This window comes from Papaver somniferum, chromosome 8 (assembly GCF_003573695.1).
Source record: "Papaver somniferum cultivar HN1 chromosome 8, ASM357369v1, whole genome shotgun sequence".
Taxonomy (NCBI): Eukaryota; Viridiplantae; Streptophyta; class Magnoliopsida; order Ranunculales; family Papaveraceae; genus Papaver; species Papaver somniferum.
The window spans coordinates 104,192,809-104,264,897 of record NC_039365.1 but is presented as its reverse complement, the minus strand read 5'-3'; the positions used below and the strand labels follow the sequence as shown (position 1 = coordinate 104,264,897).

At 36.0% G+C, this 72,089-nt stretch overlaps 3 protein-coding genes and 1 pseudogene across 4 annotated transcripts; all 4 read left to right on the top strand.

Moving 5' to 3' along the window:
- The first annotated feature begins 20,482 nt into the window (after positions 1-20,482).
- LOC113305882 lies at positions 20,483-24,916 on the top strand. The gene is made up of 8 exons (XM_026554874.1): positions 20,483-20,897; positions 20,979-21,294; positions 21,408-21,549; positions 21,798-22,382; positions 22,787-22,958; positions 23,075-23,433; positions 23,563-24,006; positions 24,515-24,916. The coding sequence occupies exons 1-8, from the start codon at positions 20,483-20,485 to the stop codon at positions 24,914-24,916; spliced, it is 2,835 nt and encodes a 944-aa protein (XP_026410659.1).
- A 7,687-nt stretch (positions 24,917-32,603) lies between these two features.
- LOC113302428 (protein transport protein SEC16A homolog) lies at positions 32,604-41,012 on the top strand. 2 transcript variants are annotated; one of them, XM_026551329.1, is made up of 14 exons: positions 32,604-32,768; positions 32,976-35,265; positions 35,377-35,697; positions 36,057-36,185; positions 36,275-36,397; positions 36,536-36,709; positions 37,054-37,179; positions 37,280-37,414; positions 38,096-38,223; positions 38,300-38,408; positions 38,490-38,783; positions 38,881-39,009; positions 39,114-39,415; positions 39,731-41,012. In XM_026551329.1, exons 2-14 carry the CDS (start codon positions 33,130-33,132, stop codon positions 40,293-40,295), a joined length of 4,671 nt encoding a protein of 1,556 aa, XP_026407114.1. In that variant the 5' UTR covers positions 32,604-32,768; positions 32,976-33,129; the 3' UTR covers positions 40,296-41,012. The 2 variants fall into 2 exon arrangements, with proteins under 2 accessions (XP_026407114.1, XP_026407113.1); XM_026551328.1 differs by having other exon boundaries at positions 38,866-39,009.
- Positions 41,013-41,900: 888 nt separating this feature from the next.
- LOC113302427 (peroxisome biogenesis protein 19-2-like) lies at positions 41,901-45,226 on the top strand. Its single transcript, XM_026551327.1, has 3 exons — positions 41,901-42,387; positions 43,921-44,237; positions 45,047-45,226. The coding sequence occupies exons 1-3, from the start codon at positions 41,983-41,985 to the stop codon at positions 45,090-45,092; spliced, it is 768 nt and encodes a 255-aa protein (XP_026407112.1). The 5' UTR covers positions 41,901-41,982; the 3' UTR covers positions 45,093-45,226.
- A 4,466-nt stretch (positions 45,227-49,692) lies between these two features.
- LOC113302426 lies at positions 49,693-55,224 on the top strand (annotated as a pseudogene).
- Positions 55,225-72,089: the final 16,865 nt, after the last annotated feature.

Genomic DNA, 72,089 nt, shown 5'->3' with positions numbered 1-72,089 from the left:
TTGCTTTAACCACGTTCATCATTATTCTTGACGGAAGTCAAAAGATGATCATGTGAAAATCACCTGGTAACATCTTACATGATTTGTGTGAGAGAGTCATTTTATGTAGACTCGGAATGTTTCGTATTGATCATTCGATCACTTGAAAATTTCTTATAAACTAATAGTTTGTGTGAGACAACTATTGTCGTCTTCTAAGAATGTTTCAATGATTGAAATGGGAGTTAAGAGATAAAACCGATGTCTGGATACACTACGGTTTGTGTACTTAGTGTACGAACTGTTTTGACGAAATTCAGGACGGGAAGTTTGCATACCCGTTCGCAAACTTATTTAGTTGTTTAATTCAGGGTACTTAAGTTTGCATAACCGTTCGCAAACTGATTTAATTGTTGAAGTCCGGGAACCAAGTTTGCGTACCCGTTCGCAAACGGTTTCAACTAAGTTCGGTCTGGAGCTAAAGTTTGCATACCCGTTTGCAAACTATTGGCTTGTGATCAATGTCCGGAACTTAAGTTTGCGTACCCGTTTGCAAACTTAAGTGTTTCAAGTTCTAAAATCGGTTAAATATGATTTCATACTCATGAAAAAATACATTTATAAATTAAGGAATGCAATCTTTGCAAATTGTGGCTAAAATGTTCATGAACTGATTCTTTTGAATCAATATGATTTTGCTTCAATTGTGTCTTGTATATTTCTATGAGAATATAAACAATTGAATAACTCTATGAGTAACACAATTAGATTCATTTGTTTATCAATTGATCTAAAAGTGTTAAGATGAACATGGTTAAGAAAAAAGTGTTCATATGGCTAACTTCGGTTAACTGTTATTGAGCCAACTCAATATACGCGTTTAGGTACAGTTACTCATATCTAAATGAAGGTATATTTCATTTTTGTGTAACAAGCTAAAGACCATCTAATGGTGTAGAGATATTAGCTTGAATCTTGAATCAGGTTTCATCTAATGGTGAATATTGATTGCTTTGTTCCAAAGTTATGAAACCCTGATTTGAAAACTACATAAAGGAGAACTCTAGCAATTGGGAAACCTAATCCCCACACCTCATGTGTGATACTAGTTGCGACTAGAGTCGATTCTCCTTTAACCTAGGTTTTTCCTAAAACCATTATAGGTTAACGACTTAAAGACCTCATTGGGATTCTAAAGCCAAACCCAACTATTTTCTCTGTAGTTGCGTGTTATGATCTTACTTGTTATATCGTATTAAGTACTATCTTCTCTAAGATTTGGTCGAGATTTATCTCCGATAGGTAAAATATAAAAGTAGTCACAAAGCTCTTTGTCTCATTGTTTGTGATTCCACAATAACTTGTTCTACTACCATATAGTTAAGTTATTGTGAGTTGATTGATATTTCTAGGCTGTTCTTCGGGAATATAAAATCGGATATCAATTGGTTCCCGTTCACCTTGATTTATCAAAAGACGGAACAAAACTTCGTAGGTATTTCTGTGGGAGACATATTTATCTATTAAAATAGACTTTTTTGTGGGAGGCAGATTTGTTTATCAAGTTTTCGACTTTGGGTCGTAGCAACTCTTAGTTGTGGGTGAGATCAGCTAAGGGAATCAAGTGCGTAGAGTCCTGCTGAGATTCAGAGGCGTAAGGAACGCGATTGTACCTTATTCAGTGTGAGATTGGTTTGGGCTCAACTACATTCCAGTCCAAAGTTTACTTGTAGTAGGCTAGAGTCTGTAGCGACTTCATACAGTGTGGTGTAAAAATCTGGACTAGGTCCCGGTATTCTTTTGCATTTTCGGTTTCCTCGTTAACAAAACTTCTGGTGTCTGTGTTATTTCTTTTCCGCATTATATTTATTTATATAATTGAAATATCACAGGTTGTGAGTAGTTCAATCAATTGGTAAATCCAACCTTTGGTTGTTGGTTGAAATTGATTGACACTTGAACATTGGTCTTTGGTACCGTTCAAGTTGTTTCTTGTAATAATCAGGCTCGCAGATTTCTGTCTATTTGATTTCCTTGATTGAGTCGAACTGTCTAGTTGATTCTCTTGGAATTATATTGGAGTTAGTCCATACAGATTGCCTAAACGAAATATTGGGTGTGGTTTTTAGATCCCCGCTTTTTCAGTGGTACATGTAATTGTCACTCAATTCTTACACAAGTAGTAAGTCCCAAAATCTGACAGAGGGGTTCTGTTAAGTAATTGTGTATAGAGATGACACTAGTAAGCAGACCGAGCTTATGCGTCTGATGTAACCTAATTCAAAAAATGCAATGCATTCGACTGGTTTATACCTTGATAGCTTATTCATGGTGGCTCAAATGGATATAATCTGGTAGTCGAGCACTTCCGTATCCCGTGACAACAGGAATTCCGGGGATAGTAGAGCTTATTGCTTTTCTATGGTTGGTGACAATATATAAATTCAACAAGGAATAAACGAATATTTTAATTAAGTTTTAGTTCAGTGAGGGAAAAGGATTCCCTGGTCATTTTTCTTCTTGTTGCTTTAAATCATTCTTTATTATTTACTTTGTTCAAAATCTAAAACGCCCCTTTTTAGTTACTTTATAACAACTAGAAACTCCTTGCTCTTCGTGGGAAAGAAATCCTTGCCATTATATTACCATTTAATTGTGTCGAAAGAAGTGAATTAATTTGTTGTGTAAACGACGCGCATCAAATTTTGGCGCCGCTGCCTGGGTGCAGTCGGTAGCTTTTAGCTATTATTTTTCTTACTTTGTTTAGGATTTTTGTTATAAACTTTAAACTTTACTTAGATATCATTGATTAATTTCGTTTATTATTTTTGTTTTGTGTTCACAATGGATTAATATTATTCATAGTCCGTCTAGAACAGGGGGTCGGTGGTGGTAGGGGGAGGGGCGCGGGGGATTCTATAAACAATTTATGCGCACAAATTTTATTTATTTAATTAATTATTTTTAGGTTTAGTAGATTTTAATTTTTATAATTTTGTATCATTGTCATGTTTTCATTTGGAAATAACATATACGGTGTACAAGATCAATCACATCACAGTGATGATGAATTTGATACTAGTCAATATGGTTTTCAATCTCAATCTTATGATAATTACCAACCATATCAAGGATATAATCAAAACCAATCTTTTGGCTATGATCCATATCCTACGGAACCTTACGGGTACTCTCATGTATATCAACAAACTTATAACGGGTATGTAAATGAGCAATCACAAGGATGGGAGGATAGTTAAAATTTTGATCAAAAATTCTCTAGTTTTGCAGAACGGATGTGTACCATGGTGGGGGAGATTCAACAACAGATGCAAGAACCACTTCAAAATCAGCAACCCTATGATTGGGAGGAATCACATCGAGGAATTCAAAGGAATTCAGAGAAATTATATGAAAAAATTGCTCAACTCAGTAAAAATAGGGATGAGGAAGAAGTATCGCCTCAAAACCAAAACAATTCTGGATTTCCTATGTACGACAAATAATATTTTGAAGATGAGCAACCTTTGAAAATTCCTTGCAACAATGATGAAGTTATTCCAACTCCAGATCATAATAACAATCAATCGCCTATTCAAAAGGAGGAGATTGGGTATCACCTTCCTACTGTTATAAACGGTGTAACATACTCACAAGAAGATCTTAGGATTTGTACCGAAGAGGACATTCTTGGAGAATGGCCCGATTCTGATGATGAGAGTGTTGATGAGATGGTAACTGAGAAAGAAACCAGATTGATTGAAGTCGTAGAAGACTCAATTGAGCTTTCCAAGGATTATAACGATGCTGAAGCAGAATTTATCAAAGAATGACATTTAAAAAGTTTGATAGAGGACCACGATATACTTGTAAATAATTCAATCAAGTTAAGTAAGAACAATAAGGATCACGTTCAAGGTTTGTCTAATCCTTTGCATAATTTTATATTTATTGATCATTTCCATCCAACTGAAGTAGTTTCCCAAAGAGTTGTTAAGTATCCTCCATTTTATGTGTTTTATTCTAATATTGTGCAAGTTCACCAAGAGGAACCTTTTGAAGTTCCGGGATTCTATGTTCTCTATCCACTTCTGAGTGTAGAAAGGACTAAGTGTGCGGGAAACTTCAATAAAGTGATAGCTTCAATATTATCTTGTGCTAATGTTTTTGTGAAGTTGTTACTAGAACTGCAGATTGTTGTCTAGGTAGACTACCAGATTTTTAGAAGAAGGTCAGGCTGAGGACCTTAAACTAAGCGCTGAATGGGAGGCAACCCATTGTTTTTTTATTTCTATCTTTTGTTTTTAAATTTTTAAATTTTTTATGTTTTGCATATCATATTTTGATTTCCCACCCTATTTTACTAGGGATGACTTAATTACATTGAGGACAATGTAAAAACTTAAGTGTGGAGGAGTATTTTGCATATAGAGTTTTTAGCCTTTAAGAGTCGATTTTTTCAAAAAAAAAAAAAAATTGTAAATATTTGCATACAAACCTTTAACTTGTACAGATTTTGGAGTCACTAGTATACTTCTAGCTATGTTTACATATATAATTCTCATTGAAATAATGGAACTTAGAAATGCTAGAGAATATTACACATTAGGTGTTATTAATCTTTGAGAGAAGTCATTTAATGTTTGTGGCTCAACTTAACCATGCCGGTGGCGAATTAGGTGCAGGGGGAAAATGCGTTTATTAGAGAGTTGATCAACCTAAGTGGAGAATACCTATTTTTACATGAACAGAGGCACCAAACCTTAAATTCTTTGTAGATGACTAAAAAAAAGCTCATTCGAGTGTGTGCCACCGTGCGTTAATTGCCGACAGAATGGTGAGCTACCCAACTTCGCATCATTTTCAGCACTATTTCCGATCTCTTGAGTGCTAATTTTGTCAATCATAAGGGTGACGGCTATAGATGAAAACCACCTTCTTGTAACTTGATTTGCAGTTAGCACCACTCTCTCTCTCTCTCTCTCTCTCGCCAACAACAGGTCCATAGAAACACACTCTCATCATCAACAAGCGGAGCGACATCAAAAGGAAAGTTGAAAACGTTTAAGGTTTACAAGCAACAATACAAGGAAAAGCAAATTTCATATTTAAGTGAAACAACATACAACGAGCAAATTTTATATATATATATACATATATTGAAGACTTACAATACAATGAGCATAATTCTATACCCAAAAAGCGAAGAAAATCAAAAAAATGAGAATTATTGAAGTTTATGATATGAATACAATACAAGTTGTGAAGATTCAAATGGTAAAGTACTTCTTTAACGGCCATGTTAATTTTAGTGTCTGTCGTTTATTTTTTCTTGGTTATCACCCGCCCAAGCCATTCCACTGCTAACGTAGAAGAAGCATCAGTAGAAATCTCACTCGGACAGTTCAGTGTAATGGGCTAACAAATTTATTTGTCTGCCAAGCTCCTATATTTGGACTTGTGAACTAAGAGGACTACGTGGAAAAATGTACACCACATCTTCTTATATTATTAAACTAAAAGTTTTATTACCTATCCTATAACTTTCTTTCACATCTGGTGCGAGATTGATTCAGAACCAACATGGATAGGGACGGTTTGAGTGAGACTGCAACAACACTAACAGAAAATGGGGTGGATTTTAATGGGGATCTGTTTGGGAGTTAATCGACAACAACAACACCGATCTTTTTTGCAACCAGTGATGATGACATTTAGAAGACAAGGAAGTAAAGATATATGGGTTGGCAACTGCAATTGATTTTTGGCGTTTGATTATATGAAATTGGGGAGGTGAAATTAAGGTGCCGGTGATGGAGATTGACACAGCAACAACAAGAGTGGATCTATGGGTATTTTTCAGGGTCTGAGATTGATCATGAACGTATATTGTGACGTGTAGTTGAAAATTGAATTGAGTTGCAGTCAATTGAATGAAGGCTTGATTAGTTGAATTGATGGTGTGATCTAACGTCGGCTAGTTTGATTTTATTTGAAGTAGTTGGGTGAGCTGTAGAACTGCAACAACGACGGAGTATGGATTTGGTCATGGTTAAGCTATTGCAATCGGCAGTGATGGATAGCTTGGTGTGAGCGGAATTAGGTGACGAGATTTGGAATGGACAAAGAATAGGAATTGTTGGAGTGGCTGGATTTAGGATGGAGCGTCCACAGTATAGAAAGGGAATGTAGAAATTTACGTTTAATCCCTTTTTTGTTGGGCTTTAGACTCTTTAGTCCAGCTCTCTCAAGCCTGGTTCTAGGAGACCCAAATTTATCAAATTTGGTACGAGTTAGTCCTTTTATAAACGATTCAATCCAAAGCTGTTTTTTTCATGGCAAAAATACCCATCAACTAAAACAAACACTCGATTGATCCTGAAAAGCCTGTTTCTTCATTTTTAATCCGTGGAAACTGCTCCCCGAACGAAGAAAAAAAATCTGAAAACCCAATCTAATCGTTTCAGTGAAAATTCAATCTTCTAACCTAAATATGATTATCAAACAAACACTCGATTGATCTTGAAAATCCAAAATCGTCGTCATCAGTTTCTTTTCTTAAAGATCAACTTGAAATTGAGAGGAAATCGATGAATTTCAGCAAACTATTTTGAAGGTTTCATCATTGAAAGCGATTTTAAAGATAAGTAATCATTTAATTTGATCGCCAGTCGATTTTAGAATTATTTTACGGGTTGAAAAACCTATTTACTCTTGTTTCCGTCGGAGTTTTTATTCGTCTAATGATAAGAAATCAGATCTATAATCATCTAAACCTTTTTTTGCTAAATTAATTTTGTTTAAAACGATGATGTGTCTTTTTGATTTAGTATCTAACATGACTGCAATTAATTTTAATTTATTGTTGTAGGCAGAATGTGTGTAACCTAAAATGATGATATCTCTTTTTGAAGAATCAAAAAAATGGCATACGAATTGATTGAGCAGAAAAGTAAAACCATTTTTATCATTTAAGCTTGGATTACATAATGATTTGGTGAATTAAGTTGAAGCATGCACTAGAATTTTTTTTTTTTTTTTTTGCGTCTATTTGTGGTAAAGAAGCTATTTACAATTTATATCTAGTGGTTTTGACCATGCTGTTAGTGACGACCTCTTTATAGTGCATTACTTATAATAGATGAGTAGTGAATATTTCTTAGAAAAATGGATTTTATAAATTGTATGTGTCCAGGCAATGCATCTTCCATAATGATCAAACTTGTAATTTTAACAAATATTGGAAATGTTTTAGTACTTTGGTTAATGTGGTTTTGTGCTTTGTGGTGCAAGTTTTGGTTATCTGGTCTTTGTTAAATGTGGATGGGAGCTAAGGATGGGAGCGATTAAGAATTTCTAAAGGTTAGACCTCCTATTAATAACACTGCGAGATTTGAACATTTGGTCTTATGACTTTTTCAGTATCTATTTTCTTTTACAATTTCTTCTATTAGTATATATGATGAAACAAACCACCTTTGTTCATCAAATAGATCATGGATTATTTTTAGTTGTTGGCAGTTTTTTCACCATGGATGTTTTTTATTATACAATTATTTTGCTTTAGACGTCCCATATAAGTAAAATTAGTGAGTTTCTGCAGCAAATATTTTCCTTCCATGAGGGTAAGTAAACTATGTTCACATCTGTTGTAATGAGGGTAAGTAGACTACGGTCAAGTACTCCAAGTTCTGATTTTCTGTTGGGCAATTGGCAGTCTGATGTCAATTTAAAGACCGAGCTAAAGTCGGATGTTGAGGAGGGTTGCGTGAAACTTGGTCCAGTGGAACTAGTTAAGGAATGAAATCAACCCTCATGATGCTTTTCTTAATTTTCTTATTTGAAAATGTATTGATTGAGGTGATGGACAAAGATACGAAAAATTTGATGATATGGACTTCTACTAGTGTTTATTTTCTTAATGTGTACATAAGTATACACATGTTTATTTTTAATGTGTACATAGTTGTACACCTGTTGGTCATTAATGTGCAAATAGTTGTACACCTGTGGACCGTGAATGTGCACATAATTGTACACTTGTTGGTTGTTACTGAGTTAATGTGCACTTCTCGAGTAAACAGATTATCTATGACAATAGTTACACTGCCCATAATTAACCATTTTTTTTGCCTATGTTATCACATTGGACGGTCTTCAAGTCGCTGACACTAACTGCAGAAGAACGGAAATGTTATGACATATTTGTCATATAAATTCCCTTGTCTCAAAAACTTGAGAATGATGAAATGACGTAAACAGGATGAAGTTGATATAATACCTGTTTTCATATAAATTCCCTTGTCTCAAAAACTTGAGAATGATGAAATGACGTAAACATGATGAAGTTGATATGGTCCCCGGCTGCTAGCTTTTTTAAGGTAAGCTACATAAAAGAAAGAAAATGTAATAGAAACGGTGGTTTAATCTATTTGGTGATGTCCCATTGCAAGAATTTGAGCTACTATATCCTTCTATATGAAAATATAGTTTCTTTTTTACAATTGTTTTCTCCTTTTCTCTGCAGTTACAAGAAGAAAATAAACTATACAAATCTTTAATGATGGTCACAGCTGGTGCGAATTAGGTGTCTACCTTTAACTTCTCATTGTCATTTTATATTTGTTTTTTGCTTTAGAGATTTTGCAGTGATGTGCTTCACTAGTTATAGGATAGCGTTACCAACTATTCCAAATTTTAGACACTAATTTTGTATACTCATAAACATATTTTAGACTAGCTTCTATTTCTTAAGACACTTGTTGAGTTTAAATATTCACCAATATTTCTGGGCTGCAATGCTAGCTATATCTCTAAGTTCAATTCCATGAAATTTTTTAATAAGCACATAGTGAGTATGCAGTTGTAGTCATAGGCTTCTTAGCGTAAATGCTAGGGTATGCAACATATAACCAATTTAAACTTTCATATTTGGCATCATAGATATCTTTTTCTCCATCTCCTCTGCTCTGCTCAGGAGCTACACTTACTGTCATAAGTCAGAAGTCACACTGAAGCCATAAAACAGAATTCATGGGTAAGAGCAAGACACACTTCGAGTGATAAGGTGACATAATTTTGCATTTCCAAGGATTCCGTAATTTAAGCACCATAAAGAAATGTGAATTTAAGCACCATAAAGAACTTCAGGGATTACGTAGTTGTACACACATGTCATGTTATTTAGGTGTACATAATTGTCCACATGTTGATTATTTAGGTGTACATAGTTCTACACTTACAGAACTATATTTTATGCGTATAAACCAAAAATTAGGGAAAGCACTAATGTGTACAGGTGTTGCATTTTTTATAGGTGTGTACATAGTTGTACACCATTGTGCCATCTCGATAATATATGCTTGTTTTAGGTATAGATAATCGATTTTTGGAAGTGTGTACATAGTTGTACTTCATTGTATTATTTTATGGTCTTTTTTTTTGGTATGTATGTTGGATTTGTTGGGTTTTGTAGGTGGGTACATAGTTGTACACCATCGTACAATCTCAATAATATATGTGACTTGTTTTGTGGGTATGGGTGTTGGATTTTTTAGATTTTTTTATAAGTGTGTACATAGTTGTACACCATTGTGCTATCTCAATAATATATGCATGTTTCTTGGGTATAAATGTGGATTTTGGTAAGCGTGTACATAATTGTACACCATTATGCTCTCTCATGATTTTATGGCCTTTTTTGTGGGTACGTATGATGGATTTTTGTAGGTGTGTAAACCATTATATACCATTGTACAATCTCAATAATATATATGACCTGTTTTTTGGGTATGGATGTTGAATTAGTTGGATTTTTTAGGTGTTTTGGGTATGATTGTTGAATTCGTTGGATTTTTTAGGTGTGTACATAGTTGTACACTAATGTGTTATCTCAATAATATATGATCTATTTTGTGTGTATGGATGTTAGATTTTTGTAGGTATGTATAACATTGTGCTCTATTAAAAATATAAATAAAAACTAATTCTTGATGAACCCTAAGTTGTTATTTTTCGATATCATGAAATAATTTTAATAGCATGCTTGCTATGTGTTTACGTAATTTTCGAGGAAGCTTATGAAAGTGGAGACGAACAATGGACATGTTTTGGATTTTAATGAGGTATCAAAGTCTTTAATACTTGATAATTTAGCTGATTTGTGTCTTTCTTTGACTTTATTTTTTGCTATGACTATTATAGTTCAAATTAGATTAGGTTTGTCTGGACTTTAGTTTGTTTTCTCCCTTTAGGAGCAATAGTCGCCATTGAATCTGATTCCAGTAAGCTCTTTATTTTTTGTTATGACTAATATGGTTCAACTAAGCACTCTATTAATACTACCGAGTGCCTCGAGTAGTAAGATTATTAGACTTTGGTGGGCTAGCAATGTCTGCAAAAGGTTTATTTTGGGACAAAACACCTTTGTTATTTGTGGAAGCTTATTTTATTTTTGTTTCACATGATATCTAGCAAAATCATATGCACATTAGTATATTGTACTAGTTGTTGGTGATTGTTAATGTGCACACGGTGATACACATGTGGATTTTTAATGTACACAGAGTTGTACATATGTTGATTGTTAATGTCCTCAATACGCATGTTTTGGGTACACAACGTATGCATAGTTGTTCACATATTGATTGTTACTGTGCACATTATTGTTTATCTTTAGGGACTCATAATCTCAAAATGGTAGAGCGTCCAATCCTATCACAAGGATTGCGGAGGTTGATGGTTCAAATCCATTTGAGTTTCCATGTCATATTTATTTAATATGGATAGTGTTGGCGGTGCTTCGGTGGACGATTCAAGTTGTATGTGGTGCACAAACTGATGCACCTTATCTTGTCTTTGGATTTTCTAGATTTTTGTAGATGATACATGTTTGTACACCGGTGTAAACTATGATTTTTAAAAATTAAGAATTATATAGTCATATGGGTACTCTTTTAGTAGCTCTCGAAAAGAGCTTTCCGAATATATAAAGTTTGCGAATTTTTGACAAACGGTTTAAAAGATAAATTGTTTTTTAATTATTTTTATATTATTTAAAATTGCTGACATCATCATGAGTCACTTTGGACTAAACTGTAAATATTTGGACTAAATTTTAAACAGAAGGTTATATGTGTATTTTTCATATTTTTGGACTAAATTGTACCTAGTTAACTCGGGATGGACCAATCCGTAATTTTTAACGCCTTTTTGGACTAAACCGTTTTCCCCCCGAAGGGAATCAATACAGTGGCCTGAGCTTGAGAACAATAGAGGAAAGTGGTTAGCCAGTCAGGGAATATAAGTTGGTATTGTGTCCAAAATTTACAAGGACCATAAGATAGAAGTAGTCGTTTCTAGGCCGAGCGTGAAAGGAGAAGTGGGCCTGATTGTGGTAGTCGTTTGTGAAGGTCCAAAAGAAAGTCACAGATTAAAAATGCGGGGATCTAAAAACCACACCCAACAATTCGTTTGGCAATATGAGAGGACTTACTCCAATACACTTTCTAAAGAATCAACTAGACAGTCAGACTCAATCTAGAATAAAGTTTATCAAAGAGTTTAATATCTCTAACTTTTAATTCAATCCGCAATCAGCAAATAGAAATCTGAGATCCCGATTGGATATAAGAGGAATTACTTGAACAGTACCAAATACTAATGTTCAAGTGTCAATCAATATAAATCAACAACCAAAGGTTAGATATTCTAATTGACTGATCTTAACGCACAACCTGTGATATTTCAATTATATAAAAAAATATAATGCGGAAAAGAAATAACACAGACACCAGAATTTTGTTAACGAGGAAACCGCAAATCAGAAAAACCCCGGGACCTTGTCCAGATTGAACACCACACTGTATTAAGTCGTTACAGACACTAGCCTACTACCAATTAACTTCAGACTGGACTGTAGTTGAACCCTAATCAATCTCACATTGATTCAAGGTACAATTACGCTCCTTACGTCTCTGATCCCAGCAGGATACGACACACTCGATTCCCTTAGCTGATCTCACCCACAACTAAGAGTTGCTACGACCCAAAGTCGAAGTCTTGATAAACAAATCTGTCCCACACAGAAAATTCTATAAGATTGAATAAATCTGTCTCCCACATAAATACCCAAGAGTTTTTGTTCCGTCTTTTGATAAATCAAGGTGAACAGGAACCAATTGATAAACCGGACTTATATTCCCGAAGAACGGCCTAATATTATCAATCGCCTCACAATAAACTTAATCGACTAGTGAAACAAGTTATTGTGGAATCACAAACGACGAGACGAAGGTGTTTGTGATAGCTTTTCTATCTTGCCTATCGGAGATATAAATCTCAAGCCAATTTTACAATTGCACTCAATCACGATAGAAACAGCAAGATCAGATCACGAAACTACAAAGAGAATAGTTGGGTCTGGCTTCACAACCCCAATGAAGTCTTCAAGTCGTTAACCTACAGGGCCTCGAGAAGAAACCTAAGGTTAAAGGAGAATCGACTCTAGTTATGCAACTAGTAACACACAGGAGGTGTGGGGATTAGGTTTCCAGTTGCTAGAGTTCTCCTTTATATAGTTTTCAAATCTGGGTTTGCAATCCAAGTTACGTTGGTAACAAAGCATTCAATATTCACCGTTAGATGAAAAACCTGATTCAACCAAGCTAATATCTTTCAACCGTTAGATCGAACTTAGCTTGTTACACACAAATGAAATGTGCCCTCGTTTAGGTTTATGTAACCGTACCCAAATATGTACACCATATTGATTCACAAATAGTTAACCTAGGTTAGCCATATGATTACACTCATATCAACCTTATTCATCTTAACCATAACTAGTTCAAATGACTCAAATGAAACTAGTTAAAAAGTTTTTCAATTGCTATATTCTCATGGATTTATACAAGAACACAATTGAAGCAAAATCGGTTTGATTTACTCGAAATAAATACATGAGCCTTATAGACACGGTTTGCAAAATTTCATTCCTTTATAAAAAAATGTTTTTGAAAAGACGAGGGTACCTAAATATACCTCAAACTAAAACTTTTCCACCTATAAGTCCTTTCTCCGAAAGTGATTGTCTATGGACTGAGTTGAGACAATACAACTAATCGGTTCACACTTCGTGTGACCGTATATGGATACGAGATCAAGACAATACAACAACGAAGTATATTTACTTGATAAAAGGTTCGGACTTAACCAAACAATATAGGATTACTTATCAAGTAAATAGGAATTAACGTTTGTGTAATTTACTTTAAATTATAATAACAACAATTATAATTGCGGAAAATAAAAGTAAATGACACAACAATATTTTGTTAACGAGGAAACCGCAAATGCAGAAAAACCCTGGGACCTTGTCCAAAATTGAGTACTCTCAGGATTAAGCCGCTATACAAAATCAAACCAACTTTGTATAGTTGAGACCAAGCAACTAAACATATAGTCCACCTAGTTCCGTCTGTATTCGCACGCCTCCGACCTGTAATAAGTCACGTACTTGGAACAATTCCTTTGGTTCGCATTCCAAACAGTAAAGGAACAACAAATCTGTTTGGTATCAACTCTTTTCAACCAAGTGATTTGAGTTCGAAAAAAGACTCTTCTGTTTATCTCAATAAACTCCTTTGTCAGGTTCTTAGATCTATCTTATTATCAACTACCAAGGTAATTGTTAAGATTTTGCAATCAATAGTTTTAATCACAAAGAATTGTATTGATGTCGATCTACACAACTAATCAATATAATCTACCACAAGGATAAACCGATTATAGTTGGATCCTCTTTTACCGAAACAAGTATTTCGCACACCAAAGATTATGAACCCAAATCAGAAATCTTCAAAGTCTTTTTTGTCTTCAAATCTTCTTAGATATTCAATAAACACCTGCACACAATCAACTTAAATCTCTTGTGATCAATCACCCACAGAACGGAGTCTGTTAACAATGGATTATCACAAGACGTCTTTAGATCTACAGACAGTCTAAAGATCCCCGTCGAAACTTCGATCTAGTTTGAGTGAATCTTATATCAGAAGAAAATATTCTCAAGCATAAACAAACTAGGTGCAATCAAAGTTCAACCACCGTTAGTCAATCAAATCAATCGAAAATAAAAGATAAACCACCATTATCTAGTTTCCCACCAACGGTACTAATAGAGCTTTTCAATCCCAAAGAAGTCTTTAAACTGAGCGTCCGTAAGAGATTTCGCCTAATTAGGTTACTCTCCTCTCCGAATAGGCGGCTTCACCAGTAGCAGGACAACTGAGATAGTTTTGTTGTCTTTGAGGATTAGTTTGCTCGAAATGCAAACTTTGATATTTATAGACCAAGGAAGTTTGGACACCAAGGAATTTCCAAAACCGAAAATATTCTCAAGATATACAATATATTCCAGATTCGGTTTCCATAATTCCTGGAAATGCTTTATCCAAATAATGACCGAAAATCTCTTAGAAAATCTCCAACTAGTAAATGCACATTACTAATTTTCATTTTCCAAAAATAAAATTAAAAAAATTAAATAAAAGATTCTCAATTTATTTTATTCGATCGGAGATTTTCTTCCTTTAGCTATTAAGGAATAACTTTGAACAATTAAAGATAAGCGTTACTGCACATGTTAAAAGTATGTCGACATCTTTACTTTGTAAGTCCTCTTTCATACTTACAATCTTGAAACCGATTTGCCACACTTCCAAACAAGTTTAGAATTGGTTCATCTGACTTTCAAGAACTACATGATTGATCAAGAACACTCAATCACCAAACATGGGTTTCACGGTTCTACCAAAACAAGTTTTGATTCTACCTCCATATGAGTACTTTGCATAGTCACGCTAGTTAAAAAAATTCGGTTGACTAGGTATTAGGATCGGTTCCCCACATATATATGGTATCTAACTTGTACTTGTTGCACATGTCCATAGGATCGGTTCCCCTTTGCCTAAAAACGTGTTGCACATGTCCATAGGATCGGTTCCCCTTTCTGCTAAAAACTTGTTGCACCTCAGACAAGGATCGATTCCCCTTTGTGATAGGTTGCACCTCTTACTAGGATCGGTTCCCCTTTAATCAGAGTCGATCATACCAATAACACTAAATCGATCATACCATCTCAGGTGATTACTTAAGATCGGTTTCGCTAATAAAAGTCATACCAATACAAAAATCAGGCCTTTATGAATAGTTTTACCAAGAACATAAACAAGTCATGAACGGTTGTACTAATCACACATATTGGTAGTTCAAAAGATATGCAATGAATAACAATACCAATAATGCCTGGCGATTTCTCTTTCGATTCACAAAACAAGTTCATGAATTTACTTTCTTAAAAAAATGTAAAACATTGTTTCCTATGATGAAATCTTCACATTATACCCATACATAATCACAATAGCATTATAACGATTATGTCGATGTCTTATCTACAAAGTTTAATGGTTAAGCAATAAACCTCGTAGTGTATTCCTTAATACTATGTCTAACTAGAGTATAATCATTCATGCTTCGCAGTTTTGTTTTCAATATGCGCGACTTGAAAGATACGTTAGGGAATGAAACAGTTCAAGTCAAATATCATTAACCTCAAGTGGAAGGACGATGTTTTCGTTGTAGCTCCTTAGTTCTTCATTTCTTCAAGTCTTCGAAATACTTGTAATGTCTCATATCCTAATACTTTCAAGCTAACCTATACGAAGTTGACTCCAGTACATAATCAAGCGACTCTTAAAATGAGTTTTGGCTCACTAAAATATGACAACCAAACTTGACATACCAACGCTTGGTGGGTTCAACCGAGCTATGCTCTAATAGTTTTAGGTTCATGTACAACCGATTTTAGAAAGTAACCTACTTAAGTATGCATACTTAAGTAACCGTATTTGAGTTGTTTTAGTTTTCAAACTCAGAAGAAATTCACGGACGTGAACTTTCCGCTAGTATGGGTATGGGTACGCATACTTTAGGTAACCGGATGAGTTTGGTTTTGGTTTTCAAACTCAACAGAAATTCACGTACATGAACTTCCGCCAGTATGCGCATGGGTACGCATACTTACCAAGTCTCCTACAACCTTTTTGTATGCACACAAGTATGCATACTTTAGGCTCCCAGTTTTGGACTTATACATTAATGTGCGAACATACTATGCTTATATCCAAAGATGGTTACAAGATTCTAAATTCTTTATTTCAATCATTGAAACATTCTTCTATATGAAAATAGCCGTTTTCACAAAATATTAGCATCAAAGCAATTTTCAAGATATTGAAATAATCATTATCCAAACATTCCAATTCTTACACCAAATGATTGTACCACACAAACCATGTAAGATGTTACTCGGCAATTTTCTCATGATATAAGATGAACTTGGTCGAAGCGAAAGCTTACCAACACATATTTCGAGAAATATGTAAGCGAGATATACTCAGCTCGAAATCTCAAATGTGTATAGAGAAAACTATATCGTAACACGACTTATGTCTCAATATAGGAGATAGAGTAGAAATAGGCTTTCCAAGTGATAGATGAGTTTAAGTCTCCACATACCTTTTGTCGATGAAGTTCCACAATCTCTCCTTAGTAGTTCTTCGTCTTCAAGTGATAAACGCCGTGAATTCTAAGCTCAACTACACAAACTATGTCCTAGTCCGAGACATCTATAAATAGGCTAGAAATCAAGACTTATAGTTTTGATCACTAACATTGACAAACATGCTTGAGATAGCAACGCATGCGAGTTCGACCGAGCAGTGCTCTAACAATCTCCTCCTTTGTCAATTTTAATGACAAAACTATCAATACACATGGATTACAAAATAAATAAAAATTGTAGCTTCTTATCCAAATGCTTGATCTCCTTGGCATCTTCAACGCGACTTGAAATCTTCGTTACTTCCAAGTACTCCATGATCCTAAAGGTTGTAAGTTCAGCATCATAGTTGTTGAAGATCCGTAGCGATAACAATGAGAAAACAAAGTGCTCTCAATCATTGTTATACAGTGTCATAGTATTATTACATAATATCAAAGTTCAATTATATCACAACTTTGACAACAATACTATGGTGATATGTATCACTCCCCCTTATTCAATACTTCATCTCGACATGAAAACCACTCCCCCTTACATAATGATCCGTAAACCATATGTATTTGTAGTATCACACTACACATTAATTCTCCCCCTTTTTGTCAATATAAATTGGCAAAGGTACGAAAACTAGTGGGATCCTCATGAAATTTTCATAGAAATACTTCATGACCAAAAGAGAATACCATATCAACTTATTTAGATGCCATCATAAACCGAAGCTAAATGCATTCATCAAGGAGTTTATAAAGATACAAGATAACCCCTATAATATTCCACAGCCGCACTCCCCACAAAGATATGGCAATTAAGCACAAGTTCAAAAAGAACTCTCCCCCATAAAATGTCATTCCCGAAAGAACAACAAAGACGACCTTACTTTCACAAGAAAAGAAGGATTTCTTTGGACATAACCAAATCACATGAAAACATGAATTTGAATCCAAAGTATTCAATTGAATTAACCACAAAAGAATCCATGATTATTCCAATTGAAATGCACAACTAAATGAACCACAAGAAAACCCATAATTAATTCAATTGGAATTATACAACTAAATTGACCACAAGAAAGCGATCAATTCAATTGGTCATGCTCGTCATAAGAGAACTTACGGAGCAACAACTAAACTGACCACAAGAGAATGATCAATTCAATTGGTCATGCTCAATCATAAGTAAAATTATGGAGTAACGCAATATATGCACAAAAATGTGGATCGGAGATTGACCAATACTGCGGAATAGACAAGGATTCATTCTATTTTTCATCACTATTTGCACAATGACATGTAATAGACTTAATCCTTGTAAACAAAAGTTTTATCCTTTCTTCCATCGAAACAATGACATAAAAGGCTTTAACTTTTGTAATGTCAAAAGTTCATTTTATCTTTTATAAATACTTTCATACCGACATAATAGAGATAACTTTTGAACAAATATGGGACAGTCACAGGTTCACGGACGTAAACAACATATCCCATAACACTTTGCAATATATAAAATCATAAATATTAAAATTGAAAAAATCATCTTCCAGAAACTTAGAATTTAAAATAAATAAATCTAAAAACATTGAAGATGAAAATCGTTGGACATAACTATGTGTACTCACAATACTGGCTATTCCAAACCCTAGTTATTCTTCTAAAAACATAAAAAGAAGATTTACTAGACATTGTAGAGCTTTCTCAGGGTCTACATAGAATTCCTTCTCATTATTGAAAAAGCTATTGATAACGGGATCATTCAATTCCTCCAAATCTTCAAAAATATTAGTTGACTCACTAAGTTCTCTTTTCAGTTCACGCAGAGTGTTCTTTGTTAGAGACAACATTTGTTCATAGTGAGAGATATCTCTTATAGAAGAAATGATTCGAGATTTTAAATCATTCCTTTTCCCGATGAAATCCTTCACCATAGCTCTAAAGTTATTATCGGAATGACAAACACAAAATAGACAGTTAGAGGAAGAACCTGGATCATCAGTCGTGTTCTTCGCCTTCCTTTTCCTTGAAGAAGAAATTCCTTCACATAGATACACATTAACTACTTATACAATATCTCTTTTCGTGGTACCTCTAGTTATAGGGGCCATGAGACTATATATTTAGAAAAGAAGGTAAAGAACAGTGATGTTCACAAATGAACATAAATAGACTCCAGGATAGCAAAACCCTAAAGGACCTTGAAAAAGTCTCCACAGTTCATGATCCATTATCAATCTTAACAATAAAATATTTACTTGCTCAATATGGAACAGAAAAATAAACAAAAGATTTACAAGACTTGAATCAACCTTGAAGTAATCCTTATTTTTCAAGTCCAAAATAAGGATACGATTTATTACTATGGTTTAGATAGTAATAGAGTGAACAAAGTGTTCAAATCTTGTGTCACCAAGTGACATTTCAAAGTTTGCTGAGTAAACAGACTTACCTCATCCAACTCTGATTCTTTTGGATTTCTTCTTGTACCTAGGCGTCTCTGACTGCTTCTCTATAGTCGGATTCATCTTTTGCATGTCATCTTGAAGTTTGATAATTCTTTTATAGTTCCTCTTGAATCTCCAACACTTACTTTGGACATGACTTGTACTTCCACAAAAAGAGCAGAGAAAAGAAGATTTGCTTTGAAGAGCTGATACCCGTTTATCACAACGCTCAAGTTTGATTGATCCAAAACCAGTTGGAACAACTGAGTTTGTCGTGCTTACAGTCTTACCTTTGAACCCTAAACCTTGTGTGTTTCCAAAATCCTTTTGACCAAATAATATTGCTGAAATTTTGTCTGAGCTTCCTAACAACCTTTGCAGGTCACACTTGAGAGAATTGATATCCTTTTCTTTTAGAAATAGGGTTCTGGTGAATTCATCATTAAGACAGTCAATCTCAAGAGATTTCACCTGTAGTGATAATTCAAGTTTATTCAACAGTTCTTTCAGATGAATATTTTCCTGGTGAATTTCTTTAAACTTATTCAGAAATTCTAGGTTCTCGGTTTCAGGTTCGCATTCCAAACTGGAGTTTGAATTGTATGAAACTTCTGCCGAGAAGGCTGAACTTTCCGTACACACTAACACTGAGATTTTTATTGACTTGAATCATCAGAAGCAATAGAGAGAGGAGACAGTTTCTCGGATCTTTTGCTTTTCTTTACCATATCCTTGATCTTTTGTGTCATCAGTGATTTATTAGAATCAACATGACTAGAACAACATTCATCTGCCCACGACAAGTTAGAGGCTTCACTTGGAATGGTCACAACATTAAACGCAGAAGTTCTGACTGTATTCTGATCAAGATCAAGTGATTTAATCTTTCCCACAAGAGTACTTCTGGAAAGAGTATCAAAGTTATTTCCCTCAACGATGACATGCTTCTTATAATCGTATCTAGATGGTAGCGATCTGAGAATTTTCATCACAATGTCCTTTTCAGGAATAGTCTTACCTACTGTAAAAGATGCATTAACAATTTCAGACACTTTGTGATTAAACTTTCATGTCCCAGCTTAAGGGTTATCCACTGTTAAGGGCAATCCACTGTCGGGTGCCTTAATATCATATTTATTTTAGTATTTACTTAACGTTGGTAATTATTAGGAAGCGAGTGTGAGATGGGAACGTGTGCCAATCATACTTATCTTCCAAATCTCTCTCTGTAGTGGACATTATTGAACTTGTTGAATCTGAGAAACGTTTTTCTTTAGCTCTAAGCTTTTAGGGTTGTTCTTGAGACCAGATTGTAGTGTAGATCACTACAATTGAAATCAGAGCACTCGATCTGAGGACTTGATATAATGGTGAATCGAAAGGACTTTGAGGATCTTAGCAGGAAGGTTACTGCTCTCATCAAAAGTCAATAAGAATTACAAGATAAAATGGAGGCAAGTATCAAACGACAAGAAGATGTTCAAGCAAAGAAATCTGCAGATATATCTCAACTGATAAAAACGATGAGTGGTATGGGGGCTATTATAACACAGGAGGTAGATAAATCTATGAGGAAAACAAGATCGGAAACAGATTCTGCTAATAATCAAGTAGGATCGGACTCTAGTAACAGGTCAAATATGGGAGGTACTAATACTAACTCGTATTTCTCAAATAAGTATTCTCACCATCATAAACCTAAGGTTGATTTTCCTAGATTTGGAGGGATTAATCCTAGATCTTGGATTAGAAACTGTAAAAAGTATTTTCAGCTCCATCCTTTGGATGAAGAGCAGAAAGTACACATGGCTTCCTTATACTTAGAAGATAAAGTTTATGTGTGGTTCCAATATTATCAAGAGGGTAAGGAAGATATAATATGGGAAGATTTCATTTGAGACATCACCTCGAGATTTCAAGAGTTGGGTCATGATGACATTGTAGGTGAGTTCAATAAACTGAACCAAACTGGTACCGTGTTGGAGTATCAAGAGATATTTGAAGAGATGAAGGCCTTAATGATTGCTAAGAACAAATACCTCCCTGAAGAATATTTCACTTCCAGTTGGATCAGTGGGTTGAAGGAAGAAATAAGGATAGTTGTACAAATGTTTAACCCTACTGGATTGAGGCAGGCCATTCACTTAGCCAAAATGCAAGAAGCACTCTTAGAAACCACTGCAAGGAGAAGCAAGGTAACACCAAAATTACCTCCTATACATATACCCAACAACAATAGAGCTATTTTGACTTCTCCAAGGTCCAGTACCCCCTCACTAAAACAAGGCAATACAACTAGTTCCAAACTGCCCCCCATCAAGAGACTGTCATATGCTGAAATGAGGTCAAGAAGGGAAACGGGTTGTGATACAGCTGTGATGAGGTCTTCAGCAAAGGGCATAAGTGTGTGAAGCAACAACTATTTATGTTAGCTGCTGATGAGGAGGATTCTGCACAGTCTGAAGAAGAGTCACCTGGGAGATCACCACTCATTCAAGAGTTAGCAGAGGAGGAGGTAGAAATATCACTACATGTTCTCTCAGGTAATATCTCTCATAATACCATCAAGAGAAGAGGTCTAGAAACAAAAAGTCACTCACTATACTCGTACATAGTGGGAGTACACATAGCTTCATAGACCCAGAGGTAGATAGAGCTAGTGACCACTGTATTGAATCAACTCTTTCATTCCAAGTAGCTGTAGATGATGAAAACAAGTTGGTTAGCACAACTAAATGCTCAAGTTTTCCCTGGAGTATGCAGGGCCATCAGTTTGAATTTGACTTGAGACTGTTGCCCCTAGGTGGTTGTGATATGGTCTTAGGAGTTGATTGGATGAAGACTATTAGCCCTGTGCAATTTGACTTCTCCAAGCTATCCATTACTTTTAATAGGAAGGGTGAATGTATTGAACTAACTGGAATGTCAGACACTACTCCAGGTATTTCCTTAGTGACAGGTGATGAGTGTGACAAACTCTTAAGAAGTGAGAAGAAGACGCAAATATTCATGGCACATTTAGTCTCACTCAGAGCCATTGAATCTGACCCCACTATACCTGTACCCCTTAAGCCTCTCCTTAACTCATTTGAGTCAGTGTTCAGAGAACCTAACACCCTACCTCCACACATGAACCATGATCACCACATTCCTCTTAAACCACTTTCAACTCCTCCAAATCAAGGACCCTATATGATTCCCTATGTGCAGAGGGAGATAGTGCAAAAGCTAGTACAAGAAATGCTAAATGCTGGGATTATCAAACCTAGCCACAATCCTTTCTCTTCCCCAATTTTATTAGTTGAAAAGAAAGATGGGACTTGGAGATTCTGTGTAGACTATAGAAAGGTAAATTAGATAACTATAAAAGACAAGTACCCCATTCCAGTTATTGAGGAGTTACTAGATGAGCTAAAAGGCTCAAGGGTGTTTTTTAAAATTGATTTGATGGCAGGATATCATCAAATAAGAGTGGCAGTGTCAGATACACACAAGACTGCTTTCAAGACTCACCAGGGACACTATGAGTTTCTAATTATGCCATTTGGATTGACTAATGCTCCTAAAAGTTTCCAAGCTTTGATGAATGATGTATTCAACCCTTCTTGAGGAAGTTCATATTAGTCTTCTTTGATGATATTATGATATACAACCCTGACTTGGAGACTCACCAACAACATCTCACTTCAACTCTGTTTCTCCTCAAGGAACACTCTCTTTATGCCAAGTTAAGCAAATGTTATTTTGGACAGTCACAGATTGAGTACCTGGGTCACATCATAAATGGGGAAGGAGTAGCTGCAGACCTTGAGAAGATCTCTTGTATGAATAATTGGCCTACACCAAAGACTATCAAGGAATTGAGAGGGTTCTTGGGACTTACAGGATATTACAGGAAGTTTGTAAAGGGGTATGTAATGATTTGTAAGCCTCTATCTAACTTGCTTAAGAAGAATAACTTCTTATGGAATGAAGAACCCAACTGTCATTTGAACAACTGAAATAATCTATGATAACCACTCCTGTGCTGGTACTACCAGATTTCTCAAAGCCCTTTGAGTTGTCCACTGATGCTTGTGACACAGGGGTAGGAGCTGTCTTGATGCTGAACAAAAGACCCATTGCATTTTTTAGCAAGGGAATGGGAACCAGGTTTTTAGCTCTATCAACATATGAAAAGGAGATGATGGCAGTGGTCATGGCAGTGACTAAGTGGAGAACTCACTTAATAGTAAATCAGTTCATCATATATACTGACCATCAGAGTATTAAATACTTTCTGGAACAGAGAATTCACACAAATCTGCAGCATAAATGGCTTTCAAAACTCTTGGGATACACCTATGAGTTGAGGTATAAAAAGGGTATTGAGAATAAGGTAGCAGGTGCCTTATCCAGGGTAGTAATGACTGAGGACTCTAACTGTAATGCCATAACACATATTCAACCTTCATGGGTGGAATAAATCCAACACAGCTACACAGAAGATCAAATGGCAAGTGATATTATTTATAAGTTACTCATTCAGGTTGATCCAGTAGAGAACTATAGCTACCAACAAGGTGTGTTGAGATTCAAAAATAGAATATATGTGGGTGTGAGTGGTTGTCTTAGAAAGAAGATATTAGAAGCAATTCATACCTCAGCCATAGGAGGGCGTTCAGGTTCCCAATCTAGCTATCAGAGAGCTAAGTTATACTTCTATCGGAAGGGAATGGAACAACGGATACTGCAATATGTACAAGAATATGACATTTTTCAGCAGCACAAGAGTTTCAACACCTTACCAGTAGGGCTCTTACAACCTATGCCAATACCAGATTCAACATGGGAACATATTAGCATGGAATTCATCACAGGGCTACTCAAATCTGAAGGAAGAACAATAATCTTAGTAGTGGTGGACAGATTTACCAAATACAACCATTTCTTGGTCCTCAGTCACCCCTATACTGCCTTATCAGTATCCAAGGTATTCATTGACTCTATCTTTAAGTTACATGGGCTACCCAAATCAATAATATCTCACAGAGATAGTGTGTTTATGAGCAACTTCTGAAAGCCCTATTTGTAAAATTATGAACCACATTACACATGAGCACTGCCTACCATCCTCAGACTGATGTGCAGACAGATAGAGTAAATGCATGCTTAAAGACTTACCTAAGATGCATGACAAGCTATAGGCCTTCAACATGGGTTACATGGCTCTCACTTTCTAAGTGGTGGTATAATACTTCCTATCACACTAGTCTGAAGCTAACTCCATTTTCCAAGCGTTGTATGGATTTGCACCTCCTCAATTTGGCATTCTATCATCTCAAGCTGGAGTTCATGCTGCAGTAGAAGACTAGACAACTGATGACTCAAGCGATGAAGGAAACTCTTGAGATGGCACAGCACAGAGTCAAACAACAAGCTGACAAGAAAATATTTGAGAGGTCTTCTGAAGTAGGAGACTGGTATATTTGAGACTGCAGCCATATCGCCAAACTTCAATTCAGCTGAGAAGAAATTTAAAGCTTGCATCCAAGTTTTATGGTCCTTACAAGGTGTTAGCCAAGATAGGTGCAGTGGCATATAAACTGGATTTACCTGCCAGTTCAAGAATCTATTCCACTTTTCATGTCACTCAGCTTAAACCTAAGGTAGGAAAAGGAGTGGTACTTCAGATAAAGCTGCCTACCACTGACTCAGCAGGCAACATCAAGGTGGAACCTTTGAAGATTTTGGCTACCAGAAAGATCAAGAAAAATCAACAGGAAATACCACAGATATTGATACAATGGAAGGATATGACTGAAAGTGAAGCTACCTGGGAAGACAAGCAGTTCATAGCTGAACAGTTCGAAAACTTCATCCTTGAGGACAAGGATCTTTAGAAGGAAAGGGCATTTATCATGTCCCAGCTTAAGGGCTATCCACTGTTAAGAGCTATCCACTGTCGGGTTCCTTAATATCACATTTATTTTACTATTTACTTACCGTTGGTAATTATTAGGAAGCAAGTGTGAGATGGGCGCATGTGCCAATCATAATTATCTTCCCAATATCTCTCTGTAGTGGACATTATTGAATTTATTGAATCTGAGAAACGTTTTTCTTTAGCTCTAAGCTTTTAGGGTTGTTCTTGAGACCAGATTGTAGTGTAGACCACTACATGAACTCATCAAATGAATCTTCATCTTCCATACGAAGGTTTTCCCAATCGGAATATATGTTTTGAAGCCTGGCTTCCTTTTCACTGGTATTTCCTTCGAATACGATTTCGAAGATATCCCAAGCATCTTTAGACCGAGTGCACGTAGTCACATGGTGCTGAAGATCCAGGGTAATGGCATGTATGATGGTATTCAAACCATCGGAGTTTTGCTTTGTAGCAAGTATCTCAGCAGCGTCATATGTACTAATATCCTTAGGAACGGTCACATTCCCTACTGCCACAACGGGAGCATCATAGCCGTTAACTACATAAACCCATGATTGAAAATCACGCGTTTGAAGAAAGGCATGCATAGAAATTTTCCACCACAAGTAATTTGAGTCATTGAAGACTGGTGGTACGTTTACAGAGATATCACCTCTGTCCATATCATATCGCTAAAAACACAGACTTGTAAGGTCTTTAACGGGTTTGCCTAATCTGATACCAATTGAAAATATGGGGGTCTAACAACCACACCCAACAATTCGTTTGGAAATCTGAGAGGTCTTACTCCAATACACTTTCTATAGAATCAACTAGACAGTCAGACTCAATCTAGAATAAAGTATATCAAAGAGTTTAATATCTCTAACTCTTTTTTCAATCCGCAATCAACAAATAGAAATTTGCGACCCCGATTGAATATAAGAGGAATTACTTGAACGGTACCAAAGACCAATGTTCAAGTGTCAATCAATGTAAATCAATAACCAAAGGTTGGATATTCTAATTTATTGATCTTAATGCACAACATGTGATATTTCAATTATATAACAAAATATAACGCGAAAAAGAAATAATACAGACACCAGAATTTTGTTAACGAGGAAACCGCAAATGCAGAAAAACCCCAGGACCTAGTCCAGATTGAACACCACACTGTACTAAGCCACAACAGACACTAGCCTACTACCAATTAACTTCGGACTAGACTGCAGTTGAACCCTATTCAATCTCACACTGGAATCACAAACGATGAGACGAAGGTGCTTGTGACTACTTTTCTATCTTGCCTATCAGAGATATAAATCTCAAGCCAATTTTACAATTGCAGTCAATCACAATAGAAACAACAAGATCAGATCACACAACTACAAATAGGATAGTTGGATCTGGCTTCACAATCCCAATGAAGTCTTCAAGTTGTTAACCTACAGGGTCTCAAGAAGAAACCTAAGGTTAAAGGAGAATCGAATCTAGTTATGCAATTAGTAACACACAAGAGGTGTGGGAATTAGGTTTCCCAGTTTCTAAAGTTATCCTTTATATAGTTTTCAAATAAGGGTTTGCAATCCAAGTTACGTTGGTAAAAAGGCATTCAATACTCACCGTTAAATGAAAAACCTGATTTAACCAAGCTAATATCTTTCAACTGTTAGATCGAACTTAGCTTGTTACACACAAATGAAATGTACCCTCATTTAGGTTTATGTAACCGTACCCAAATGTGTACACCATGTTGGTTCACAAATAGTTAACCGAGGTTAGCTATATGATTACTCTCATATAAACCTTATTCATCTTAACTGTAACTAGTTAAAATGACTCAAATGAAACTAGTTAAAGAGTTGTTCAATTGCTATATTCTCATGGATTTACAAGAACACAATTGAAGCAAAATCGGTTTGATTCACTCGAATCAATACATGGACATTATAGCCACGGTTTGCAAAGATTTCATTCCTTATTGATAAATGTTTTAGTTTCATGTCACAACCGATTTTATAAAGTAACCTACTTAAGTATGCGAAAGGGTATGCGTACTTATGTAATTGGATTTGAGTTTGTTTTAGTTTTCAAACTCAGCAGAAATTCACGGACTTGAACTTTCCACCAGTATGCGTACGGGTACGCGTACTTTAGGTAACCAGATGAGTTTGGTTTTGGTTTTCAAACTCAGCAGAAATTCACAGACGTGAACTTCCGCCAGTATGCGTATGGGTGCGCATACTTACCCAGTCTACTACAACCTTTTTGTATACACACAAGTATGCATACTTTAGGCTCCCGGTTTTGGACTTATATACTAATGTGCGAACACACTATGCTTATATCCAAAGACGGTTACAAGTTTTTAATTCTTTATTTCAATCATTGAAACATTCTTCTATAATGACAATAGCCGTTTTCACACACTATTAGCATCAAAGCAATTTTCAAGATATTGAAATAATCATTATCGAAACATTCCAAGTCTTACACCAAATAATTGTATTGCACAAACCATGTAAGATGTTACTCGCCAATTTTCTCATGATATAGGATGAACTTGGTCGAAGCAAAATCTTACCAACACATATTTCGAGAAATATGTAAGCGAGCTATACTCAGCTCAAAATCTCAAATGTGTATAGAGAAAATTATATCGTAACACGACTTATGTCTCAACATAGGAGATAGAGTAGAAATAGACTTTCCAAGTGATAGATGAGTTTAAGTCTCCACATACCTTTTGTCGATGAAGTTCCACAAGCTCTCTTTAGTAGTTCTTCGTCTTCGAGTGATAAACACCGTGAATTCTAAGCTCAACTACACAAACTATGTCCTAGTCCGAGATATATATAAATAGGTTAGAAATCAAGACTTATAGTTTTGATCACTAACATTCACAAACATGCTTGAGATAGCAACGCATGCGAGTTCGACCGGGCAGTGTTGTAACAAGGGTTGTGATGGAAAGTATTTCATTAGGTCTCTGAAAGAGATAAATTGGAGGATATGAACAGAAAAAAGAGGGGATGACGGCTGGAGAGCCAAAAAATAGAAAAAGAGTTTCTTGTATTATTTTTATTTCTCCATGTCTTGCTAGATATTTTTATAACTAGAGTTTATAATTGAAACTACTTTGGGTATTAGGCTGTTTTGAGTTGACTATATATAAAAATACACCATTATGATTTGAATAAATTAATTCTTGATTGATCAAAAAAATAAGTTGTTGCTTCACCGATTTTAAAAACCTATGTGTGTAATTGATACTGGTAGTAAGTAATTGGTGTAACTGCTTAAATCAGTGAATGTTTGATCTGGACTAGATCCCGGGGTTTTTCTACAAGATTTTAGTTTTCCTCGTTAGCAAAAATCTCTGGTGTCTGTGTTATTTATATTCCGCATTATATTGTTTTATCTTTATAATTGAAATATCACAGGTTATACGTATCTAAACCTAGATAGTATTATCTCAACTATAAACAACCCACAAGACTCGTTCTTGTTGGATTTGTATCTTGAAATATAAATTACCATACTTGTTCTTGTTGGAATTTGGTTCCCGAACAGTTCATGTACATACTAGGTTTACTTGTTAAAACAATCTTAAATACAGTTTTGTAACATAATGTATAGATTATAAAAGGATTGTCTCCATAGGTTCCCGAATGAAAAAGTTGGTGGTGTACTAGTTACCCTCTCCTTTTCAGTTCCCTTTGCATCACCATGAATATTTTCATCCCCCTTTGATCCTACAAGAATGAAATTATTGTTCTTGGTGAATGAGATATTACTCTTAAACCTAATACCACTCGTGTTACCAAGGGATTTTTGATTAAACAACATGGCTGAGAACTTATCAGAACTTCATGAGAGCCTTTGTAAGTCACATCTAAGAATATCGATCTCTTCTTCCTTAAGAGGTAAGGTTTTTGTGAAATCCTCATCCAGTTTATCAAACTCTAGATTTTTTCACACAAATAGATGTTTACGCTTTTTCCAAGTTTTTCTTTAGACGAAGGTTTTCACGATGAATTTTTTTACCTTTATTCAAAAACTCAAGAATCTCCTTATCTGATTCATCATCTGTGTCAGAATTAGGATCTACAAGTGTTTCTACTGCAAGGAAAGAATTCTCCATGTAATCTTAAGAAGGGAGCTCATCAGGTATATCATCAAGAGAAACTATGGGAGCATTATTTCCTTGATAGTGTTCCTTACTAGGGAAATCCTTTTGTATATGTCCAAACCGCGACATCTAAAGCACCGAATAAGGTTTTCATCTTGAGAAGAAGATTTATCCTGAAAGTTTGATCTAAAGATCCGTTTTCACGAACGTTTTTCTCTACGTCTCGTGAGAAGATTTATAACAAGTTGTGTGATCATAGACATGGTGGTTCCTAATTCGACATGATCATCACAACATTCATCGGCCCAATACAAGCTAATATTATGAGGAGGAGAGCTTGATTTGGTCACAACTTCTAGAGCGTAAGGTCCGGTTTGGTACGATTTTCAAAGACAATTTCAAAAATAGTTTTCTACTGTTTTAAAAACATACCCTTTTTCCTTGTTTTCATTTCTAAAAATTGTTTGGTAAGATAAAAATTGATTTTGGAAACCAAGGAAAATTAACTGAATCAAATTAAATGTAAAGACTCGTCTAAGAGATAGTAATACTGGCCATGCCTCACTTGCAGTCATTTCCCCAGTCTCTTATTTTGTTCTGAAAAAGAAGAAGAAAGGAACAAAGAAAAAAAAAAGAAAACATAGGAAACAATAATTTGTTGTTTTCATTTTTTTGTTTTCAAAAACAGAAAACAAATAGAAAACATTTTCTGAAAATATCCATACCAAACATAATTTCTCTTGTTTTCAGTTTTCTCTGTTTTTAAAAACAGAAAACTGTTTTTGAAAACTATACCAAACAGGCTCTAAGTCTTCTCATTAGCTGTGAGTTGCTCATGATCAAAGATCATTAACTTTCCAACAATGGTGCTTTTGAAAAGTGTGGTAAAATCGTTTCCTTTAGTGATGGCATGCTTCTTAGACATATATCGAGCTGGTAAAGATCTTTTTCATAACAATATCCCTTTCAGGAATGGTCTTTCCTATTGCATAACAAACATTCACTATCTTTGAAAATTTGTGATTAAATTCCTCAAACAAATCTTCATAGACCATACGAAGGTTTTCCCAATCAGAAGTTAGGTTTGAATCTTTGCTTCATTTTCTACGGAATTCCTTTCAAATACGGTTTCCAAGATATCCCAATTCTCAAGCATCCTTCAATCTAGTGCATGTGGACACATGATGTTGAAGATCTTGGCTTATGACATGGATAATAAAATTCATCCTGTCAAAGTTGTGTTTAGCAACTGATTTCGACTTCACTGAATGTAGCTATATCTTTTGGAACAACAACCGCTCCTTCTCCAACCATTGGAGTATTGGATCCTCTTACAACAAGAACCCATGTCTTAAAATCTTGAGATTATAAGAAAGATCGCATAACTATTTTCCACCATAAGTAATTTGTGTCATCGAAGGCTGGAGGTACGTTAATCGAGATTTCATTATTGTCCATAATTCTGATTGCCACAAACACATACTTGTTAGGTCAAAATGTGTTTTCCAGCTCTGATAACAATTGAAAATGAGAGAGTACTAAGTACATCACCAATTTTTCATTTGGAAACATGTATGGACAAAACCTAACACAATTCCAAAGAGACCAACTTAATGATCCTTGATATGTAGAGTTTATATCTCTATTTTTTCTCAAGTACGTATAGACAAAAGAGCCAGTGAACCTGATTGTTTAGAAGAGTACTTGGACGATCTCAAAAATCAACATCTAAGTTCAATCTAGTCGTATCCAAATAATCAAATCAGAATTCTTCCAAGTAACTTGTTATCTATCTTTCAAGATACGAATTCTACAAGAAACAAGTCTCGTAATCGATCACAATTAGATGGACGCATCTACTAAGATTGAATACGTACGACTTGCGTAAATCTAATTAAAACGATAAACAAGAGAATGCGGAAAGGGAAAAACACAAAACACCAGAAGTTTTGTTAACTAGGAAACCACAGTAGCAGAAAAACCCTGGGACCCCGTCCAGATTTGAACACCAAAATGTATTAAGTTGTTACAAACATTAGCCTACTATCAGACTTCAGACCGGAATGTAGTTGAGACCGAATCCACACTCCAAAGGATTCAGTTACAGACGCGCTCCTTACATCTCCTGAACTTCGCAAGGCTCTAAGCAATTGATTCCCTTAGCTGACGTCCATCTTGGACCAGATCTGAGTAGATTTCTTCACTATTCTTGCTTTCTAGACTAGTTAGTAGTTTTAGCTTAGTTGTTATTATGTTTTTATAACTTATCTACAACCGACGAAGAAATTTTCATCTTTGTCATCTCCGGTGACGAGATCTTCATCATCAACTTATCCGGCAAAGGAATCTTCATCTGTGATCTTTTTGACATCGAAAGCTTAATCACTAGTTACAAGAGATTTGAACAAGCACACATCTTTCCAATGAAGAAAAACAAACTAAATGGTTGGAATTTAATTATGAGAAAAACCATTCTTCCTCCGATTTAATAAAATCTTATTTCATACTTGTATTTGTCACGCTTCTGTAATCCTTCTCTTTCTCTTGTCAGATTTCTTGGTAGTGTATTTTGACGGTGTGTTCTTATTACTTTGTATTCTTTTATTTTGGATCTTAAACACTCATTATAACTAAAAATTTCTATTAATAAAAAGTTTCTTTATTTATCAAAAATAAATGAATAAAAATGGCTATTAAGGATCTCCCCGTCGTAAGAGATTAGCTCTATCATCTTTTGTTTGGACGAAAAAGGAAAAGAAAACATAGTTAAATTCCACTGAATTCAGTTATTTATCAATTTACCTTCAACAACAAAGAAAAAAAATTATTTATCAAATTGACTGATGCGTTCAATTCCACATTCACATCTATTTCTATCCATGTCAGATTAAAAAAACTCCACCTTCCCATTAAATTCCAAAAAGAAAAAATAAACTCAGAAAATACCGTTTTACTGGGATTTGTTTCCTCAACTAGTTTATTAATATCAATTAGACAACACTAAACCTCATTATTACGTCATATCCCTCTCAGATAGATATATTACTCTCTCTCTCCGTCCCACTAATAAGTGACCTAATTACTTTTAGATTTTGTCCCACTATTAAGTGATCTATATCACTAAACAAGGTGATATTTTTAAAATATCATTTTGATTAATTATAAGAAATATAAGAAATATGCATAATTTGATAGTCATGTTTATATTCGTTACGTAGGTGTTTTAAAATGTTTTTTCATGGTACAAAGTTTGCAAACATCTGTGGTGTAATTTGAGAGATAAATCATTTCAAAATTTCACCATTTATTATCCATAGGGGTATACTTGTAAAAGGTGCTTAAAAATACTTTTCCCCTTACTTACCTTAAAAATTGTGCAAACTTGAACTAGGTCACTTAATAGTGGGACGGAAGGAGTAAGACGGATCAAAAAGATACATTGAGAGGGTATTTCCGACTAAAGTCTATTTCAAAGTCTTAATTAATAACGCTGAGAAAAAGAAAAAAAATTAGTTTTATTTTATATCCCAAACTAAAAAAATATGAACATGAGGCGTTGGTGGGTGAGAAGATGATTTGTCGGCTCTTACGAGAACTCGAGGGTTTCTCTCTCTATTCAATTCTTCTTCTGTCTGAGTTTTCTTCTTCTTTCTCTCTCTAGATCGATCCCTGCATATCTTCTAATTTACCGGTAAGTTTATAGATTTGGATTACAATCATGATTCTGATTTGTTCAATTTTTTTTTTCTGGGTTTGATATATGTTTTTATTGTTGTACTAGGATTCGGTAAACCTTAGATCTTACTTACTTGTTATGATCCGCTTGTTGAATTTAGGTTAAGACACTGATTTTGTTATTGGAATTTAAGATCTTATATATTTTTTTCTGGATTTGTAGGTAACGTATAGGAGAGTATATATATTTGGGGAATTCGTTTTTATAATTGTGAAATAGTTTTTAAGGTTCAATTTAGGTTGCAAATTGGAGCTGTGTGGAGTTAATTGAGGTGAATTTCGCTGAGAAATTGTAAATTTAGGGTTATATACAATCCATGGCATTTCCTCCATCTCAACTGGAGGAAGCAGATGATGATTTTTTTGATAAGCTTGTCGACGATGATGAATTTGGGGTTACGTCAACTACTGTGACATCTGTTGTTGGTTCTAGCGGTATGGATGGTGGTTCAGATTCTGATGAGGTGAGAGCATTTACAAATTTAAGTATGGATGAGGTTCCTATTGTGTCAGCAGATACAACTAGTGGTGCTGGATTTGGGGTTTCCGCAGAAGAGGAAAAGAAATCAGAGGACGGGGTTGTTGCATTGTCTTCTGATGATAAGACAGAAAAGGGAAGCGTGGATCAAGAGGAGGGTGTCTCACATGTCGGTTCCACTTCAGCTGTTCTTGATAACAATTTTGAGACTAGTGATGTGTCGAAGACGGCTGAAGTTTCATTAGACACGTCAACGAGCAATAATAGCGGATCTAAGAGTACATGCGTTAAAGAATTTCAGTGGAGTTCTTTTTATGCTGATGGTGATGAGAAGGGTGGCAGTGGTTTTGGGTCATACTCGGATTTATTATGCGACGATCCTTTTGAAAATATCGGGAATAATACTGGAGTCGATTCCAACAACTCAGTTGATCCTTATGCAGATATCGGGAATAATGCACTAGTTGATTCCAACCATAGATCTGAAACGGTAGAAAATGAAGTTTATGGTTCTACATCATCACTAAGTTTCAAGCAGAACAATGATGCTAGAACATATACATCAGGAAGTGAACAGACAAATAATGAGCAAGATGCCTACATTGCCCAACCTGTTCAGTATCCTGGTTGGGAATATGGCGTAAATACTGGTACATCAATTCCTGACTCAACAATAAATAACCAAGCAAATTACGAAGATACAGCTCAGGCAACAAGTGCTGATGTTGTTTCAACCCAGTGCTCAGAAGCTTCATTTTTACAGCAAACGACTCAATCTGTTGGGGGTACCCTAGACGAGGGTTGTACAACTGGCAGTGTTGCGAACTGGAATCAGGCTTCCCAGGGAACCATGGTGTATCCAGCACATATGATTTTTGATCCACAATACCCTGATTGGTTTTATGATAGTATTGCCAAACAATGGTACCCGTTAGCATCTTATACTCAGGCTAGTCAGTGGGGATCTTATGCTCAGGCTGATCAGTCGGAATCCTATATGCAGGCTGATCAGTCAGGATCTTATACCCATGCCAGTCAATCAGGATCTTATACCCATGACGGTCAGTCGGGATCTTATACCCAGGACAGTTCTTATACCCAGGCTAGTCAGGCTGGATCTTATACCCAGGCTGGTCATTTAGAATCTTATACCCAGGCTGGTCAGTTGGAATCGCATACCCAGGCTGGTCAGTTGGAAAGTTATACCCAAGCTGGTCAGTCGGGATCTTATGATCAGGCTGGTCAGTCAGAATCTTATGGTCTGGCTGCTCAGTCAGAATCTTATAGTCAGGCTGGTCAGCCGACACCTTCAACTGAAGACCAGATATCTCAAAACGGTAATGCTTTTGTTTGTAGTTTCACCCCTGTGAGAGACCAAGGGACATTTAATGACTACGGAAAAGTTGAAGCCTATGAATCGCAAGGTAATCGAAGTGAAGCCCATGGTGGTGACCAGCCTGGTAATTACGTTCAGCAGAATACCAATATGTGGCAACCTAAGACAATGGTTAAGAGTAATTCTCTCGCCAGTTACACAGAAAACCAGCATTCAGAGACTCTATACAATTCAAGGGGTTATTCGAGCAATTCCCTGGATCAGCAAATTAGTTTCAAACCTGTCCTAACTGCTTCATATGAGCAGCAACAGACAAGTCATAGTTATGGTGGGAATGAAAGGGTGGGTTCATTCCCGAGCTTTGTTCCCACTGACACTTTTTCACATCAGATGAACCAGCCAATGTTGGAGCAGAATAACCAGATGACTGCTTCACATGGTTTTTATGGCAATCATAATATAGGAAGGTATTCCCAACAAACCTTTCCTAGTAGCACTCAAACATCACATACTCCACAAGATGGGAGGTCTCCCCATGGTCGTCCTCCTCATGCCCTGGTTACTTTTGGTTTTGGTGGAAAACTCGTAGTTGTGAAAGATAGCGGTGCTCTTGGTTCAAGCACGGCGTATGCAAGCAAGGTTAGGCCCTGAGCTTTCACTTTTGACTGTCTTAAACTTGTAATTTCAGTTAACTGATTTTGAAAAATATGTTATTGTTAAAATCTGAAATATGTTTTGTAATATGCGAAGGACTGCATAGGAGGTTCCATTTCAGTTCTTGACTTGATGGATACTGTCACCAACAAAAATGGCGCGTCAAACATTGATTTTGGTGGTTCAGGTTATTTCCGTACTCTGTGCCACCAATCCTTTCCTGGGCCTCTGGTTGGTGGAAATAGTGGAAATAAAGAATTAAATACTTGGATTGATGAGAGGATTACGGAGTGTGCATCATTGAATGTGGACTATAGGAATGGAGAACTTTTGAGGTTGCTTCTTTCTTTGTTAAAAATAGCTTGCCAACATTATGGTAAACTTCGGTCTCCTTTTGGTTCGGATCCATCTTTGAAGGTAAAAATGTTGTATTTATGGTTTTGTTTTCTTGTGTACTAAAATCTGTTTTTATAATTTTTTCTTGTTATTTTATATTGTAACTCGCATATATGTTTTGAGTAGCATTTACTCAAATTATTCTCAAAGATTTTTTTTTATCACCAACATTGAGTGTTGTAGGCTGCTAAAATTTCTCTCTTTTGTTCCATTATTCAGTATTGTCAATAATTGTCCTTATGTACTTAAGACACAAAATTCACAGCACACTAATCTTGGACTTTTGCCAAAAAAGAAAAAGTTGGAGTTTATGTCTGTACTGGATGAATTGTTAGATTACAGATACTAAATTGTTGGTTTTTGTTTTTCTTTCCTTGTAGGAAAATGATCGTCCCGAGTCAGCTGTTGCAAAACTTTTTGCTTCGGCTAAAAGTAGTAGTTCTCAGCTAAGTGGGTACGCCTCCCAAAGGCACTGCTTAACAAATGTGCCTTCCGAAGGTCAACTGCGGGTATGTTTTGTTTTTCTTAATCAGTTTGTTTCTTACCTTTTTTTTCTTTCTCTGTAGTTACGTAATATTCCAAATGCTGTTTTATGTAGGCAACCGCTGCTGAGGTACAAAACCTTCTTGTTTCTGGTAGAACAAAAGAGGCCCTACAATGTGCACAGGAAGGTCAGTTGTGGGGACCTGCTCTTATTCTTGCAGCACAACTTGGTGATCAGGTCAGACTGTCTTTTTTCTTCCCTTTTCTCTTTCATATCCACATGATTGAATTTGTCTAGAGGTTGATTGAGATGGCTGTATCTGACAATCTGAAATTTAGCTTACCAACTCTCACTTTGCTTTATGTATGCATGCAGCATTATATTGAATCCGTGAGACAGATGGCTCATTGCCAGTTAGTAGCTGGTTCACCTTTGCGTACATTGTGCTTGCTAACTGCAGGGCAACCAGCAGATGTGTTTTCTGCTGATAGCACGAGTAAAAGCGGTGGTTCACCCGATGCTTTACATATGTCTCAACAGCATGCACAGGTAGATATTTTTTCCAGATTAGTTTCGACTGAATTAGGCTTCTAATTTTCAATTGTTATGTGTTAATAATACTCCTTGCATGACTTTTATGCGGACATGAACAACAAGCTCAGTATGTGAATCATGCACTGGTCATGATTTTCACATAGGCATGTCATCCTTTCTTCAGTATGCCTATAAAGTAACAAATTGCTTCTATACCTGGATTTGTTGGGCTTTTGGACATGGTTTTATCTTACCATTTGCAAATAATGAATTTTTGCACATTGCTTCAGTGAACTCAAACCGATTCTCTTAATATGTTGTTTGTTATCTTTGTTTTTTAAAATTTTTTATGGCTAAAGGGCGGTGCCAACGGAATGCTAGATGACTGGGAAGAGAATTTGGCCATCATTGCTGCAAACAGAACAAAAGGTGATGAACTTGTAGTACTTCATCTTGGGGATTGTCTCTGGAAGGAGAGAGGCGAGGTCTGTCTTTCTTTCTTTTTGTTTCTTTTTGAAATTTTTTACATGGGGTTTACTGGATTATGTTGCTCTTGGAGTCTGGATCTTATTATTTATGGAACAGATTACTGCTGCACACATCTGCTACTTAGTTGCGGAAGCAAACTTCGAGTCGTTTTCTGACAGTGCAAGATTGTGTCTTATTGGTGCTGACCACTGGAGATGCCCTCGAACATATGCGAGCCCTGAGGCTATACAGGTTCTACTCGTCCTATTTTTGTACCCTTATTACATTCTCTGAAGTTGGTGATTGGCTTTACATATTAATCTGCCCTTTTTAATGCTTATGTCGCATGACAAGAGATGATTCTTCCCAGTTAAACAGTTTTCCCCAGTTGAATTTAAAAAGAATGTTATAGGAAAAGTGTTCATCCTTTTCGTTTAATAATAAGGCCAAACATTTATCTTGTCAATTCATCTTTGTTATTGCCATTACCACCCCTATTGCTGTCACTAGTACTACCATCCTCTAATCCCATAAGCAGCTGTACCACCCTATCACGATCAAATCTCAAATTTTTGTTGGACAGTTTTTTGAGGATTGAATTGCGAAACATTACTCTAGGGATTGGATTTTGTGGGGTTAATGATGTTTGATAAAAAAATAGAGGCTAGAATGATAGGTTTGTTTCATGTATCTGTTTTCAACAAATTGGTTCAGCACATAGTTTAAGTGGTTAGGTAGGGAAGTGTAGCAACTTTGATATCCCACGTCTCATCTTTTACCATCTTTATGTTCTTAAATGTTTTTTCTATCACTTAATTACTTAATCAATGTGATGCACTTTTTGATCTTTGTGTATTTTCTTTTACCTTCTAAAGATTTATCATGCATATTCATATATGGAATAACTGACTCGATCCACCAATATCTGGGCAGAGGACAGAATTCTATGAATATACGACGGTGCTCGGGAATTCTCAATCCGTCTTGCTACCATTTCAGCCGTATAAACTTGTATATGCCCATATGCTGGCTGAAGTGGGAAAAGTTTCAGAATCTTTGAAGTAAGTAAATTTTAGTTTCTTTGCTTGATTTTGTTTTGCACATGCTTTCCACTTTCTTAATGGTAGTATCTTTCAGGTATTGTCAAGCAATAACAAAATCTCTGAAAAATGGCCGAGCACCAGAAGTGGAGACATGGAAACAATTGGTTTCATCACTGGAGGAGCGAGTTAGGACTCATCAGCAGGTGTGTAGGATTGCAATTTCAATTGCAAACTTATTCTCCGTTGGATCAGTTTTAAGTATTGATAACTGTGCTTTTTTATAGGGAGGATTCGGTATTAACTTGGCTCCAGGAAAACTTGTTAGTAAATTCCTCCCATTTATTGATAGATCTATTCACCGAATGATTGGACCACCACCACCATCGGCCTCGTCGACTAAAAGTAATGACCAGGATAACCGTCCACCAATACCCCGTGTACCAGCTAGTCAATCGACAATGGCCATGTCATCTTTAATGCCTTCGGCCTCAGTGGAAACCATTAGTGAATGGGCAGGTGATAGTAATAGGAGGAGTATGCCCAATAGGAGCGTTTCAGAGCCGGATTTTGGTAGACAGGTTTATTTCTTCTCCATCTAATGATTTCCCAGTCAATTTATTTGGGTTGTATTAAAGTGTTGAGCCTGGCTGACTTTAATAGGCTAATTCATCGAAGGGTGGAGCTTCTGCTGATGGACAAAGCAAAGCATCAGGTGCAGGTGGGTCATCTCGCTTTGGTCTTTTGGGGTCAACAATTTTCCAAAAGACCATAGGGTGGGTCGGAAGATCTAGGTCAGATAAACAGGTATATTCCAGCGGCTAGATTTGTCAATTCCTTCATGATTTCCTTTATTTGAATGATTAACTTTCTTTTTCCTATCTTTTTCTGTTTTCTGCATGACACAAAAGGCGAAGTTGGGTGAATCGAATAAATTTTACTATGACGAGAAACTCAAGAGATGGGTAGAGGAAGGTGCTAACGTTACTGCTGAGGAATCAGCGCCACCTCCACCTCCAACAAATGCAGTTTTTCAGAATGGAACAACAGATTACAACATGCAGCATGCATTTAGAAATGACAGTCCTCCTGCTAATAATGGAGTTGCTGAAAGCAGAAGCCCAACTCATTCAGAACGAAGTTCAGGGATACCTCCAATTCCATCGAGCTCTAACCAGTTCTCTTCCCGTGGCCGAATGGGTGTTAGATCAAGGTATCCAACTTTGAATTTTTCACATCATACTTAGCTTTTCCTTAGGTTTGCACTGAGACTAGGAAAGCTCAACTTCATCCAAAATTAGACAGTATGATACGGCGGTAACCCCATTAAGCCATTACATCCTTACCAATATCTAGACTGATGGAAGTTGACCAAAGGGAAAAAATTATTTCACTGATGAGATCAATGCTTGGTCTGTCTTTGGTTGGGAATGGAGAATCCTAATAATATATTTCCAGTGGAAGGTACTTTGGATTTTTATTAATGTCATTTCAGAGGCATAACCGCCTTGTTCTTGACTTTCTGCAGGTACGTTGATACCTTCAATAAAGGTGGCGGGGTCTCAGCAAACTTATTCCAGTCCCCTCCTGCTCCAGTTGCAAATCCAATTGGCACTAGCAATGCAAAGTTTTTTGTTCCTGCTCCGGCTCCTGCACCTACACCGTCATCATCTGGGGAACAATCAATAGCGGCAACAGGTGAAATTATGCAAGAAAGTACTGGCCCTAGTGAAGATATCTCATCCGTGATGACTAATGATTCATTTTATTCATCTCAACAACCACCACCACCATCACCATCATCATCATCACCATCCATGCAGCGTTTCGCAAGCATGAGCAACATCCCCACTGCGAGCAGAATAGCTGGTAATGGTAATTCCACTGCTCAATCTCGTTCGCGGAGAACAGCGTCATGGAGTGGAAGCATTAATGATGCAAATAGCTCTTCTCCGTATACAAATGGATCGAGACCTTTAGGAGAGGTTTTAGGGTATTCGCCAACATCTTCGATTCCCAATGATCCTTCATCCATTCATCTGACGAGGAATGGTTCAAGTTTTGGGTCAGACCTCCAAGAGGTAGAGCTCTGAATCGAAGTGGCTCGAGGAATCAACACTTTGCTTCTCATGAGGGTCATTGGTCCAGGTCAGCTCTTTCCCCTGATTTCTCGGCCTCTCTATCCAAGAAAAAGAATGGGTTTCATGAGTTTCAGAATATTATGGTTTTGTACGGGGAATCTAGAACGAGAAGATAAAGCTATTAGGTGAAATGCACATAGAGTTCAAAACAAGGACAACAGTTTCCTGTATTCTAAGACCTGGGTTTGGATATAACTCTTCCATGGTCTGAAATGCTAGATAGTTTGGGACATGGTGTCCTTTTTTCACCAATACAAAACACACAACATCCATGGGCACCATTTGTACAGTTCATTTGTTGATTTATTTGGTTGAATGAGGGAGAGATGGTAAAACTAGCATAGCGTAAGAAAAGAAACAACCCCCTTCTTCAAGTTTTCAGCAGGGCTAAAAAAAAGTAAGCTTACGAAAAATAAGATTTCTCTTCCGTTCTTTTGTATGGCTTTCTGAAGTATCTTTATTTATACATACAAGACGACCTGTACTGGAATGCCGAAATTTTGTATTTGCTGTTCTTTTTTCTTTTTTACAGGTGGAATTCTGTTAACTCAACTAGTGGTGAAATTGGCTCTTATCATATGAGAACTTTTCACAACTCTAATTTTCATTTTGATGCTTCCTCCTTGGCCTTTTAAATATATATTCTTTTATATATTTTTTTTTGAAGCATTTCTTTTTGTTTCTTGATTGTCCAGTTATATCTGTCGCTCTATTACCAGAATTTTTCTTAACAAAGATATGGCTCCAAAAATATAGTGTTGTTTGGCCTCTTAGAGATTTGTCATCATTTGTTTCGTAATTCCTCGCGGGGTTTCTATATATTATGCATACATCCAATCATTATAAGAGTTGCTTCACTTACTCTTTCCACTCTGTTAGCAGCATTTTTCGCCAATATTTTGGTTACCTAGATTCAGGCACACTGCAACATAAATCAGTTTACATTCCTCTAACAATAAGGTAACAATAAGGTGACAATCCCTCGACACATCCAGTGAATACAAGGGTTTGTTCTATTCACTATTGACAGACTTGACAACTACTTCACTATTTAGCTCAAACACAACTTTGATGTTACCCAAACCTTCTGCCTATATTGCAACCTCTTTCATTGCTAAATATTCAGCATCCTCCGCTCCTAATCCTCCATGAATGTAGCCCCCTTGCTCCAAAATATGTACCTGCAACAGCGCACAGTTAGTCCAAAGCCAGCAGTCCTTTTCTTTTTTAAATCATACAATGCATCAACAATAATTTTCATGTAGTCGAACTTCTTTATCTGTTAAACTTGCAGAAACACTAGTACAACCATCTGTTCCCAACAGGGATAAACACACACATAACACGGTATACTACAAAGCCTATGGTACAGCATGCTAGTTGGTAACGGTTCCAGTGGCCATGTTTGACACACTTGAATACAACTGCCGACACCCCACACCGCATAGTGTGAAAGAGGAATCAGACGGTTGGGAATGAAAACAAAGCAACAGGGTGACCCCATTATCCTGAAACCAATCAGTATATTTAGTCGAGCATAATACTTGCCTTCGAACGAAGTTTCAAACAAATATAAACGCACAGTCCAGAGAGAGAGAGAGAGAGAGAGGAGAAGATTTCTGTACAGAGAAGAAGAGCAATGGCGGAAGATCATGACGATTTAGACGAACTCCTTGATAGTGCTTTGGATGATTTCCATAATCTAAATCTAACTTCATCACAAAGGAGTGAAAATATTGGGGAGAAGAGCGAAGATAAGTCTTTTCCATCATCATCATCATCTGGAGCAGTACAAGGATTATTAGGTGGTTTACCTGATTTAAAAAGTAAGAAGAAAGGGAAACAGCCACCAAAAAAGAAAGAAGATCATGTTACTGAGGCGTTTGAGAAATTGAGGGAACAAACTAGAGAGGCAGTTCGTGGGTTAGAATCGACTACTGCGGCAGCATCTAAGGTGCCTAATTTGGGTGTAGATGGTTTAGGGAAGGAGGACGAAATGATGGATGATTGGGTTAAGCAATTTGAAGAGATGGCTGGGTCTCAGGTATATATATTTTCTTACATTTTGGAATTAGGGTTTTCAGTATTTGGGGAATTAGGGTTTTCAGTATTTGGGTATTCTTTGAATTTTATTGGAGAATTGTCGTAGGTTATATTTTGCTTTCAAATTCTGAATTGTTCTACTGCTTAACTAGTTGTGGTTGAGTTACTATTATCCTCAAATCAAGTATGTAGCAAAGGGTTGTGAAAATTTCGAGAAACTAGGCAACCCCAATTTCTAATTAGATAGCACATTTGATAGGTTGGAAATATATAGCTGATTGGAGAAGGGTATACTTAAACTTTGTGTACTCAGTTAAACATTTTGAAATCGACTGAATGATTCAAAAGAAAGCTGTGTGCAAGAGTTTCTTGTTAATCTGTGTGTTCGTAGAAAGGTAAGGAATGGGAGATATTAAGAATTGAAAAGGAGTATTTTTTGAGGTGCTTAAGAAAGTGATTGTGTAAGAGTTCATAGCCTACTTACGCATTCTAAGTGTTATCTAATCTAGGTTCTGATTATGCATCACTCACTGTCCCATCCGTAGCCATACTTTAACACATTATCCCACGGACATGATACAGTGATCTACTAACACATTTGATGGCCAATGATGAGCTAAGACAATTATGAATTCAAATGTTATTATTATTGTTGGTTCAAATTGATTTATCTTCTTAGAGGGTTGTAGTATAAGCACATAAAGCTGTAGTGGATAATCTATATTAGTGTTACTGTGAAGGACACATGGTATTAGACTTTAAAAATAACCTTCGATATGGTTGCGCAAGAGCTTGTTACTGGTACTGTTTTGTTTTATCAGAGTTGGCTCAACCCTGTTTTGCTAACAAGGATCGATTTTGGAATTTGGTGACAAGGATTTCATTGTTTGATCTAAGGTTTATCAATGTTCTATTAGACTAATAACATTCCTAGTGGCCACAACCTCTTCCGGGTGGACATATATGAGATATTACTTTAATTTGCTGGCTGGTCATTTTAGTTAGAAAAAGTGAAAAACTGTTTGGTGCTCTGTGCGATATGTTGAAACTAAAATAAATAAATCAGAATTACCAGATTTTATGCAAGTTAAATACGTTAAACCACACCACAATCACCTTCAAATTCCATTCTTAATCTGAAAACAACCAGATTAGGAATGCTTTCTTAAGCAGAGAAACAAGGGAAGGAGTGGTGATCTGTGGAAATTTAACGTGCATTATCACATTAGAACTTTGACCAGCTGCCTAACCTTGATTTGTTGTCGTATATAATATTAATTTGCATTGATAAATTTTATTAACCTTATCTTGTTTCTTACTAATGAACTGAGGAAGGTTTTAGTTTGTTTGAAGTTGTTAATATAGCTATTATTGTGAATGAATCAGTTAACTAGTTCCGTTTACTGCTGATGCCTTTTTTTCTCTCTTTTTCCAAGTTTTCAGTGCTTAGTTTTTCCCCTGAGGGTCCTAATGTTTATTACTTTTAGCTGTGTAACATTCTCTCAGAACTCATTGCTCGTTTTGCTTTCCCTAGGACATGGAATCTATAGTGGAGACAATGATGCAGCAGCTTCTATCTAAGGAGATTCTTCATGAACCCATGAAAGAAATAGGCACGAGATATCCAAAATGGTTGGAAGAACACAAATCTAGCTTAAGCAAAGAAGATTATGATCGTTACAGTCACCAATACGAGCTTATAAAGGAACTGAATCAAGTTTATGATAGAGATCCTGGTAACTTCACCAAGATTGTTGAACTTATGCAGAAAATGCAAGAATGTGGCCAGCCTCCTAGTGATATCGTGCAAGAGCTTGCTCCAGATCTTGATTTTTCCAACCTTGGCCAGTTGTAAGTGTACAGGGACATTATTTTCATTCAGCATAGCAATCTTTTAAGAGTCGTTAGAAATTTATGGTATTGATTGTTAGTCAAATGCACACACATTTGGTATTCAGCTGCTAGTGCTTTAATGCTAATGGTTCAGTATTATGATTGGATTTTAACTCTTGATAATGCACACATATTAGCCTCATTATGTTCGGTTTGCGTTATTGGAAATTAGAACTAGATCCATCCACTTGAAAGGTTAAATAGACATAGTGGTTTTACTGAAACCTTGGAAAATCCCTCTGCTGGACAACATGCCTTATTTAGCAAATGGTTGGCTGATAGAAGTTTATGGTCCTAGTTTTGTGCACTGTAGCGTTAACTTTTCCATTTTCTTTGACTTTATAATTTATGGTTCTAGCTTCACACCACGGCCTTTACCTTTTCCTTCATGTATAGCATCTTAATTTTCCTAGAGTACTTTTTTTGGCAGGACCTTTTTTTTTCTTTCTAATTTTTTACCATTATCTTTGATAATTGAAATAGAGGGTGGCTCTCCTAGTACTAGCAGTTCCTTTCAAATGAAGAGATGAGATCTGTTCTCCTCAAGGACTAATAATACATTAAGTGTTTCTAGAATCAGTGTGTTGAGAAAGGTCCTTTATGGCTTTATATACAGATAAATTGCCAGGATTAACTGATATCAAGATATGCTCGTGGCTATTAAATGACTGGTCTTTTGATAATTCAACCATGTGATATTTGCTGGGTTGTTTTCATATCTTTCTGAACTGTCTGACCTTGCCTCCTTTCCGTTTATTGTTCTGCAGATCTCCTGAGATGCTTGACCCTCAGCAAGGTTGTTCTATAATGTGAGGCAGACTCTCTTGTACTTCTCTCCCCTTTGTTGCTTCTTTTTTCACTTTTTTTTTCTCTTTCAATGATGTAGAAAATAAGGGCAATTGTGCATGAGCCAAATTTTAATATATTTTTCTTTATTTTTTAAATGAGTTAGATGCCTCAGTTTATTACCTGTTCTTATGCTTGTGTGCGTGTGAAGTTAGCTGCATATAAACAATATTGGATTCAATAGGTCAAAATTTTAGCAGCAACAGAAACGACGGAAAAGATGTCGGAGCATGTGAAAGCAGATGGTCAGAAAAATTGCCAACAATATTGGAAATTTCATCAAATATATGTACCTGTTAGAGGGTCAGTGAGAAAACTTGTTGTTTAGTCAAAGAGTAAGTGCTCCAGGTGACAAAAATCCGAAGAGATACAAATGCAGGTGACAGAGAGGCGCTTGAGACACCCAGGTTTAGGGTTATAAAGAAGCATTCTTCCATCTTTGCTAGGTATTGTGTTTTTAACACGGGGTGACCTGACTACGATTGTGGTCTTAGTTCATGGCAGAATTCAGAACCAAAGATTAAGTCTGTAGGTTTTGTTTCCTTCTAAATATGGAAAATCAGTACATTAAAACTCTACAGATAAAACTTAAAAGAGTTAAAAGGTAACAAAGCCTTAGGAAGAAGCTTTTGATGAGAAATAGTTGAACAATAATTTGATACTATACGAGTCTATCTGGGCAGTGTTCACACACAGCTCATTAACACTGACTTAAGAACATAACATACATTTTGTCCAAGATAAACCCTCTGAACATTTTCATGTCACAATCACAACTAGCATATTCTGATTTCTGATCTGGAATAAGCTTACCCAGACAAGATTGAGTTCCAAACGGAAGTAATTAGATAAAAAAAACACAGAATTCTGGGATTGCGAGTAAACTGCTAAAGTGCCAGCACGGAAAGGGCGTAAAAATTTTCTTCATCTGATGCTTGCATAGTTGGTGATGTTTGCCTGTTTATATTCCTTCCCCATTCCACCAGCCAAGCAAGTGTTCTCTGCCTTCTTCCACGGTTGTTGCTGATTACATTTTCAAAAACTATTTGACATATTTGAGAAAGAGAAACCATTGTATCGATCATGTCCATGAAGAAACATAATGCGGATGGCAAGGAAGATGGCATTTCCAGCTAGTAGCCAAAAACTGAACAGTTTTAGAACTGTAAGGGAGAGAAATGCTGAATATATTGTAGTTTGGAAGATACGTATATGACTTTCCTTGAATACTTTAATAGTAACACCAGAATCTTGGCCTAGAAAGTTAGTTGGTTCATTAATGATAATTATAGATTGCAACATTTTTCACATTTCCGTTTTCAGATATAAAACCAACTGATTTTCTTGGATCAGTTTGGACTTTCTTTAACTCTATCAACACTATAGACGGATACAGTTAATCAATGGCTGTACTCTCCCGTGAAAATGTTCCGCACTCATCACTATTCAAGATTCTCCTTGGTTGCTCGAAGATTTGGATCTCTACCTTACCACGCTATTAAAGGTTTTTAATCTTTTGAGACGGTTAACAATTGTCGTTGGCAAATAGTATATAAACACCTCTATTTCAGGAAAAATGATATTTTTTTTTTAGTGTTATCTACGAATAGGCCGAATTTAGAAAGGGTGTCACCTTTTTTCCCCACCGCGGAGATTTATAGGAGATATTGTTTACCCGCTATGAGATCCATCAATGCTGTATCTTATGGGACTTCTACCGAGATTTACTGCGCGTTCAAATACAAATCTGTTTTTGACTTGTATTTCTTCAGAAGTCAGAAACAAAACTATTTTGCTTCACAAAAAGTTAACTTTTCGATTTCTAAAAGTTGTCTTAAAATTTGACAGCCAAATTGACTTTTGACTTTTTTCTGATGTGCAATCCAAACATGCCATTACAACGCGTTTAGATACAAATTTGCTTCTGACTTCTGCTTCTCCAGAAATAGAAGTCAGGAGCAGAAGTCAAAAGAGAAAATATTTTGTTTCACAAAAAATTACTCATTCGTTCCTAATTAATAGGCTGGTTTTGTTTTTAAAGAAAATTAAGGAAATTAAGAGAACTAATCATTGAAAGTGGTCCTCATGACACTTGTCAATAAAAGAAGTGAAATGAAATGGTCTCCATGACACTTGTCAGTAAAAGAAGTAAGGTGAAATGGTCCACATGACACTTGTCATCAAAAGAAGTTAAGAAAAAAGTGGTCCCAGAAAACTAAAGTAACATTTGACTATCCCAATTAGGAAACCAGCCTATTTTTTTGAAACATCTATTTATAGAAACCAGCCTATTATTTAGGAACGGAGGGAGTACTTTTTAACCTTTAGAAATCTTTCTGAAATTGTGTACCCAAATTAAATTCTGATTTTTTTCGTGCAAAAGTCAAAAATCAACTTCTGGATGTGTACCTAAACAACCTATTTAAGCCGGATAAAATTGGGGCCTACCCCACTTAATTTGGCCCTACTACTAAATAACAAAAAAGATCATTAGAAATAACTTTCACACCACCCCTTATCCAACAATTACTTAAGTACCTAATTTACCTATGTTTAATTAGCACTAATTAATCGTATTAGATGTTAATTATATTTTAGATGTTAGATCAACTAATGTTAAAGAGTTCTTCAAACATCAAACAACTTAAATTTTTTGATTTTTTTTCGTAAAAAGTACCCAGAATCGGTTTACGTTAATGCACTTGTAAACCGGTTCTGGATTGATGTTCCAAAATTAACAGAGGACTTCAACAATCGGTTGAAGTTGGCATATGTATAATCCGATTATACAAATCGGTTTTTTATTTGACATATATAAACCGATTATCGTCTTTCATAAGATTTTTTTTTCATTCATTTCAATATTGTAGGATGCATTTAGCACATGCATCAAGCCTTTAAACCCTTACGCGACCTTAGAGGACGAGTTATAGTCCCGTGAGGGTTTACATAGATATTTACCCACAAAACCTACACAAAAAACTTCTAAAACCATCAATCTTCGATGGAGGAATCCGTGTCTCATTCACTCGACATGAAGTCCGGGGAATACTCCGAGATTTTGGATACCGTGAATTGATAGCTTGCATCGAATGCGAATGTTTCCCCCTTTTCCTCCAATTAGCACGCTTTGACGACTTCATGCTACAAAAACTTACTTTTTTAGTGGTGTTTAGTAGGAAGATCAAACAACATGGATCACCTAAAATAAACCACAAGAATACATACAAATTGTTCAATGGAGTAGCTAAAGTGGGTAGCGTTCAAAAACCGTTTTTGGATAGCTAAAATAGCAAGTATCGCATTTTCGATGACTAGGTGCCTATCATGCACTTGTTGAACACTTCTTCCATTATGATTCCCAAACTCTTGCCTATATTTGTTATGCACCTTTGTCCAAAAGGTTTCGGCATCTACCCTTACGGAGGACTGCCTTCTAACTCGAGTTTCCGCGTACCAAACTTTGGTGATTGCCAAATCTTCATTTGTCAAATGATGTCATTGTGGAGGTATGAAATGATTAGTTGTGGAGTATATGGAGTGAGAGGGAATAAAATGAGCAATTTTGGGCCAAATGGGGTCCAAGGATGAGGTCTCTATATATAGAGAAAGTCCATAACGTCAATTTTTTTGAAAAAAGTGAAATAATTTGAAATAATCGGTCTTCTCGAAGGTCTGTAAAATCCGATTATGTGATACATATATAAACACCAATTGTGGAATGGAATCTGAAGAGACAATCTTAATCGGTAAATTAACAAGCACATAAAACTCTATTATGGGATCGCATAGTTAAAAAAAAAATTGTATCCAGAATCGGATTATTATAAAGCACTTATAAACCGATTATGGTGATGTATTTTCATATTTCTTTTTTAAACCTAGAATCGGTTGATGTTAATCATCATATAAACCGATTACTCTGCATGTTCTTCATGGCCGAAGAACAAAACCCAGAATCGGTTTATTCGATATGTCAACATAAACCGATTCTGGGTGTAATCAGAGTTCTTGATGGACGAAAATCGAAGATTTAAACATGTAAATCAATGAAGAAATGCGAGTCATAGAAAGGGTTGATGGAGATTTACCTTTTTCTTGGTTGGATCGAAGATCTTGGAGAAGAGGATGAAAAAAAAAGTTGATTAGGATTTGGAGAATTTGGAAAGATTGTGATGAAAATAGAAAGTTTTTTAGGTTTAGGTTTTTTATGTTTTTGGATTTACTGAAAATGAAAAGATGATTGTTTTAGCAATTAATGTGGAGGTAAATTAGGATTTTTGAAAAATTTGATAGCCCATACCAATTTGGTGGAGTGGGAAGGAAAATTTGATAGACCCAAATTAAGTGGAGTAGGCCCAACTTAGCCAGGTATTTAAGCCCCGAATCATTTTCGGAAGAAAAAGCAGCGCACAGGAAGAAAACAACAGCAGCACTAGGGAAGTATTGGAGTGTTATTCATCAACGAATCAAATGCAGCGTTTTGTACACCCACGTTAGAGCATAGAAAACCTCTCTGCACATCACCACTTGGCATATCAAAATTGTTCTTTCCACTTTATAGTAAAAAAAATATCTCTCTCCAGTCTCCACTACTCCCTATTTATTCACTGTAATCTCACCAACCACGTTGGTTCATTTTAGGTTTTGCTGAATTATTGGCGGGAACCATCAGTCTTCTCTGTAAGAGATTAGGGTTTATAACCTGGTAGGTAATCTCTCACTTCTATTGCAATTTCATTATTGGTATTTTCCCTTAAATGATGTTAATGAGCACCAAAAATTTGTGCTTAGGATTTATGTGTTTGTTCTTGTTGGATTGCTATTACTCAAGTTTGCTTTATATTCTCAACTTTGATGGTATTAACATACATAAATTGGCTACGTTTTTTATTGCATTATAAAATGATTGTCAATCTCACTCACAAATTTGAATGTTCCAAGGTTAAGTCATCAAAGCTCGGATTTGGGACTCTGCTGGTCACCAAAGGTTTGTTTTTCTCATCTGAGTTTTGATATGTTGAGTAAATTCCAACCCTTTTTTTTCAGTTTGGGTTTTTCTTGTTTTAGAGAAATCTGATGCAATCATTGAGATCTATGTCCTATAATCCCGTTTGGAAGTTGCTCTCCTGCTGTTTGATAAAATACCTAAGAGAACATCTCAGGGTCATCTTCTTAGATTTTATTTTGCGAAGTTGTATGTAGTACCATTTTATAATTCTGTGGATGAAATTCTAATTTCCCAGGGACTTGTTTGTTCTTAAGGTTGAGACTTGCATTACAGAGTTGGGTCCATGTACAGGACAATACAAATCAATACTAATTTCCCAACACTGTGCTAATATGAATAACACGATAACTTTATAAGGTTTGATTTTATTGAAGTCGGAGGTACATGTCGCTTTACGAAATCAGTTTTTTTTCCCATGGTGGTCCTTTAGATTTGACGGTGCAGGATATTAATGTTGCGATGATTTTATTCTTATTTTCTTATTGTGTTGAAGATAGTCAATTAGTATGATAACTGAAACTAAATTGCTATAGCGGCAATTATAATAGCAATACCTAGTTCCCTGGTTAGCGGAAAGGGTATAAGAAAGTGATATTAAGATTAAGGGAACAATATTGTATTTGTAGGCACTGCGATGACTCAACACCTATTTAGATCTGCAGTGTCTGTTGCAGTTGATTAAGATAAGATTCTCAGTTCATGAGAACAATCAGTATTTTTAAGCTAAGAACCTTCTGTTTCAGTTAATTAAGGTAGATTCTCAATTCATGAGAACAGTCAAATGTTGAATTATTGGCTCAGAACTTTCTGCTACAGTTGAGATCTTTTGCTGCCATTTTCTAGATCACATATTGAATTGTCTGCATGCTTAAATGTGCAACTTAGTTCAATGCTGGAAAGGTGTTTGATATGATGCTTCGTGATTTCCTTGTTAGCTTAAAACTTCTGTCCGCCCTACCACCTTGCAAGCGGTCATCTAGTAGTAATAAATGTTTCTCTAATTGTTATATTCAATCAGTAATAATGTCTTAGAATCTTGGTAAGCTTAAAATAGAAATTGAAGGTTAGGTACATGTAAGATCGACGTTAGTACAGTGACAAAATATTCTTCGATTGTTATTTCTAATTTCTATTCTGCTTTAAGTTCTATCCTGATATGGAAAGCAAAAAGCTATAGAAAGACAATAAGTGTGTTTTTCTTATACAGTAAAACCTCTCCGGAAGAACACTCTGTATAGCAATAAAAATAAACTCCATATAAGAATAAAAATTTGTGGTCCCGATTCGGGCCAGTTATATTTAAGAATAAACTCCATATTGGAATAAGTCATAAATTTTTCCTGTCCCGTCTTAAGGAACCTACCTCCATATAAGAATAATTGACATTATAAAATAAATATTATAGGATTTGTCATGCATCAAAGTTTAAGATGAAGAGATTCTTGTAACCATTTTACAAAATCGGTTGGCTTCAAAGTGGTTCTTTACTTTTCTGTGAACAATTTAGTACAAATATCTTTCACTCATATAATTTCATTTGTCAATTTTTGGTTAAACCTTTCACTCATGTAATCTCATTGGTCAATTGCTGGTGTCAAAGTTGAATTCATATTTACCTAGATACATTTTTGTGTTAGGCGTATTTTCTCAAGTGCATGTATGAAATTTTTTCTTTTGGTCTATTCATGGCGGACCTCCATATAAGAATAACCCCCATATAAGAATATTCTTTTATAGTCCCTAAAATATTCTTATACATAGGTTTTACTGTATTTCTAATTGATAGTTGCTATTGTAACCAAACTTGAGTTGAATGACGAATTGTCGAAGCGTCTGAAACTGGCGGATACACTTTGACACATATAATTCTTTATGATGTGTATGAAAACTTGCAGTGAGTACTTTATTAGATCGCTTCTTGTTTTACATTCTATATGTTATTGTTCTGTTATATGAATGTTGACAAGTTATATTTCTGGTGTACTGTACGAAAACATTATGTTTCTGGTGTTTTCCGTGGACAGGATACAAGCAACTACAAAGGTGTCTGATCTGTCTGATATCAAATTCAGTCTTACTCCTTCTCTGAGATCAAGAGCTTGAGTGAAAGAGACAGTGAAAGAAGATGTTCACAACCAGACCTCCAACAACGTCACCACTCCTCTCTCTCTCTGAAACTCTAAATAATCAAAACCTAATTCATAAACTGTCCTTCCCTATTAGCTACTCAAAACCAAACAAAAGCCTCTCCTACTTCAAATCTTCTCCTCTTAAAGCTGTGCTTGCGACGAAAAATGAGAGTCAATCACCAGTGTCACAAACCCCTTCTCAAACCAGGGTAGATATTCTTTCAGAATCTCTTCCGTTCATTCAGATTTAGAGGCAAGATCATTGTCGTCAAACATGGAGGTGCTGCCATGAAGTCGGAATCACTCCAAGCTTCAGTCATCAATGACCTAGTACTCCTTTCTTGTGTGGGGCTCCGCCTTGTGTTTGTCCATGGTGGTGGCCCAGAAATTAACAGCTGGCTCAGTCGACTTGGGATCAAACCTAATTTTCTCAATGGCCTCCGAGTAACTGATGCGTCAACCATGGAAATAGTTGAGATGGTTCTTGTTGGTAAGGTAAATAAACAACTGGTCTCTCTCATCAACAAAGCTGGTGCCACCGCCGTGGGTCTCTCAGGGAAGGATCGCCGCCTCCTCACTGTTCGACCTAACATCAAGTCTGCTGAACTCGGGTTTGTTGGTGACATTGCTGGGGTGGACCCTTCCATCCTGCGGTCCTTAATTGCCAGTGGTCATATCCCGGTGGTTGCATCAGTGGGGGCCGATGAGGATGGGCAAGCATACAACATTAATGCAGATACTGTGGCCGGGGAATTAGCAGCTGCTCTAGGAGCTGAGAAATTGATACTGTTGACTGATGTTGCCGGAATTTTTGAAGATCGAGATGATCCAGGAAGTTTGGTGAAGGAAATTGATATTAAGGGGGTGAGAAAAATGGTGGATGAAGGAAAGATAGCTGGAGGGATGATCCCGAAGGTTACTTGCTGTGTTAGGTCACTTGCGCAGGGAGTTCGTACTGCTAGCATCATTGATGGGAGACTCCCGCATTCGTTGCTCCTGGAAATTCTCACTGATGAAGGAGCTGGAACGATGATTACTGGGTAACATCTCCGCTGGTGCATTGTTAGGTACAATTACTTCTATTGTTTTTTTTTAGTTTTAGCACTTTGTTTTACGTTTAAATGTAGAAATAATCTGGATGGGTGTTATAAGTTATAACCCTGTATATAATAGAATAATGTATCAGCTCCATGAGAAAGAGTGTGTTTGAACCTGTGTTACGATGACAGGGGTAAATATGCTTTTGAGCCGTATCGACCCCGACATGCGTGTCTGACATGTCAGGCGCGGTCAGTTACCAAAAATACAACAAGTTATTTAAGAAATTAAAAGATAGTTATAGGACAATTTGACTAGAATATCGCTATCATTATATTTTTTATATGTTTATACTAGGAAAGAAGATATATTTCTCTATTTTAGCTTATATGAGATGCTTTATCTTTGGTAAAAAATAGAGATATTCTCCATTGATCTCCATTAGATTCAGATTTCCTTAAGAAAAAAAAAACTAAACCAGAGATGCCCTCCTACTAGTACAGCTCTACGAGACCATGAAACTAAGTAGAAATGTCAATGATGTCTGTGTTTAAGTAATGCCTTTTTGTATTGATATATATATAAATTTATGCATGTATTTTGCTAAGTTTGTTATCTTATAATCTATGTTAAACTACTTATCTAGTTTGTGTATGTGTGTCCCCATTTCCTAATTTGTTAAGTTGCCATGTCAAAGTACCGTTTTGGACACACGACACTGACACTGTGTCCATGTCGTTGTAACACAGGTCTCAACTTAACAAGCTTAAAGTTTGAAATGTTGTACCGGACAATTTCCAGTGGTTTGAAAATTAGTCCCATGGCTCCCTCCTGTGACCTTGTTCACGAAACTGATAAGAATCTAAATCTGTTCTATCTGAGTGGCCTTTTATTCTTTTCTGAAACCTCCTCCGGATCTAGGTTTGTGTTGATAATTTCGATAATTGATACTGCATCCACGTACTTGGTTGTAAATTGTTGAATTAATCTTCTACAAGGGTTATTTCTGTGCTTTAGCCTTTCAACTTGTTCTTTACATTCTTGTTTATTCTCTTTGAATGGTTTAAACTGCATCATTTGCATATTTGAAACAAGAAATATAGATGTAAATGTTTTCTTTTGATGCTATTCTCGCTTCCATCTCGACATATTGAATTATTGATAAATACCCTAAGTTTAGTAGAGAAGTAATTAACCTTTTTTATTTGCTGGCGGAGCAGTAGTATAACCAATGAGCAAACTTATTTTTGCAGCAGGCTCAAGTTATTCTGGAGTGGATAAATTAAATGGTCAAGTTGGTCAATTTTAGCTCACATTTTGCCCCATTTTTTTGAACTTAATTTAAACCTGTGTCTGGAAGTGGCAGCTGATCTCTTGAGTCTTTATGGTTGAATCAGTTGACTTATGGAAACAGCAAAACAATTGCCAGTCTGTGCCAGATTTTTGTTTGAACAATCAGCATGTGACGACGGGTTCTACCATTTTGCAGGTGTTAAGAGGGAATAGTGTTGCATTGTCTGGAAAACATTTTTAACAAAGGAAGACCAACATGAAGATGTGATGCAATGTCCCAGATAGGTTTTACTTTGCAGGTGTGAGGAATAGCCTGGATTGTTGGTAGCTTTTGTTTAGCAAGGGAGAAGGACCAACATTAAGATGAGATGAAATGCCCCTTAAGCTTGGTTTTGACATTCAAACTTGTGAACTACTAAGATTTGGATCTCTAACCGTTTGCTAGTGCGAATTATTTTACGAAAAGAAAAGTGATTTTAAGAGTCTTACATCCATAAGTTATCCTTATAATATTTCCAGTCCGCCTTTCATCACTACAAGCATATACTTTTCTCATGGAGACTATTAATAATAAACTTTCCTTGAATACTTTAATAGTAACACCAGAATATTGGCCAAGAAAGTTAGTTGGTTCATTATTGAGAATAATAAATTGCAAATGTTATGTTCTTCCCATCCCTTTTCAGATTCAGATATTAAACCAAATGACTTTCTTGGACCAGTTTGGACTTTCTTTTAACTACTGGATGTGTAGTGAACTAGTGATTGATCTGCACTACAAAATGATAAACCAACGTTTCTAGATCTAGAATTTGAGAAAAAGGAGAGGAGAATTGAGGGAGAGGTTGAGGTTCTTTTCATTCGATACTTCAAGCAAATACTAATACAAAAATTAGAGTACCCAGCAAACAGATATAACAAAGGAATCTGCCCAGAATAATTATTACTTCCACTACAAATACCCACTACTTCACAAGATCCTTGTCTTTAAAGAACAGCTTAGGAAATTGGTTTTCCATGAATTGGCAAACTATGCAGCGTGAAGATGGTATCTAGGAATACATACCTTAGCAACAGAAGCTGCAGAGTAGAGATGACTCAAGAGGCATGAAGTGGCGGTGCTTCGAAAATCTACCACCACCACTTCTATGCCCTCGGATTTTGGAAGGCCAGTGATAAAGCTCATGCTTATGTAATGCCAAACTTGATTAGGAGATAGGTAATGGCTGCAATAAACCTGCTAGTAAGCTGATACACCCTTGTGTTGATGACATGTATCACATTCGTACACAAACTGAGTAATTTGGGCTTGCATCCCTACCCAATAAAAGTAAAGCTTAACATTTTGGTAGCTAGCTTGAATACCAAAATGCCCACCAATAGATGGAGAATTTATTGCAGTGAGAATTTTCTGTCTCATGTCCCCGTTCTCTCCGATGCAGATCTTACGTTTGAATCTGGCAATTCCCTGCTCCAACGTATATTCTGAGACAGCTTCATCTTGTACTAGCAGTTTAGGATTGAGTTCTTGAGCTAAGTGATCCTCCTTGTAGCTTTTCTGAACTTCCTCTAACCAAGTTGGTTGTAGCATTGTCAAGCCATGACAAGAGGGTGAATCATCAAATGTTAACTCTGGAAAAAAACAGCTGCCACTTCGTTATCTGCTACCTTTCTTTACCTCATCTCATAATTTGTAATCCAATAATTTTTCCAACCATTTTTGTTGCAACATAGTATTTGCATTTGTTCCATAAAATATTTGATATTTTGATGGTTTGTAAAAATGATAAATATTTTACCCATCAAGTATTACTTCTGCTTGGTGGCAACCATCACCACATTCACTAACTCATTCTCATAAATAAATAGAGCTAGAAATATTGCCCCATTCCCTTGTTAACACATGTAATAGACTTTTTGTCTTGCATTAGTTAAACCAAAAAACATAACTAGGAATTTATAATGTCCTTGGTGAGTCTTGAAAGCTGTTTAGGAGTGTCAGAAGGGTGTACTCTTATTTGGTGGTAACCAACTCTCAAATAAATTTCGGAAAATACCTTAGCTCCATTGAGCTTATCCAAGAATTCATCTATCACTAGAACAAAGTACTTGTCCTTTATGCTCATTCACCTTTCTTTAGTTTATATAGAATCTACATCTACCGTCCTTCTTATTTACTGACAAAATGGAGAAGACAAAGAATAATGATTATGCCTAATTACACTAGATTTTAGCATCTCTTATACAAGTTGTTCTACAATCTATTTCCGAACACAAAGCATTTATATGGCCTCTGATTATGTGGTGATGAAAGTGGCTTGAGTGGGATGTGATGGTCATGAGTCCTGACACGAGTTAGGGTTTTGATGGACTGAAAACTGTCAAGGAGAAGTTGGATGTTTGTAGTGTCCGGTGAACAACAAAACTAGCTGAAATCGAGTACAAATGACACATGACTCCATGTTTATTCTTCTTGAAGTATCTTTGGAAATCTCCAGACATCATTGTGACACTAGTTGATTCAGTATTTCCCGTCAATTCAATTTTTCTTCTATCTTTACAGAAGGTGATCTTCATCTACTTGAAATCATATTTCATTGGACTAATCTCCTCATCCAATCCACGTCTAACTCCATATCAGTGATATCACAACCACCTATAGCTAGTAATCTCACATCAAACTTGAATTTATGTCCCTGCATCTTCCATGTATATTGATAACACTTTGCATCATTCAGTAGCTTATTACCATCAGCAACTGCCACTTGGAAAGAAGTTGTGGGTAGAATGAAGCTCCCACTCTACCTAACAATCTATGGATCAAGAAAGCTATTTGCATTTTCACTGTCACTAAAATGATGAGACCTTTGTTGCCCTTAATAACTCCCTTTATTTTGATATCTTGAGAAATGTTACCTGAAAGAGCATGCGAGAAAATTTTCTATCTTCTTCTAATTCATGTATAATTGGTGCGTTGGTAAGAGATTCTTCTTCTGAGGTTAGCAATAATCATCTTCTCTTAATAGCATAAACAATTGTTGCATCACACACCCATGCCATACTTATTGTACTTCATTACAGTTATAACACAATCTTTTTCTTGCCCTTATTTCAACATATGAGAGTTTCTTAATTGGAGGTAATTTAAGACTAGTAGCCAGGATATGTCTTGGAAAAGGGAAGTTTGATTTTGGTGGTGTGACAAAACTTCTGGAATTAACGAGGAAACCGCAAATGCAGAAAAACCCTGTGACCTAGTCCAGAATTGAAAGCCGCTATACAAAATCTAACAAACTTCGTATAGTTGAGACCAAGAAACTAAACCTATAGTTCACCTAGTTTCTTCAGTATCCCTGTGCTCCCGACATTCAATAAGTGCACGCACTGGAACAATTCCTTTGGATCGTATTCCAAACAGTAAAGGAACAACAAATCTGTTTGGTAACAACTCTCTTGATTCTTTCAGATGAAGATATCTCAAGTCATAAGCAAAAACTCTTCTGTTTAACAAATAAACTCCTTTGCCTGGTCAGATCAATCTATCCAACAACTACCGAAGTATCAGAGTTTAGATTTGCAATCAATCAATATAGAATCAAACAAGAAACTATAAGGTGATGCGGATCTTACACAACTAATCAATCGAATAAATCCGATTCTAGTTGGATCCCAGCCGATCAAGGTTTGTGCACACCCAAAGAAATAAAAACCAAATCAAAAATCTTCTTTAATCTTCAATAAACACCTGCACAACACCACTTGAATCTCTTGTGATCAATCACGCACAGAAGGGAGTCTGTTAATAATGGATTATCCCAAGATGTCTTTAGATCTACAAACAGTTCTAAAGATCCCGTCGAAACTTCGATCTAGTTTGAGTGAATCTTATATCAGAAGAGAAGATTCTCAAGAATAAACAAACTAGGTGCAATCAAAGTTCAACAACCGTTAATCAAACAAATTAATCGAAAAGTAAAATAAACTGCGATTGTCCAGTTCCCCCACCAACAGTACTCGTAGACGCTTCTTGATCCCACAGAAGTCTTTAAACGAGCGGTCGTAAGAGATTTCGCCTAATTAGGGTACTTTCCTCTCCGAATAGACGGCTCCACCAGAATCAAAAAGAAGATGAAGTTTTCCTGGCTCTTAGGATAGTTTGCTTGAAATGCAAACTTGGGTATTTATAGACCAAGGATGTTTGGACACCAAGGAATTTCCAAAACCGAATTATTCTTAAGATATGCAATAAATGCCCAAATCGGTTTTCATAATTCCTGGAAATGCTTTGTCCGATATTTCCGAAATCTCACTAGAAAATCTCCAATTAGTAAATGCACATTGCCAATTTTTATTTTTCAAAGATACGCATTTAATTGCTGGTAATTAAAAACATATAAAATTAATAACCTTAATTAAAAGATTCTTAATTTATTTCGGTCCGGGATCTCCTTGAGTTATTAAGGAATATCTTTGAACAATAAAAGATAAGAGTTACTGAACATGTTCAAAGTATGTCGACATCTTATTTTCTTTATAAATTTTTTTTCATATTTACAATCTTGGAATCGATTATACCACACTTCCAAACAAGTTTAGAATTGGTTCATTTGTATTCCAAGAACAATTATGTGATTGATCAAATATCAATACACTAATCATGGGTTTACGGTTCTACCAAACACAAGGATCGGTTCTACCTTAATATGGTTACTGGGACCGGTTACATCAGTTACCAGGATCGGTTACGTCAATTACCAGAACCGGTTACCATATTCTAATGGTATTACTTGTGATCGGTTAAACAAGTCACTAGGATCGGTTACACCAATTACCAGGACCAGTTACGCCAATTACAAGGATCGATTACAATACTCTTTTGTGATTGGTCATACTAATTACTAGGATCGGTTACACTAATAAAATTCATACTAATACATAAGTCAAGCACTGTGACTAGTTTTACCAAGATACATAACAAGTTATGATCGGTCCTACTAACTCACACATATTAGTAATCCAAAGATATGTAATGAATAACAATACCAATAAGCCTAGCGATTTCCCTTTCGATTCATAAAACAAGTTCATGAAAGTACTTCCTTTTAATAAATGTAAACATTTTTTCCTAGGATGAAATCTTCACCTTTACCCATACACATAATCACAATAACATTCACGATTATGTCGATGTCTTATATACGAAGTTCAAAATATAAGCATTATACTTTGATTCTAATTCCTTAACACTATGTCTCACTACTAGAGTATAATCATTCACACCTTCGCAGTTATGTTTTCAATATAGCACGACTTGAAAGATATGTTAGGAATGAAACAGTTCAAGTCAAAATATTACTAACCTCAAGAGGAAGGATGATGTCGTCGTTGTAGCTTGTCACTTCTTCACATTCTTCAAGTCTTCGAGTAATACTTGTATGTCTCATAAACCTAACCTTTCTAGCCTAACCTATACGAAGTTGTCTCAAGTATATAATCAAGCGACTCTTTAATTGAGTTTTGAGTCACTAAAATATGACAACCAAACTTGACATACCAACGCTTGGTGGGTTCGATCGAGCTATGATGTAACACAATGATCTTCGAATGACTCTAGCCCATTCATCATAATTGGTTCCTCTTAATATGATAGGGCTTATAGTAATACCAGGACCATCACTATATCTTAGATGATACACTGGATCTTTTTCACTATATGTGTTGATGATTCATACACCGAATCTTTCTTCACTCCATGTGTGGATGATTCTTCTTCTCCCGTCACCGCTTAAAGAGAATTTGAAGATAAAAATTTAGGATTTGAACCAGGCTCTTGAGACCATGAAAAATTCTCAATAAGTCTGTCTGTGTTTCTCATTAATTCTCAAAGGTATTTATTAAATTACATTCACCTCTTAAGTCTTGTTTCTCAAGACATTCGATTCGTAATATATCTCAAAATAAGCTAAAATACATATCTCCTAAATATGGAAAAATATAGTCTCATATTATATCGTTTAATAAATTTTCTAACACTTATGTAGCAAAAGCATCAAATCTTCCTTCAACAACTTCATCAAGAGAAATATCAAAAGAAACTAAAACCCATACACTGATTCAGACAGACTACTATCTATTTTGACCGATCCCGATGAACTATGTTACTGTTGTCTAGATTACTAGTTTACTGTTACTGGTTTTGTCTTATCCAAGTGACTAGCACTATTTGGATTTACTAAAATAACCTTTGGCTAGATCTTTTTCAAAGATCCTACTACTGCAATTTTGCAGAATGCAAATTTATTTAGTTTGAAACAAATTTGGCCCCTTAGCATCGCTATGCTAATGATTTGTTCTTTAGTGATTCATGGAATGATTGTAATAGTTGAAATGGTATGAATTTTAGTCAAGAAATGGCGGAGTTTCTTAATTTAGAAATGATGATCGTAATATGATCTCTGGTCACCATTGTAACGATCCCTATTTCCAATCCGATGATTTTATCAATATATGAGGCCCGCCTCTTTTATGAAAAAAATAAATCAAGTATGAAAATTACATACTTATAGGAGACAAAGAAAGAGTAGCTAGAGTTAGGGTTTCCACTAAGCGACGTAGAATAAATCGACAGCGACAAAGACTCTATCGCGCTGGACATGATCACTCGATAGATGTCTACTGCTCCACCTTTTTCCCATAATGGCGCGACTAGTTTGCCAGGCCACCAGGTATCGCAAATGAAAAATTTAACCTTGTGCATAAGATCTGTCGTTTGAGCAAAGACTATGGGATGAGAGATCTCATTCAAAATGAATGAATTTGATCAAATTATGAGGGGATACTATGGGATGAGAATACTCGCTCATTCAGCCAAACTCCTTCACACACTCTTTTACTTGAAAGAGTGTTCAATAATCGAGACTAAGAGGCTGATCTTCAGCCGCTTGGAAAAAACTTTCTTAAGCGGATGATGTTAAGCCTATCAAGGATATTTTTTAGGTTTTTCATTTGTTTTTAACTCTTTCACGCGGATCCACGAGGCTTTTATTATTAAAAAAATACACTTGAGTTCAACTGCTTGGAAAGAACTTTTTTCTCCAAAAGACTGGACATCAGCCTCTTAGTCTCTGTTTTTTCTCTCCCACAATTAGAAAATCACTCTTTCACCTAGTCCCTCACTCCCTTGGAATAGGGCGATCAATGGGTACCCATTACCCGGAACCGGAACCGTTAGATTCGGGTCCGGTTCTGGGTCCTGAAGTTTGACCCATTAGCAACTTAGGACCCGACGAGTAATTACCCGATTTGACCCGAATGTTAACGGGTCCAAACGGGTAATACCTGTCGGGTACCCACGGGTAATGGGTACCCGGTTATTTATCATTTTATTTATCTTTTTAGCAAAATGATAGGTATTTTGCTAGTTTGGGCTCTGATTTTTTTTCTTTCCATTTTTCATTTTTTTCTTGCATTTAGTCTTTATTTAGTACATTAATAAATAAATAATAATAAATATTATGAAAATAATTTAGATTCAAGTTAAATACAGAAAAAAATTAAGTTTTTAAGATTTTCTTTATAATTTTGTAAATACCCAACGGGTATCCGGAACCGACGGGTACCCGAGACTTTAAACGGGTTCGGTTCTGGGTCCACAAATTTAAGAACCGGACCCGACCTTTATAAGTAGGGTCCGGGTCTAGTGATACCCGGGAGGACCCGGGCCCATTGACAGCCCTATCTTGGAAAGAACATTTTTCTCCAAAAGTAGGGCTGTCAACGACACTTAACGTAACGGATATTGGCTTTGTCGCTGCCGTTGCCATTAAAATTTGCGGTTAACCTATTTCCGTTAAGTGCCGACGGAAATATGAATTCACAAACCATTACCGTTACGTTGGACTTACCGGATAACGAATATTTTTCCGGTACCATCTGGTATGTCACAGGACAAACACAAAACACAGGACAATTACACAGAACAACTTCTAAATCCAAGAAAACAAGTTCTAAATCCATGCCACACACACAAAAAAAAATGTTCATGTTCTAAACCAAATCACATGTTCAGAATCTTCAGATGTTCTATCAAAAGAAAAAACCATGTTTTTGCAAAAGAAAAGACAAAGGATTAAAGGAAATCCATCTCCATTTGTTGCAGCAAGCCAGCAACTGCAAATGCATTCCTCCATCTCCAGATTCTCCACTGCCAAGTGCCAACTGCATCTGCAAATGCATTCCTCCTTACTCCTTAGTCCTCAACTTCTGCATATTGAAAGGAAAATTAAAAGTGTTAGACAGTTAAGCAACTTAAGCTGGCAATGTCAGTGCAATACGCCAATAAATATGAAAGCACATAAAAGATTAAGATGTAAGGAAACTTACCAGTAACACAACTATCACTGTCACTGAGAGTGAGATCTGGCATCCAATCACCCAAACAAAGCAATTCTTCAACAAGATCTGGAGCTAATGAACTCCTGTGAGATGTGAGAACCCTGCCAACAATACTAAACATAGATTTTGATGCTACACTTGTCACTGGAACTTCCAATACATCTCTTGCAATCCTTGAGAGAGTTGGGTACTTAGGAGCATGATTCTTCCACCAACTTAAGATATCAAACCTCATTTTTTCAGTGGTTGTGCCTTTAGGAAGAACTGGTTCTGCTAAGTATGTCTCCAATTCTGACTTCTCAACCTCAAACATATTGTTTTCCATAATAAAATTATCATAACCAAATTCATATGATGTTGTTGTAGCTACAGAGATCTCAATTCCAGCTGAATGCATTCCAGTATCAAAATAATTTGGAGCTGTAGTGTTGGTTTCATAAGCACAAAAAAGAGCATTGAGTTCAAGCTCAAATTTGTGATAGTGACTTTGATAGTTTTCCACACCATATACTCTCTTCATAACAAACTCCACCTATTTAGCCTTGTACCTAGGATATAAAACAACCCCAATGCCCATCAAAGTGTTACTATCTTTCTAGTAGCCATTAAATTTCATCCTCATATTCTTGACCATGTATCTGATATACTCATGCTCACTTGATTCCCAGATCTTAATGCATATATTAACCATTTTAATACAAATTTGCCGTGGGATACTTAATCCCAGCAAATTTGGTTGAAATGACATCAAATAATTCCAAACATTCACATATATGTACTCCTTGTTGCCACTCCTTAGCAGTTGGTAGTATCTTGAAGTCATTATCCAAATCATCTAGCCTAACAAAAGCTTGTCTCAGAAAAATTGCATCCTTTAGCATCTTAAAGGTGGAGTTCCACCTGGCATCCACATCTAAACCCACAGACCTTGAAGTAGGAAGCTTAACTTGGTCAATAGCACATTCAAATCTCTCTTTTCTAGACTGACTTGACTTGACATATTTTACACACTCTCTAACTGCATCTATTAATGGAGCAGCCACTCTCATTCCACACCCTACAATCAAGTGCAATACATGATTACTACACCTCATTTGGAACATATCCCCATTAAGAACTAAAAAATATTTGCTATCAAGCCATTTCTTCAGATTTTCCGTCATAACATTGTTGGAGCTAGCATTGTCAACAGCTACAGCAAAAAGCTTAGTGTCTATGATCTAGACATACTGATTTCACTACAGATGCTAGAACTTCTCCAGAATGTGGTGATGAAACTAAAGTATATGCTAGTGTTTTCTTAATCAGTTTCCACTCATCATCTATGTAATGCATTGTCACACAGCAATAACTATCCTTTGTATGCTTACATGACCACATATCTGTTGTTAAACTACACTTAGATGTAATTGTGTCAAATTTTTCTTGTAATTGCAGTTTGAACTCAGTTCTTAGTTTCATGATATCTTACCTAACTGTATTCCTAGTGTAAAGCTTAGCAGCAGGATTTAAAGACTTCACAAACTCAATAAAATATGGATGCTCAACTATAGTGATTGGATAACCATGTTTAGCAATCATCTTGGCAGCAAGTATCCTAGTAGCATCAGCATCATATTTCCAATTAGCTAACTTAGTTTGTGCATTACCTGTTTTGATTGTAGTAATCTCTCTTTGTCCTTTCTTGTTCCCAGGATTTTCTTTACAGGTTTTAGCATGGTAATGCAATTTGCTGGTTCCTTGGCTACTGGGTGCAGTCAATCTCCTCTTACAATGTTTGCATTCAGCCATAAGTATCCCAATCTCCTTACATTTCACCATCTTCTTTTCAATTAACCTTTCAAAATCATTTCATGCATCAGACCTTACTGCACGTAGTTTTTTCTTTTCTTCAGCTATAATTGGATCTTCATCTACTTCTATTTCTGCTACTGCTTCTTCTGTTGGAGGTGCAACAGCAGCAGGTGTTGAATGAATTCCTGAACCTTGAACTTGGTTTGATGCAGAAGGTAATTGAGATGCAACTGAAAGTGAGGTAGAGGGATTGCTTTTGCTTGATGAAGCAACATAACTGGATGCTCCTCTTTCGCTTTGGGACATGATTAATTTCACGAATCTCAATCTGTTATGAAAACCCTAATTTCAGAAACCCTAAATTGAAAATTTAGTTTTTAAGATTGAAATTAAACTCAAAAGAAATAGAAGAAGATAACCCTAGTTTTTGTATAGAGAAGATGATGATTTGTATAGAAAAGATGATGATTTTGCTCGAATTGGAAGGGAGGACTGAAGGAGACGAGGGTTGAGTTTTCTCTCGTTTGTGTCGACTGAAGCTGAAGAAGTGATTCTCTCGAAGGATATTAACCTAGGTATAGGAATTTACACGTGCTAGTCACACGTTAGCGGATATCGGAAATAAGGCTAACGGAAATAGCCCCACCGGTACCGTTACGGTATGATAAAATTATCCGCTACATTATCGGTTACGGATAACCGGTTACCGATATAACGAAACTAAACCTAACGGAAACCGGGTAATCGGATTCGGCTAATGGATATCCATTAACAGGCCTATCCAAAAGACTAGACACCAGCCTCGTAGTCTCTGATTTTGCTCTCCCATAATCAGAAAATCACTCTTTCACCTAGTCCCTCCCTCCCTTGGGCAGCAAGAATCAAAATTATTCTCTCCGCTATATGAAGTAAAAGAATATACAGCATCTCCAGTTCTACACTACTCCCTATTTATAGGCTGTATGTATTCTCACCAACCGAGTTGGCTCTGTTACGTGCTGACGTGTTTTCTCCGCGGGAAATCTCCAAACCTATGATGATCACGTTAAGCTGCGAGAATCTCTTAAATACGGGAACCATCAGTTTCTCTGTAAGATTAGGGTTTGTAACCTGGGAGGTAATCTTTCACTTCCATTGCAATTTCAATACTGATTTTTTCCCTTTATTTTAGTTGAACCAAAATTTGTGCTTCGGGTTTATGTGTTTCTTATTGGATTGCTATTACCCAAGTTTGCTTGATTTTCTCAACTTTGATGGTATGAATAACATATATAAACTAGCTAGGTTTTTATTGCATTATAAAATGATTGTAAATCTCACTCGCAAATTTGAATGTCCAAGGTAAAGTCATCAAAGCTCAGATTTGGGACTCTACTGGTTTAGTTTTTTCTCATCTGAGTGAAAGAACAGAGTTGTGTATTGAATTAATGCTGTTAACTTTATAAAGAAACAAAGAGAGTATTTAAAGATACAACCGAAAATACTGACAAAGACAATTACAGTGAGCTGTCAAAGATACACATGGAATCAAACTAGTGGAGGAGAGATCAAACATGTGGACACATAGTATTGGTTGAGCTAGGTGCTCTGACAGCCCCCCTCAAACTGAGCACTCTGGTGGTGCATCAGTTTGCCCTGCAACTTGAAGAACAAATATTTGCCAAGTCCCTTAGTAAACATATCAGCAATTTGATCCAAAGTATGAACATACTTAACAAATATAAAACCAATCATTACCAAGCTTCTGACAGAGTGATAAGCAATTTCAATATGCTTGGTCGAGCATGACACATAGGATTTGAAGCTAAACTGCTGTCTCCCATATTATCACAGTATAAGAGACAAGGAGTAGTGAGAGGAACCCTTAGTTCATCCATAATGTATGAAATCCATCTAACTTCAGAAGCAGCAACAACCAAAGCTTTGTATTCTGCTTCAGTTGAAGAATGAGCTACAGTTGGTTGTTTCTTAGAGGACCAAGAAACCAGATTATCTCCAAGAAAAACATAGTAACCAGTGGTTGATCTTCTGGAATCAGGACAACCATCCCAATCACTGTCACTATAAGCAGTAATTGTATTGCAGTTGCCTCCAGTAATAGTAATACCAGACCCTAAGGAACCCTTAATGTATCTTAAAATCCTTTTAGCAAGCTGTAAGTGAATATCAGTTAGTTTGTGCATAAATTAAGACACATAGTTTACTGCATAGATGATGTCAGGTCTTGTAAAAGTCAAGTATTGAAGTCCTCCCACCAAACTTCTATAAGTAGAAGAATCCTGTAAGACTGTACCATCTGATATAGATGCTCTTTGACCTTGTGCAACTGGTGTTTTGCAAGGTTTGCACTGTAACATGTAAAACTTCTTTAATAACTCCAAAGAATATTTATTTTGAGTAAGAAGCACATAATTTGTACCTGAAGTAAAAGCAGCTTCTATACCCAGAAAATAAGAAAGATGACCCAGATCCTTCATTGCAAAAGCAGCACTTAAAGAAGTAATGAAAGTAGATAAAGCTTCATCTGAACTTCCAACTAGAATAATATCATCAACATAGACTAAGAGAATCATCTTGACACCAGATTTGCTATAATAGAACATGGAATGATCACATTTAGATTGAATAAATCCTTGAAAGAGTAAGAATTTACTGAATTTATCAAACCAAGCTCTAGGAGCTTGCTTTAAACCATATAAGGACTTTTGCAGTTTACAAACATAAGAAGGGTTCTCTTTTGAAACAAATCCAGGAGGCTGCATCATATAAACATCTTCACTTAAATCTCCGTGTAAGAAGGCATTGGACACATCCAATTGCCTAATTGGCCATTTTTGATTTAAAGCAAGACTTAAAACACATCTTATAGTAGTTGGATTAACCACTGGGCTAAAAGTTTTTCATAATCCACACCATCAATTTGGTTGTACCCCTGAACCACTAATCTTGCTTTGTGTCTCTCTAAAGTACCATCAGTTTTAAGTTTGTTTTTGAAAACCCATTTACAGCCTAGAATATTCATACCAGGAACATATGGAACCTCTCTCCAAGTATCATTATTATAAAGAGCTTCATATTCATTGTTCACGGAAAGTACCCAATTTGGTCTTTTAACAACCTGTTTGAAAGTTTTTGGGACATCAAGAGATTCTAAAATTGCAGTGTAAGCTACTGGTATTAGATGTTTAATATGAACATTAGCTATGAAATCTGAGCCCAATGGTTTTGTTTTTGAAATGCCTGATTTTGATCTAGTATAAATAACATGAGGCTTAAGAGATGAAGTAGAAGAAACATTACCATTTGCAGAAGCAATATCAGCTGAGGAAGATGAATTAGTAACCATTGAAGTAACATCGGAATCAGATGAAGTATTAGCAATTGAAGTATCAATTGAAGAAGTAACTGAAGGAGATAAACCATATAGAACACCTGAAGTAGCAGCTGAACTTGGTGTTGATGAAGCAAAAGGAAAAACCAACTCATTAAAAACCACATGAACTGTTGTATACACCTTATGAGTACAAGGATCATAACATCTATATCATTTATGAAAAGGACTATAACCCAGAAAAACACAAGGCACTGATCTTGGACTCAACTTGTCTTATCTAGTAGAAACTATATTTGGAAAACAAAGACAACCAAATGCTTTAAGAAAAGAATAGTCAGGTTGTTTTCCAAATAGTAGTGCATATGGACATTTGAAAGATAGGAGTTTTGTAGGAGTTTTGTTTATCAAATAGGTGGCAGTCAAGAATGCATCAAACTAAAACCTTTTTGGAATATTAGCTCTAAAGGATAAAGTATTACCTATTTCTGTCACTTGCCTATGTTTTCTTTCAGCAGCCCCATTTTGTTGATGTACATGAGGACAAGAGATTCTAACAGTAATACCATTAACATCCAAGAAATCTCTAAATGGACCTTTAGCCAGTTCATAAGCACCATCAGTCTAAAATTCTTTAATCTTGTGCTCAAGAAGATTTTCCATTGAAGTTTTAAACAATTTGAAACAAGCAAGACTATCAGTTCTACACTTCATTGGATATATCCAATTAAATTTTCTGAAGTCATCTACAAACAATATGTAATATATATATCCTAGTGTAGACATTATAGGTGCAGGACCCCATATGTCACAGTGAATCAAAGCCAAAGGCTGACAAGATATAAAACTAGAAGAAGTGAAAAGTAAACACTTGATCTTCCCTAACTGATAGGATGAACAAACAGCTTCAAAGTCTTTATTAGACAATTTTATTTCTTCTGAGGAAGCAAGCTTTTGAACAATCTTTTGTGCTGGATGACCAAGTCTTTTATGCCATATAGTTGGTGAAGCCAAAATTGAACTGAGAGCTATGTTGGGAACTGACTGAATAAGATGCTTAGTTGAGAGAGGATATAAATTGTGTTGCATTAGACCCCTTGATAGCACTTTCTTACTGAGAATAGACTTGATTTCATAACCCCAAGGAAAGAATTCAAAGGAACAATTATTGTCAGTTGTGAACTTAGCAATAGAAAGTAAATTCTGTTTCATGTTTGGAACAAACAAAATATTGTTCAACTTAAAAGAAGTACCACTAGAAGAAGGATGTAAAGTGGAAGATCCTGTGAGAGTGATAGGAAGTAACTTACCATCTCCCACCATGACTTGTTCATCTCTATCAAACTCTTCAGCAGTAGTAAGTAAAGTTGAATCATTAGTCGTATGAGTTGTAGCACCATAATCAGGAATCCATACTGGTCCAGTTTCATTTGTACTCCAATGACCAGGAGAAGAAAAAGTATCTGCAGCATTAGATACAATAGGAGCGGAAGGAGGAGTAGGAGTCTACAGTTGTGTTGAAACTTCCAAGCCTTCAAAATCTTTTTGCAAAGCAGTAACACCATTTCTATACTGAGAATACCTAAACCTGCATCTGTTGGAAAAGTGACCTTGTCTATAACAAATCTGACAAGGAGGTTGTCCATGTCCAGCATTAAAGCTTCCATTACCACCATGAAATGGATTACTACCAGTATGAGAGTTATAAGGTGTTGAAACTGGTTTTTGTGAGGGATTAAAATCATTTCTCTTGAAAGTATTACTAGTACCATTGCCAGAATGAGAAACAAAATTCTGTGAAGAAGAACCAGAATTACCACTAGATTGTCTTGAAGAACTACCAACAGAGGATTGTGAATTTGCAAATCTTCTAACAAAGAAAGCAGAATTAGTAGGATCGGCTATGAGAGAAGAAAAAGAATCTTGATCTTTAAGCCACTGTTCATGAAAAATCAGTCTAGATCTAAGTTCTGCAAATGAAAGAGGAGTTTCTCGATTTTGAATTGCAATCACAAAATTAGCATATTCTCTGCTAATACCAGAGAGAGTGTACATAACAATGTCCTCATCAGATACAGGTTCACCGATTTCTGCTAAAGAATCTGAGATAGTCTTGATTTGATGAAGGAAATCAAAGATTGAAAGATTACCTTTTCTGATAGTGTAAAGTTGAGCACGTAATTGAGATTTTCTTGCAAAAAATTGTTGGTTAAAGATTTTAGAGAGATGATTCCATTTATCTCTAGCAGTAGCCTTTCCAAGAAGTTCAGATGCAAGAGAAGAAAGAACAGTAACATTGACGCAGGAACCAACAAAATGATCTAAAGCTCTCCATTCTTGATACAGAGGGTTTACATGAGGGATATTATCATGAAAGACAAATTTAGGTTGAGGTTCAATAGAACCATCAACATAACCATATAAATTAGTGCTGATAAGAATCGAAGCCATCTGATCTTTCCATACTAAGAAATTGGAACCATCAAGTTTTACAGAAACATAGTGAGAAATGTTTGGAAAAGGTAATTGAAAACAACGATAATGTTGTGATGAAGGTGGTGGTGTAAATTGATAAACATTGTTTTGTGATGGTTGTTGAGAATCAAGATTCAAAGGAATCGATTGTGAAGATTTTTTGAAGACGAAGGTTGTTGTTGTTGAGTGAGTGGAGGAGGTTGTTGATGTTGATGATTATTTTGAGATTGTGATGGTTGTTGATGGTTGTTCGGTGGTTGTTGGTGGTTTTTATGAGATTGAGAAGACGGTGGTGGAGGTGATTGTAACGACATAAATTTGTGAGTATTGTTGTGAAGAAGGTTGTTTGCAGCGGAATTCAGAGAATTGTTGGTTTGTCTTCCCATTTGTGAAGAAAATTGTTAAAAATTGTTGATGGGGTTGTAGAATTAGGTTTAGGAGGTAGATGAGGTTGTTCTGGAATCTGATACCATGAAAGAACAAAGTTTTGTATTGAATTAATGTTGTTAACTTTACAAAGAAACAAAGAGAAAATATTTAAAGATACAACCGACAATACTGACAAAGACAGTTGCAGTGAGCTGCCAAAGATACACATGGACTCAAACTAGTGAACGAGAGATCAAACACGTGGACACATAGCATTGGTTGAGCTAGGTGCTCTGACACTGAGTTTTTGACATGTTGAAAAAATATTGAACCTTTTTCTTCAGTTTGGATTTTTGCTTGATTAGAGAAATCTGATGCTACTGTAATAGCTTTTGTTGAGCTCGTTTTGTTTAAGTACTTGTGCAATCTATTGTATTTCGTACAACATGTTTGCACAAAATTGACCTTGTTTTGCTGCTTCATTGGGTTTGCATTGCTATACCTTTCTGTTGTTTGACAAATTCCCATGGGAAAAATTTAAATTCTGGTAAAACCTGATTTCTAATTGAACTTTTGTTTGATTTTATGGTTTTCAATGTTCTCATACTTTAATTTGTACAATATATAAAAGTACATATTACTAAAGTACTCAATTTTGCAGTCAAGGTTTCTCTACAAAAGTTGAATGTGAGTATAAAACTTAGAAAATATATCCGTAATATACACACTAAACAAAAGTACATCCCATGACCAATGAAGTACATGCCTAAAGAACTGAAATAAAACATATAGTTATGCTAAAAATAGTGTAATCAAATATATAAGATAAGATTACATATTATCTGTGTTACTCTGTATAGCTAAATTTCATTTCCTATACAGATTTGAAATGGAACAGCACTCACGTCGTGCATGCGTCTTTGCTAGTAGTAATAAATGTTTCTCTAATTGTGATATTCATCTTAGTAGCCTAAGATAGATACTGTAGGTTAGGTGCATGCAAAACGATGTTAGTACAGTGACAGAATGTTCTTCAGTTGCTATGTTATTTCTATTATGCTTTCAGTTCTTTCCTGACAGGGAAAGCAAAAATAGTTAGAGAGAGAGAGCGAGACAGTAATGGTGTTTTT

What these genes read in the sequence shown, in the direction of transcription:
- LOC113302428 (XM_026551328.1), top strand. Translation starts at nt 33,130, where the DNA reads ATGGCATTTCCTCCATCTCAACTGGAGGAAGCAGATGATGATTTTTTT. An exon ending in TGTCTCAACAGCATGCACAG is followed by an intron (nt 36,710 to 37,053) that starts GTAGATATTTTT and finishes TTATGGCTAAAG; the next exon opens with GGCGGTGCCAACGGAATGCT. An exon ending in AGCCGGATTTTGGTAGACAG is followed by an intron (nt 38,784 to 38,865) that starts GTTTATTTCTTC and finishes TGACTTTAATAG; the next exon opens with GCTAATTCATCGAAGGGTGG.
- LOC113302427 (XM_026551327.1), top strand. Translation starts at nt 41,983, where the DNA reads ATGGCGGAAGATCATGACGATTTAGACGAACTCCTTGATAGTGCTTTG. An exon ending in AAGAGATGGCTGGGTCTCAG is followed by an intron (nt 42,388 to 43,920) that starts GTATATATATTT and finishes TGCTTTCCCTAG; the next exon opens with GACATGGAATCTATAGTGGA. An exon ending in TTTTCCAACCTTGGCCAGTT is followed by an intron (nt 44,238 to 45,046) that starts GTAAGTGTACAG and finishes ATTGTTCTGCAG; the next exon opens with ATCTCCTGAGATGCTTGACC.
- LOC113305882 (XM_026554874.1), top strand. Translation starts at nt 20,483, where the DNA reads ATGGAGGCAAGTATCAAACGACAAGAAGATGTTCAAGCAAAGAAATCT. An exon ending in GCTATTTTGACTTCTCCAAG is followed by an intron (nt 21,295 to 21,407) that starts GTCCAGTACCCC and finishes GTTGTGATACAG; the next exon opens with CTGTGATGAGGTCTTCAGCA. An exon ending in TCTGTGTAGACTATAGAAAG is followed by an intron (nt 22,383 to 22,786) that starts GTAAATTAGATA and finishes TATTTTGGACAG; the next exon opens with TCACAGATTGAGTACCTGGG.